Raw genomic sequence first — 72,089 nt, 5'->3', positions numbered from 1 at the left:
GAGGGTCTCAGGTTTGGAAGGGGAAGGATTTGGAAATCACATCTCATATTATAGGAAGGATCTCAGGTTTGGTATTAGAAGCATTGAGATATCACATCTCATGCTATCGGAAGGATCTCAGGTTTGGTGTAAGAGGCATTGAGATATCACATCTCATGCTATCATAAGGGTCTCAGGATTGGAATGGGAAGGAGTTGGATATCACATCTCATGTTATAGGAAGGATCTCAGGTTTGGTATTAGAAGCATTGAGACATCACATCTCATGCTATAGGAAGGGTCTCAGGATTGGAATGGGAAGGAGTTGGATATCACATCTCATGCTATAGGAAGGGTCTCAGGTTTGGTATAAGCATTGAGATATCACATCTCATGCTATAGGAAGGGTCTCAGGATTGGAATGGGAAGGATTTGGATATCACATCTTATGCTATAGGAAGGGTCTCAGGTTTGGTATAAGCATTGAGATATCATATCTCATGCTATAGGAAGGGTCTCAGGATTGGAATGGGAAGAAGTTGGATATCACATCTCATGCTATAGGAAGGGTCTCAGGTTTGGTATAAGCATTGAGATATCACATCTCATGCTATAGGAAGGGTCTCAGGGTTGGAATGGGAAGGAGTTGTGTATGACATCTCATGCCATAGGAAGGGTCTCAGGTTTGGTATAAGCATTGAGATATCACATCACATGCTATAGGAAGGGTCTCAGGATTGGAATGGGAAGGACTTGGATATCACATCTCATGCTATAGGCAGGGTCTCAGGTTTGGAAAGGGAAGGAGATGGATATCACATTTCATGTTAGAGGTAGGATCTCAGGTTTGGTATTAGAGGCATTGAGATATCACATCTCATGCTATCAGAAGGGTCTCAGGATTGGAATGGGAAGGAGTTGGATATCACATTTCATGCTAAAGGGAGGGTCTCAGGTTTGGAAAGGGAAGGATTTGGAAATCACATCTCATATTATAGGAAGGATCTCAGGTTTGGTATTAGAAGCATTGAGATATCACATCTCATGCTATCGGAAGGATCTCAGGTTTGGTATAAGAGGCATTGAGATATCACATCTCATGCTATCACAAGGGTCTCAGGATTGGAATGGGAAGGAGTTGGATATCACATCTCATGTTATAGGAAGGATCTCAGGTTTGGTATTAGAAGCATTGAGACATCACATCTCATGCTATAGGAAGGGTCTCAGGATTGGAATGGGAAGGAGTTGGATATCACATCTCATGCTATAGGAAGGGTCTCAGGTTTGGTATAAGCATTGAGATATCACATCTCATGCTATAGGAAGGGTCTCAGGATTGGAATAGGAAGGATTTGGATATCACATCTTATGCTATAGGAAGGGTCTCAGGTTTGGTATAAGCATGGAGATATCACTTCTCATGCTATAGGAAGTGTCTCAGGATTGGAATGGGAAGGAGTTGGATATCACATCTCATGCTATAGGAAGGGTCTCAGATTTGGTATAAGCATTGAGATATCACATCTCATGCTATAGGAAGGGTCTCAGGATTGGAATGGGAAGGAGTTGTATATGACATCTCAGGCCATAGGAAGGGTCTCAGATTTGGTATAAGCATTGAGATATCACATCTCATGATATCGGAAGGGTCTCAGGATTGGAATGGGAAGGAGTTGGATATCACATCTCATGATAATGGAAGGGTCTAAGGTTTGGAAGGGGAAGGATTTGGATATCACATCTCATGTTATAGGACGGGTCTCAGGTTTGGTATTAGAAGCATTGAGATATCAAGTCTCATGGTATAAGAAGGGTCTCAGGATTGGAATGGGAAGGAGTTTGATATCACATCTCATGCCATAGTATGGGTCTCAGGTTTGGTAGAAGCATTGGGATATCACATCTCGTGCTATCGGAAGGGTATCAGTATTGGATTTGGAAGGAGTTGGATATCCCATCTCATGCTATAGGAAGGGTCTCAGGTTGGAATGGGAAGGAGTTGGATATCACATTTCATGTTATAGGAAGGGTCTCAGGATTGGAATGGGAAGGACTTGGATATCATATCTCATGCTATAGGAAGGCTCTCAGGTTTGGAAGGGGAAGGAGTTGGATATCACATTTCATGTTAGAGGAAGGATCTCAGGTTTGGTATTAGAGGCCTTGAGATATCACATCTCATGCTATAGGAAGGGTCTCAGGATTGGAATGGGAAGGAGTTGGATATCACATCTCAAGCTATAGGAAGGGTCTCAGGTTTGGTATAAGCATTGAGATATCACATCTCATGCTATAGGAAGGGTCTCAGGATTGGAATGGGAAGAAGTTGGATATCACATCTCATGCTATAGGAAGGGTCTCAGGATTGGAATGGGAAGGAGTTGTATATGCCATCCCATGCCATAGGAAGGGTCTCAGGTTTGGTATAAGCATTGAGATATCACATCACATGCTATAGGAAGGGTCTCAGGATTGGAATGGGAAGGACTTGGATATCACATATCATGCTATAGGCAGGGTCTCAGGTTTGGAAAGGGAAGGAGATGGATATCACATTTCATGTTAGAGGTAGGATCTCAGGTTTGGTATTAGAGGCATTGAGATATCACATCTCATGCTATCAGAAGGGTCTCAGGATTGGAATGGGAAGGAGTTGGATATCACATTTCATGCTATAGGAAGGGTCTCAGGTTTGGTATAAGCATTGAGATATCACATCTCATGCTATAGGAAGGGTCTCAGGGTTGGAATGGGAAGGAGTTGTATATGACATCTCATGCCATAGGAAGGGTCTCAGGTTTGGTATAAGCATTGAGATATCACATCACATGCTATAGGAAGGGTCTCAGGATTGGAATGGGAAGGACTTGGATATCACATCTCATGCTATAGGCAGGGTCTCAGGTTTGGAAAGGGAAGGAGATGGATATCACATTTCATGTTAGAGGTAGGATCTCAGGTTTGGTATTAGAGGCATTGAGATATCACATCTCATGCTATCAGAAGGGTCTCAGGATTGGAATAGGAAGGAGTTGGATATCACATTTCATGCTAAAGGGAGGGTCTCAGGTTTGGAAGGGGAAGGATTTGGAAATCACATCTCATATTATAGGAAGGATCTCAGGTTTGGTATTAGAAGCATTGAGATATCACATCTCATGCTATCGGAAGGATCTCAGGTTTGGTGTAAGAGGCATTGAGATATCACATCTCATGCTATCATAAGGGTCTCAGGATTGGAATGGGAAGGAGTTGGATATCACATCTCATGTTATAGGAAGGATCTCAGGTTTGGTATTAGAAGCATTGAGACATCACATCTCATGCTATAGGAAGGGTCTCAGGATTGGAATGGGAAGGAGTTGGATATCACATCTCATGCTATAGGAAGGGTCTCAGGTTTGGTATAAGCATTGAGATATCACATCTCATGCTATAGGAAGGGTCTCAGGATTGGAATGGGAAGGATATGGATATCACATCTTATGCTATAGGAAGGGTCTCAGGTTTGGTATAAGCATTGAGATATCATATCTCATGCTATAGGAAGGGTCTCAGGATTGGAATGGGAAGAAGTTGGATATCACATCTCATGCTATAGGAAGGGTCTCAGGTTTGGTATAAGCATTGAGATATCACATCTCATGCTATAGGAAGGGTCTCAGGGTTGGAATGGGAAGGAGTTGTGTATGACATCTCATGCCATTGGAAGGGTCTCAGGTTTGGTATAAGCATTGAGATATCACATCACATGCTATAGGAAGGGTCTCAGGATTGGAATGGGAAGGACTTGGATATCACATCTCATGCTATAGGCAGGGTCTCAGGTTTGGAAAGGGAAGGAGATGGATATCACATTTCATGTTAGAGGTAGGATCTCAGGTTTGGTATTAGAGGCATTGAGATATCACATCTCATGCTATCAGAAGGGTCTCAGGATTGGAATGGGAAGGAGTTGGATATCACATTTCATGCTAAAGGGAGGGTCTCAGGTTTGGAAGGGGAAGGATTTGGAAATCACATCTCATATTATAGGAAGGATCTCAGGTTTGGTATTAGAAGCATTGAGATATCACATCTCATGCTATCATAAGGGTCTCAGGATTGGAATGGGAAGGAGTTGGATATCACATCTCATGTTATAGGAAGGATCTCAGGTTTGGTATTAGAAGCATTGAGACATCACATCTCATGCTATAGGAAGGGTCTCAGGATTGGAATGGGAAGGAGTTGGATATCACATCTCATGCTATAGGAAGGGTCTCAGGTTTGGTATAAGCATTGAGATATCACATCTCATGCTATAGGAAGGGTCTCAGGATTGGAATAGGAAGGATTTGGATATCACATCTTATGCTATAGGAAGGGTCTCAGGATTGGAATGGGAAGGTGTTGGATATCACATCTCATGCTATAGGAAGGGTCTCAGGATTGGAATGGGAAGGAGTTGGATATCACATCTCATGCTATAGGAAGGGTCTCAGATTTGGTATAAGCATTGAGATATCACATCTCATGCTATAGGAAGGGTCTCAGGATTGGAATGGGAAGGAGTTGTATATGACATCTCAGGCCATAGGAAGGGTCTCAGATTTGGTATAAGCATTGAGATATCACATCTCATGATATCGGAAGGGTCTCAGGATTGGAATGGGAAGGAGTTGGATATCACATCTCATGATAATGGAAGGGTCTAAGGTTTGGAAGGGGAAGGATTTGGATATCACATCTCATGTTATAGGACGGGTCTCAGGTTTGGTATTAGAAGCATTGAGATATCAAGTCTCATGGTATAAGAAGGGTCTCAGGATTGGAATGGGAAGGAGTTTGATATCACATCTCATGCTATCGGAAGGGTATCAGTATTGGATTTGGAAGGAGTTGGATATCCCATCTCATGCTATAGGAAGGGTCTCAGGTTGGAATGGGAAGGAGTTGGATATCACATATCATGCTATAGGCAGGGTCTCAGGTTTGGAAAGGGAAGGAGATGGATATCACATTTCATGTTAGAGGTAGGATCTCAGGTTTGGTATTAGAGGCATTGAGATATCACATCTCATGCTATCAGAAGGGTCTCAGGATTGAAATGGGAAGGAGTTGGATATCACATCTCATGCTAAAGGGAGGGTCTCAGGTTTGGAAGGGGAAGGATTTGGATATCACATATCATGCTATAGGCAGGGTCTCAGGTTTGGAAAGGGAAGGAGATGGATATCACATTTCATGTTAGAGGTAGGATCTCGGGTTTGGTATTAGAGGCCTTGAGATATCACATCTCATGCTATAGGGAGGGTCTCAGGATTGGAATGGGAAGAAGTTGGATATCACATCTCATGCTATAGGAAGGGTCTCAGGATTGGAATGGGAAGGAGTTGTATATGCCATCCCATGCCATAGGAAGGGTCTCAGGTTTGGTATAAGCATTGAGATATCACATCACATGCTATAGGAAGGGTCTCAGGATTGGAATGGGAAGGACTTGGATATCACATATCATGCTATAGGCAGGGTCTCAGGTTTGGAAAGGGAAGGAGATGGATATCACATTTCATGTTAGAGGTAGGATCTCAGGTTTGGTATTAGAGGCATTGAGATATCACATCTCATGCTATCAGAAGGGTCTCAGGATTGGAATGGGAAGGAGTTGGATATCACATTTCATGCTATAGGAAGGGTCTCAGGTTTGGTATAAGCATTGAGATATCACATCTCATGCTATAGGAAGGGTCTCAGGGTTGGAATGGGAAGGAGTTGTATATGACATCTCATGCCATAGGAAGGGTCTCAGGTTTGGTATAAGCATTGAGATATCACATCACATGCTATAGGAAGGGTCTCAGGATTGGAATGGGAAGGACTTGGATATCACATCTCATGCTATAGGCAGGGTCTCAGGTTTGGAAAGGGAAGGAGATGGATATCACATTTCAAGTTAGAGGTAGGATCTCAGGTTTGGTATTAGAGGCATTGAGATATCACATCTCATGCTATCAGAAGGGTCTCAGGATTGGAATGGGAAGGAGTTGGATATCACATTTCATGCTAAAGGGAGGGTCTCAGGTTTGGAAGGGGAAGGATTTGGAAATCACATCTCATATTATAGGAAGGATCTCAGGTTTGGTATTAGAAGCATTGAGATATCACATCTCATGCTATCATAAGGGTCTCAGGATTGGAATGGGAAGGAGTTGGATATCACATCTCATGTTATAGGTAGGATCTCAGGTTTGGTATTAGAGGCATTGAGATATCACATCTCATGCTATCAGAAGGGTCTCAGGATTGGAATGGGAAGGAGTTGGATATCACATTTCATGCTAAAGGGAGGGTCTCAGGTTTGGAAGGGGAAGGATTTGGAAATCACATCTCATGCTATCGGAAGGATCTCAGGTTTGGTGTAAGAGGCATTGAGATATCACATCTCATGCTATCATAAGGGTCTCAGGATTGGAATGGGAAGGAGTTGGATATCACATCTCATGTTATAGGAAGGATCTCAGGTTTGGTATTAGAAGCATTGAGACATCACATCTCATGCTATAGGAAGGGTCTCAGGATTGGAATGGGAAGGAGTTGGATATCACATCTCATGTTATAGGAAGGGTCTCAGGTTTGGTATAAGCATTGAGATATCACATCTCATGCTATAGGAAGGGTCTCAGGATTGGAATGGGAAGTATTTGGATATCACATCTTATGCTATAGGAAGGGTCTCAGGTTTGATATAAGCATTGAGATATCATATCTCATGCTATAGGAAGGGTCTCAGGATTGGAATGGGAAGGAGTTGGATATCACATCTCATGCTATAGGAAGGGTCTCAGGTTTGGTATAAGCATTGAGATATCACATCTCATGCTATCGGAAGGGTCTCAGGATTGGAATAGGAAGGATTTGGATATCACATCTTATGCTATAGGAAGGGTCTCAGGATTGGAATGGGAAGGTGTTGGATATCACATCTCATGCTATAGGAAGGGTCTCAGATTTGGTATAAGCATTGAGATATCACATCTCATGCTATAGGAAGGGTCTCAGGATTGGAATGGGAAGGAGTTGTATATGACATCTCAGGCCTTAGGAAGGGTCTCAGGTTTGGTATAAGCATTGAGATATCACATCTCTGCTATCGGAAGGGTCTCAGGATTGGAATGGGAAGGAGTTGGATATCCCATCTCATGTTATAGGAAGGGTCTCAGGTTTGGTATTAGAAGCATTGAGATATCACATCTCATGCTATAGGAAGGGTCTCAGGATTGGAATGGGAAGGACTTGGATGTCACATCTCATGCTATAGGGAGGGTCTCAAGTTTGATATTAGAAGCATTGAGATAACAAATCTCATGATATCGAAAGGGTCTCAGGATTGGAATGGGAAGGAGTTGGATATCACATCTCATGATAAAGGAAGGGTCTAAGGTTTGGAAAGGGAAGGATTTGGATATCACATCTCATGTTATAGGACGGGTCTCAGGTTTGGTATTAGAAGCATTGAGATATCAAGTCTCATGGTATAAGAAGGGTCTCAGAATTGGAATGGGAAGGAGTTGGATATCACATCTCAAGCTATAGGAAGCGTCTCAGGATTGGAATGGGAAGGAGTTTGATATCACATCTCATGCCATAGTATGGGTCTCAGGTTTGGTAGAAGCATTGGGATATCACATCTCATGCTATAGGAAGGGTATCAGTATTGGATTTGGAAGGAGTTGGATATCCCATCTCATGCTATAGGAAGGGTCTCAGGTTAGAATGGGAAGGAGTTGGATATCACATTTCATGTTATAGGAAGGGTCTCAGGATTGGAATGGGAAGGACTTGGATATCATATCTCATGCTATAGGAAGGCTCTCAGGTTTGGAAGGGGAAGGAGTTGGATATCACATTTCATGTTAGAGGAAGGATCTCAGGTTTGGTATTAGAGGCCTTGAGATATCACATCTCATGCTATAGGAAGGGTCTCAGGATTGGAATGGGAAGGAGTTGGATATCACATCTCAAGCTATAGGAAGGGTCTCAGGTTTGGTATAAGCATTGAGATATCACATCTCATGCTATAGGAAGGGTCTCAGGATTGGAATGGGAAGATGTTGGATATCACATCTCATGCTATAGGAAGGTTCTCAGGTTTGGTATAAGCATTGAGATATCACATCTCATGCTATAGGAAGGGTCTCAGGGTTGGAATGGGAAGGAGTTGTATATGACATCTCATGCCATAGGAAGGGTCTCAGGTTTGGTATAAGCATTGAGATATCACATCACATGCTATAGGAAGGGTCTCAGGATTGGAATGGGAAGGACTTGGATATCACATCTCATGCTATATGCAGGGTCTCAGGTTTGGAAAGGGAAGGAGATGGATATCACATTTCATGTTAGAGGTAGGATCTCAGGTTTGGTATTAGAGGCATTGAGATATCACATCTCATGCTATCAGAAGGGTCTCAGGATTGGAATGGGAAGGAGTTGGATATCACATTTCATGCTAAAGGGAGTGTCTCAGGTTTGGAAGGGGAAGGATTTGGAAATCACATCTCATATTATAGGAAGGATCTCAGGTTTGGTATTAGAAGCATTGAGATATCACATCTCATGCTATCGGAAGGATCTCAGGTTTGGTGTAAGAGGCATTGAGATATCACATCTCATGCTATCATAAGGGTCTCAGGATTGGAATGGGAAGGAGTTGGATATCACATTTCATGTTAGAGGTAGGATCTCAGGTTTGGTATTAGAGGCATTGAGATATCACATCTCATGCTATCAGAAGGGTCTCAGGATTGGAATGGGAAGGAGTTGGATATCACATTTCATGCTAAAGGGAGGGTCTCAGGTTTGGAAGGGGAAGGATTTGGGAATCACATCTCATATTATAGGAAGGATCTCAGGTTTGGTATTAGAAGCATTGAGATATCACATCTCATGCTATCGGGAGGATCTCAGGTTTGGTATAAGAGGCATTGAGATATCACATCTCATGCTATCATAAGGGTCTCAGGATTGGAATGGGAAGGAGTTGGATATCACATCTCATGTTATAGGAAGGATCTCAGGTTTGGTATTAGAAGCATTGAGACATCACATCTCATGCTATAGGAAGGGTCTCAGGATTGGAATGGGAAGGATTTGGATATCACATCTCATGCTATAGGAAGGGTCTCAGGTTTGGTATAAGCATTGAGATATCACATCTCATGATATCGGAAGGGTCTCAGGATTGGAATGGGAAGGAGTTGGATATCACATCTCATGGTAATAGAAGGGTCTAAGGTTTGGAAGGGGAAGGATTTGGATATCACATCTTATGCTATAGGAAGGGTCTCAGGTTTGGTATAAGCATGGAGATATCACTTCTCATGCTATAGGAAGTGTCTCAGGATTGGAATGGGAAGGAGTTGGATATCACATCTCATGCTATAGGAAGGGTCTCAGATTTGGTATAAGCATCGAGATATCACATCTCATGCTATAGGAAGGGTCTCAGGATTGGAATGGGAAGGAGTTGTATATGACATCTCAGGCCATAGGAACGGTCTCAGATTTGGTATAAGCATTGAGATATCACATCTCATGATATCGGAAGGGTCTCAGGATTGGAATGGGAAGGAGTTGGATATCACATCTCATGGTAATAGAAGGGTCTAAGGTTTGGAAGGGGAAGGATTTGGATATCACATCTCATGTTATAGGACGGGTCTCAGGTTTGGTATTAGAAGCATTGAGATATCAAGTCTCATGGTATAAGAAGGGTCTCAGGATTGGAATGGGAAGGAGTTTGATATCACATCTCATGCCATAGTATGGGTCTCAGGTTTGGTAGAAGCATTGGGATATCACATCTCATGCTATCGGAAGGGTATCAGTATTGGATTTGGAAGGAGTTGATTATCCCATCTCATGCTATAGGAAGGGTCTCAGGTTGGAATGGGAAGGAGTTGGATATCACATTTCATGTTATAGGAAGGGTCTCAGGATTGGAATGGGAAGGACTTGGATATCATATCTCATGCTATAGGAAGGCTCTCAGGTTTGGAAGGGGAAGGAGTTGGATATTACATTTCATGTTAGAGGAAGGATCTCAGGTTTGGTATTAGAGGCCTTGAAATATCACATCTCATGCTATAGGAAGGGTCTCAGGATTGGAATGGGAAGGAGTTGGATATCACATCTCAAGCTATAGGAAGGGTCTCAGGTTTGGTATAAGCATTGAGATATCACATCTCATGCTATAGGAAGGGTCTCAGGATTGGAATGGGAAGAAGTTGGATATCACATCTCATGCTATAGGAAGGGTCTCAGGATTGGAATGGGAAGGAGTTGTATATGCCATCTCATGCCATAGGAAGGGTCTCAGGTTTGGTATAAGCATTGAGATATCACATCACATGCTATAGGAAGGGTCTCAGGATTGGAATGGGAAGGACTTGGATATCACATATCATGCTATAGGCAGGGTCTCAGGTTTGGAAAGGGAAGGAGATGGATATCACATTTCATGTTAGAGGTAGGATCTCAGGTTTGGTATTAGAGGCATTGAGATATCACATCTCATGCTATCAGAAGGGTCTCAGGATTGGAATGGGAAGGAGTTGGATATCACATCTCATGCTAAAGGGAGGGTCTCGGGTTTGGAAGGGGAAGGATTTGGAAATCACATCTCATATTATAGGAAGGATCTCAGGTTTGGTATTAGAAGCATTGAGATATCACATCTCATGCTATCGGAAGGATCTCAGGTTTGGTATAAGAGGCATTGAGATATCACATCTCATGCTATCATAAGGGTCTCAGGATTGGAATGGGAAGGAGTTGGATATCACATCTCATGTTATAGGAAGGATCTCAGGTTTGGTATTGGAAGCATTGAGACATCACATCTCATGCTATAGGAAGGGTCTCAGGATTGGAATGGGAAGGTGTTGGATATCACATCTCATGCTATAGGAAGGGTCTCAGATTTGGTATAAGCATTGAGATATCACATCTCATACTATAGGAAGGGTCTCAGGATTGGAATGGGAAGGAGTTGTATATGACATCTCAGGCCATACGAAGGGTCTCAGGTTTGATATAAGCATTGAGATATCACATCTCTGCTATCGTAAGGGTCTCAGGATTGGAATGGGAAGGAGTTGGATATCCCATCTGAGTTGGATATCCCATCTCATGTTATAGGAAGGGTCTCAGGTTTGGTATTAGAAGCATTGAGATATCACATCTCATGCTATAGGAAGGGTCTCAGGATTGGAATGGGGAGGACTTGGATGTCACATCTCATGCTATAGGGAGGGTCTCAAGTTTGATATTAGAAGCATTGAGATAACAAATGTCATGATATCGGAAGGGTCTCAGGATTGGAATGGGAAGGAGTTGGATATCACATCTCATGATAAAGGAAGGGTCTAAGGTTTGGAAGGGGAAGGATTTGGATATCACATCTCATGTTATAGGACGGGTCTCAGGTTTGGTATTAGAAGCATTGAGATATCAAGTCTCATGGTATAGGAAGGGTCTCAGAATTGGAATGGGAAGAAGTTGGATATCACATCTCAAGCTATAGGAAGGGTCTCAGGATTGGAATGGGAAGGAGTTTGATATCACATCTCATGCCATAGTATGGGTCTCAGATTTGGTAGAAGCATTGGGATATCACATCTCATGCTATCGGAATGGTATCAGTATTGGATTTGGAAGGAGTTGGATATCCCATCTCATGCTATAGGAAAGGTCTCAGGTTGGAATGGGATGGAGTTGGATATCACATTTCATGTTATAGGAAGGGTCTCAGGATTGGAATGGGAAGGACTTGGATATCATATCTCATGCTATAGGAAGGCTCTCAGGTTTGGAAGGGGAAGGAGTTGGATATCACATTTCATGTTAGAGGAAGGATCTCAGGTTTGGTATTAGAGGCCTTGAGATATCACATCTCATGCTATAGGAACGGGTCTCAGGATTGGAATGGGAAGGAGTTGGATATCACATCTCAAGCTATAGGAAGGGTCTCAGGTTTGGTATAAGCATTGAGATATCACATCTCAGGATTGGAATGGGAAGGAGTTGGATATCACATCTCATGTTATAGGAAAGATCTCAGGTTTGGTATTAGAAGCATTGAGACATCACATCTCATGTTATAGGAAGGGTCTCAGGATTGGAATGGGAAGAAGTTGGATATCACATCTCATGCTATAGGAAGGGTCTCAGGTTTGGAAGGGGAAGGAGTTGGATATCCAATCTCATGTTATAGGACTGGTCTCAGGTTTGGTATTAGAAGCATTGAGATATCACATCGCATGCTGTAGGAAGGTTCTCAGGTTTGGAATGGGGAGGAATTGGATATCACATCTCATGTCATAGGAAGGATCTCAGGTTTGGTATTAGAAGCATTGAGATATCACTTCTCATGCTATAGGAATGGTCTCAGGGTTGGAATGGGAAGGAGTTGGATATTACATTCTTGCTATAGGAAGGGTCTCATGTTTGGAATGGGAAGGAGTTGGATATCACATATGCTATAGGAAGGGTCTCAGGTTTGGAACGGGAAGGAGTTGGATATCCGATCTCATGTTATAGGAAGGGTCTCAGGTTTGGTATAAGCATTGAGATATCACATCTCTGCTATCAGAAGTGTCTCAGGATTGGAATGGGAAGGAGTTGGATATCCCATCTCATGTTATAGGACGGGTCTCAGGTTTGTTATTAGAATCATTGAGATATCATATTGCACGCTGCAGGAAGGGTCTAAGGATTGGAATGGGAAGGACTTGGATATCACATCTCATGCTATAGATAGGCTCTCAGATTTGGAAAGGGAAGGAGTTGGATATCACATTTCATGTTAGAGGAAGGATCTCAGGTTTGGTATTAGAGGCATTGAGATATCACATCTCATGCTATAGGAAGCGTCTCAGGATTGGAATGGGAAGGAGTTGGGTATCAAATCTCATGCTATAGGAAGGGTTTCAGGATTGGTATAAGTATTGAGATACAACATCTCATGCTATAGGAAGGGTCTCAGGATTGGAATGGAAGGAGTTGGATATCACATCTCATGTTATAGGAAGGATCTCAGGTCTGGTATTAGAAGCATTGAGACATCACATCTCATGCTATAGGAAGGGTCTCAGGATTGGAATGGGAAGGAGTTGGATATCACATCTCATGCTATAGGAAGGGTCTAAGGTTTGGTATAAGCATTGAGATATGACATCTCATGCTATAGGAAGGGTCTCAGGATTGGAATGGGAAGGAGTTGTATATGACATCTCATGCCGTAGGAAGGGTCTCAGGTTTCGTATAAGCATTGAGATATCACATCTCTGCTATCGGAAGGGTCTCAGGATTGGAATGGGAAGGAGTTGGATATCCCATCTCATGTTATAGGAAGAGTCTCAGGTTTGGTATTAGAAGCATTGGATATCACATATCATGCTATAGGAAGTGTCTCAGGATTGGAATGGGAAGGACTTGGATATCACATCTCATGCTATAGGGAGGGTCTCAAGTTTGATATTAGAAGCATTGAGATATCACATCTCATGCTATAGGAAGGGTCTCAGGATTGGAATGGGAAGGAGTTGGATATCACATCTCATGCTATAGGAAGGGTCTCAGGTTTGGTATAAGCAGTGAGATATCACATCTCATGCTATCGGAAGGGTCTCAGGATTGGAATGGGAAGGAGTTGGATATCACATCTCATGCTATAGGAAGGGTCTCAGGTTTGGAACGGGAAGGAGTTGGATATGACATCTCATGCCGTAGGAAGGGTCTCAGGTTTCGTATAAGCATTGAGATATCACATCTCTGCTATCGGAAGGGTCTCAGGATTGGAATGGGAAGGAGTTGGATATCCCATCTCATGTTATAGGAAGAGTCTCAGGTCTGGTATTAGAAGCATTGAGACATCACATCTCATGCTATAGGAAGGGTCTCAGGATTGGAATGGGAAGGAGTTGGATATCACATCTCATGCTATAGGAAGGGTCTCAGGTTTGGTATAAGCATTGAGATATCACATCTCATGCTATAGGAAGGGTCTCAGGATTGGAATGGGAAGGAGTTGTATATGACATCTCATGCCGTAGGAAGGGTCTCAGGTTTCGTATAAGCATTGAGATATCACATCTCTGCTATCGGAAGGGTCTCAGGATTGGAATGGGAAGGAGTTGGATATCCCATCTCATGTTATAGGAAGAGTCTCAGGTTTGGTATTAGAAGCATTGGATATCACATATCATGCTATAGGAAGTGTCTCAGGATTGGAATGGGAAGGACTTGGATATCACATCTCATGCTATAGGGAGGGTCTCAAGTTTGATATTAGAAGCATTGAGATATCACATCTCATGCTATAGGAAGGGTCTCAGGATTGGAATGGGAAGGAGTTGGATATCACATCTCATGCTATAGGAAGGGTCTCAGGTTTGGTATAAGCAGTGAGATATCACATCTCATGCTATCGGAAGGGTCTCAGGATTGGAATGGGAAGGAGTTGGATATCACATCTCATGCTATAGGAAGGGTCTCAGGTTTGGAACGGGAAGGAGTTGGATATCATATCTCATGTTATAGGAAGAGTCTCAGGTTTGGTATAAGCATTGAGATATCACATCTCTGCTATCGGAGGTGTCTCAGGATTGGGATGGGAAGGAGTTGGATATCACATCTCATGCTATAGGAAGGGTATCAGGTTTGGAACGGGAAGGAGTTGGATATCACATATGCTATAGGAAGGGTCTCAGGTTTGGAACGGGAAGGAGTTGGATATCACATCTCATGCTATAGGTAGGCTCTCAGGTTTGGTATAAGCATTGAGATATCACATCTCATGCTATAGGAAGGGTCTCAGGATTGGAATGGGAAGGATTTGGATATCACATCTCATGCTATAGGAAGGGTCTCAGGTTTGGTATAAGCATGGAGATATCACTTCTCATGCTATAGGAAGTGTCTCAGGATTGGAATGGGAAGGAGTTGGATATCACATCTCATGTTATAGGAAGGATCTCAGGTTTGGTATTAGAAGCATTGAGACATCACATCTCATGCTATAGGAAGGGTCTCAGGATTGGAATGGGAAGTAGTTGGATATCACATCTCATGCTAAAGGGAGGGTCTCAGGTTTGGAAGGGGAAGGATTTGGATATTACATCTCGTGTTATAGGAATGATCTCAGGTTTGGTATTAGAAGCATTCAGATATCACATCTCATGCTATCGGAAGGATCTCAGGTTTGGTATTAGAAGCATTGAGATATCAAATCTCATGCTATAGGAAGGGTCGCAGGATTGGAATGGGAAGGAGTTCGATATCACATCTCATGCTATGGGAAGGGTCTCAGGATTGGAATGGGAAGGAGTTTTATATGACATCTCATGCCATAGGAAGGATCTCAGGTTTGGTATTAGAAGCATTGAGACATAACATCTCATGTTATAGGAAGGGTCTCAGGATTGGAATGGGAAGGAGTTGGATATCACATCTCATGCTATAGGAAGGGTCTCAGGTTTGGTATAAGCATTGAGATATCACATCTCATGCTATAGGAAGGGTCTCAGGATTGGAATGGGAAGGAGTTGTATATGACATCTCATGCCGTAGGAAGGGTCTCAGGTTTCGTATAAGCATTGAGATATCACATCTCTGCTATCGGAAGGGTCTCAGGATTGGAATGGGAAGGAGTTGGATATCCCATCTCATGTTATAGGAAGAGTCTCAGGTTTGGTATTAGAAGCATTGGATATCACATATCATGCTATAGGAAGTGTCTCAGGATTGGAATGGGAAGGACTTGGATATCACATCTCATGCTATAGGGAGGGTCTCAAGTTTGATATTAGAAGCATTGAGATATCACATCTCATGCTATAGGAAGGGTCTCAGGATTGGAATGGGAAGGAGTTGGATATCACATCTCATGCTATAGGAAGGGTCTCAGGTTTGGTATAAGCAGTGAGATATCACATCTCATGCTATCGGAAGGGTCTCAGGATTGGAATGGGAAGGAGTTGGATATCACATCTCATGCTATAGGAAGGGTCTCAGGTTTGGAACGGGAAGGAGTTGGATATCATATCTCATGTTATAGGAAGAGTCTCAGGTTTGGTATAAGCATTGAGATATCACATCTCTGCTATCGGAGGTGTCTCAGGATTGGGATGGGAAGGAGTTGGATATCACATCTCATGCTATAGGAAGGGTATCAGGTTTGGAACGGGAAGGAGTTGGATATCACATATGCTATAGGAAGGGTCTCAGGTTTGGAACGGGAAGGAGTTGGATATCACATCTCATGCTATAGGTAGGCTCTCAGGTTTGGTATAAGCATTGAGATATCACATCTCATGCTATAGGAAGGGTCTCAGGATTGGAATGGGAAGGATTTGGATATCACATCTCATGCTATAGGAAGGGTCTCAGGTTTGGTATAAGCATGGAGATATCACTTCTCATGCTATAGGAAGTGTCTCAGGATTGGAATGGGAAGGAGTTGGATATCACATCTCATGTTATAGGAAGGATCTCAGGTTTGGTATTAGAAGCATTGAGACATCACATCTCATGCTATAGGAAGGGTCTCAGGATTGGAATGGGAAGTAGTTGGATATCACATCTCATGCTAAAGGGAGGGTCTCAGGTTTGGAAGGGGAAGGATTTGGATATTACATCTCGTGTTATAGGAATGATCTCAGGTTTGGTATTAGAAGCATTCAGATATCACATCTCATGCTATCGGAAGGATCTCAGGTTTGGTATTAGAAGCATTGAGATATCAAATCTCATGCTATAGGAAGGGTCGCAGGATTGGAATGGGAAGGAGTTCGATATCACATCTCATGCTATGGGAAGGGTCTCAGGATTGGAATGGGAAGGAGTTTTATATGACATCTCATGCCATAGGAAGGATCTCAGGTTTGGTATTAGAAGCATTGAGACATAACATCTCATGTTATAGGAAGGGTCTCAGGATTGGAATGGGAAGGAGTTGGATATCACATCTCATGCTATAGGAAGGGTCTCAGGTTTGGTATAAGTATTGAGATATCACATCTCATGCTATAGGAAGGGTCTCAGGATTGGAATGGGAAGGAGTTGTATATGACATCTCATGCCACAGGAAGGGTCTCAAGTTTGGTATAAGCATTGAGATATCACATCTCTGCTATCGGAAGGGTCTCAGGATTGGAATGGGAAGGAGTTGGATATCCCATCTTACTTTATAGGAAGGGTCTCAGGTTTGGTATTAGAAGCATTGAGATATCACATCTCATGCTATAGGAAGGGTCTCAGGATTGGAATGGGAAGGACTTGGATATCACATCTCATTCTATAGGGAGGGTCTCACGTTTGGAAAGGGAAGGAGTTGGATATCACATTTCATGTTAGATGTAGGATCTCAGGTTTGGTATTAGAGGCATTGAGATATCACATCTCATGCTATCAGAAGGGTCTCAGGATTGGAATGGGAAGGAGTTGGATATCACATCTCATGCTAAAGGGAGGGTCTCAGGAATGGAAGGGGAAGGATTTGGATATCACATCTCATGTTATAGGAAGGATCTCAGGTTTGGTATTAGAAGCATTGAGATATCACATCTCATGCTATCGGAAGGATCTCAGGTTTGGTATTAGAGGCATTGAGATATCACATCTCATGCTAAAGGGAGGGTCTCAGATTTGGAAGGGGAAGGATTTGGATATCACATCTCTTGTTATAGGAAGGATCACAGGTTTGGTATTAGAAGCATTGAGATATCACATCTCATGCTATGGGAAGGGTCTCAGGATTGGAATGGGAAGGAGTTGGATATCGCATCTCATGCTATAGGAAGGGTCTCAGGTTTGGAACGGGAAGGAGTTAGATATCACATCTCATGTTATAGTAAGAGTCTCAGGTTTGGTATAAGCATTGAGATTTCACATCTCTGCTATCGGAGGTGTCTCAGGATTGGGATGGGAAGGAATTGGATATCACATCTCATGCTATAGGAAGGGTATCAGGATTGGAACGGGAAGGAGTTGGATATCCCATCTCATGTTATAGGACGGGTCTCAGTTTTGATATTAGAAGCATTGAGATATCACATCACATGCTGTAGGAAGGGTCTCAGGTTTGGAATGAGAAGGATTTAGATATCACATCTCATGTCATAGGAAGGATCTCACGTTTGGTATAAGCATTGAGATATCACATCTCTGCTATTGGAAAGGTCTCAAGATTGGAATGGGAAGGACTTGGATATCACAATTCATGTTATAGGAAGGGTCTCAGGTTTGGTATTAGAAGCATTGAGATATGACATCTCATGCTATAGGAAGGGTCTCAGGATTGGAATGGGAAGGACTTGGATATCACATCTCATGTTATAGGAAGGGTCTCAGGTTTGGTATTAGAAGCATTGAGATATCACATCTCATGCTATAGGAAGGGTCTCAGGAGTGGAATGGGAAGGAGTTGGATATCACATCTCATGATAAAGGAAGGGTCTAAGGTTTGGAAGGGGAAGGATTTGGATATCACATCTCATGTTATTGGACTGGTCTCAGGTTTGGTATTAGAAGCATTGAGATATCAAGTCTCATGGTATAGGACGGGAGTTTGATATCACATCTCATGCCATGGTATGGGTCTCAGGTTTTGTAGAAGCATTGGGATATCACATCTCATGCTATCGGAAGGATATCAGGATTAGATTTGGAAGGAGTTGGATATCCCATCTCATGCTATAGGAAGGGTCTCAGGTTGGAATGGGAAGGAGTTGGATATCACATGTCATGTTATAGGAAGGGTCTCAGGATTTGAATGGGAAGGACTTGGATATCACATCTCATGCTGTAGGAAGGCTCTCAGGTTTGGAAAGGGAAGGAGTTGGATATCACATTTCATGTTAGAGGTAGGATCTCAGGTTTGGTATTAGAGGCATTGAGATATCACATCTCATCCTATCAGAAGGGTATCAGGATTGGAATGGGAAGGAATTGGATATCACATCTCATGCTAAAGGGAGGGTCTCAGGTTTGGTATTAGAAGCATTGAGATATCACATCTCATGCTATCGGAAGGATCTCAGGTTTGGTATTAGAAGCATTGAGATATCACATCTCATGCTATAGGAAGGGTCTCAGGATTGGAATGGGAAGGAGTTGGATATCACATCTCATGTTATAGGAAGGATCTCGATTTGGTATTAGAAGCATTGAGATATCACATTTCATGCTATAGGAAGGGTCTCAGGATTGGAATGGGAAGGAGTTGGATATCACATCTCATGCTAAAGGAAGGGTCTCAGTTTTGGTAGAAGCATTGAGATATCACATCTCATGCTATAGGAAGGGTCTCAGGATTGGAATGGGAAGGAGTTGGATATCACATCTCGTGCTATAGGAAGGGTCTCAGGTTTGGTATAAGCATTGAGATATCACATCTCTGCTATCGGAAGGGTCTCAGGATTGGAATGGGAAGGACTTAGATATCACATCTCATGCTATAGGGAGGGTCTCAGTATTGATATTAGAAGCATTGAGATATCACATCTCATGCTATCGGAAGGGTCTCAGGATTGGAATGGAAGGAGCTGGATATCACATCTCATGCTAAGACCTGATATACCCTTCCTATAAAATGAGATGGGAATATCCAACTCCTTCATATTCCAATCCTGAGACCCTTCCGATAGCAGAGATGTGATATCTCAATGCTTATACCAAACCTGAGATCCTTCCTATAACATGAGGTGTGATATCCAACTCCTTCCCATTCCAATCCTGAGACACTTCCTATAGCATGAGATGTGATATCTCACTGCTTATACCAAACCTGATACCCTTCCTATAGCATGAGAGGTGATATCCAACTCCTTCCCATTCCAATCCTGAGTCCCTTCCTATAGCATGAGATGTGATATCTCAATGCTTCTAATATCAAACTTGAGACCCTCCCTATAGCATGAGATGTGATATCCAAGTCCTTCACATTCCAATCCTGAGACACTTCCTATAGCATGAGATGTGATATCTATATGCTTCTAATACCAAACCTGAGACTCTTCCTATAACATGAGATGGGATATCCAACTCCTTCCCATTCCAATCCTGAGACCCTTCCAAAAGCAGAGATGTGATATCTCAATGCTTATACCAAACCTGAGACCCTTCCTTTGGCATGAGATGTCATATACATATCCTTCCCATTCCAATCCTGAGACCCTTCCTATAGCATGAGATGTGATATCTCAATGCTTATACCAAACCTGAGACCCTTCCTATAGCATGAGATGTGATATCCAACTCCTTCCCATTCCAATCCTGAGACCCTTCCTATAGCATGAGATGTGATATCTCAATGCCTCTAATACCAAACCTGAGATCCTTCCTCTAACATGAAATGTGATATCCAACTCCTTCCCTTTCCAAACCTGAGAGCCTACCTATAGCTTGAGATGTGATATCCAAGTCCTTCCCATTCCAATCCTTAGACCCTTCCTACAGCATGCAATATGATATCTCAATGATTCTAATAACAAACCGGAGACCCGTCCTATAACATGAGATGGGATATCCAACTCCTTCCCATTCCAATCCTGAGACACTTCCGATAGCAGAGATGTGATATCTCAATGCTTATACCAAACCTGAGACCCTTACTATAACATGAGATGTGATATCCAACTCCTTCCAAATCCAATCCTGATACCGTTCCGATAGCATGAGATGTGATATCCCAATGCTTCTACCAAACCTGAGACCCATACTATGGCATGAGATGTGATATCAAACTCCTTCCCATTCCAATCCTGAGACCCTTCCTATAGCTTGAGATGTGATATCCAACTCCTTCCCATTCCAATTCTGAGACCCTTCCTATACCATGAGACTTGATATCTCAATGCTTCTAATACCAAACCTGAGACCCGTCCTATAACATGAGATGTGATATCCAAATCCTTCCCCTTCCAAACCTTAGACCCTTCCTTTATCATGAGATGTGATATCCAACTCCTTCCCATTCCAATCCTGATACCCTTCCTATAGCATGAGATGTGATATCTCAATGCCTCTAATACCAAACCTGAGATCCTTCCTATAACATGAAATGTGATATCCAACTCCTTCCCTTTCCAAACCTGAGAGCCTACCTATAGCATGAGATGTGATATCCAAGTCCTTCCCATTCCAATCCTTAGACCCTTCCTATAGCATGCAATATGATATCTCAATGATTCTAATAACAAACCTGAGACCCGTCCTATAACATGAGATGGGATATCCAACTCCTTCCCATTCCAATCCTGAGACACTTCCGATAGCAGAGATGTGATATCTCAATGCTTATACCAAACCTGAGACCCTTCTTATAACATGAGATGTAATATCCAACTCCTTCCCATTCCAAACCTGAGACCCTTCCTATAGCATATGTGATATCCAACTCCTTCCAATTCCAAACATGAGACCCTTCCCATAGCAAGAATGTAATATCCAACTCCTTCCCATTCCAATCCTGAGACCATTCCTATAGCATGAGATGTGATATCTCAATGCTTCTAATACCAAACCTGAGATCCTTCCTATGACATGAGATGTGATATCCAATTCCTTCCCATTCCAAACCTGAGACCCTTCCTACAGCATGCGATGTGATATCTCAATGCTTCTAATACCAAACCTGAGACCAGTCCTATAACATGAGATGGGATATCCAACTCCTTCCCGTTCCAATCCTGAGACACTTCCGATTGCAGAGATGTGATATCTCAATGCTTATACCAAACCTGAGACTCTTCCTATAACATGAGATGTGATATCCAACTCCTTCCCGTTCCAAACCTGAGACCCTTCCTATAGCATGAGATGTGATATCCAACTCCTTCCCATTCCAATCCTGAGACCCTTCCGATAGCATGAGATGTGATATCTCAATGCCTCTAATACCAAACCTGAGATCCTTCCTATAACATGTGATGTGATATTCAATTCCTTCCCCTTCTAAACCTGAGACCCTCCCTTTAGCATGAGATGTGATATCCAACTCCTTCCCATTCCAATCCTGAGACCCTTATGATAGCATGAGATGTGATATCTCAATGCCTCTAATACCAAACCTGAGATACTTCCGATAGCATGAGATGTGATATCTCAATGCTTCTAATACCAAACCTGAGATCCTTCCTATAACATGAGATGTGATATCCAACTCCTTCCCATTCCAATCCTGAGACCCTTCTGATAGCATGAGATGTGATATCTCAATGCCTCTAATACCAAACCTGAGATCCTACCTCTAGCATGAAATGTGATATCCAACTCCTTCCCTTTCCAAACCTGAGAGCCTACCTATAGCATGAGATGTGATATCCAAGTCCTTCCCATTCCAATCCTTAGACCCTTCCTATAGCATGCAATATGATATCTCAATGATTCTAATAACAAACCTGAGACCCGTCCTATAACATGAGATGGGATATCCAACTCCTTCCCATTCCAATCCTGAGACACTTCCGATAGCAGAGATGTGATATCTCAATGCTTATACCAAACCTGAGACCCTTCCTATAACATGAGATGTGATATCCAACTCCTTCCAATTCCAAACATGAGACCCTTCCCATAGCAAGAATGAAATATCCAACTCCTTCCCATTCCAATCCTGAGACCATTCCTATAGCATGAGATGTGATATCTCAATGCTTCTAATACCAAACCTGAGATCCTTCCTATGACATGAGATGTGATATCCAATTCCTTCCCATTCTCAACCTGAGACCCTTCCTACAGCATGCGATGTGATATCTCAATGCTTCTAATACCAAACCTGAGACCAGTCCTATAACATGAGATGGGATATCCAACTCCTTCCCGTTCCAATCCTGAGACACTTCCGATTGCAGAGATGTGATATCTCAATGCTTATACCAAACCTGAGACTCTTCCTATAACATGAGATGTGATATACAACTCCTTCCCGTTCCAAACCTGAGACCCTTCCTATAGCATGAGATGTGATATCCAACTCCTTCCCATTCCAATCCTGAGACCCTTCCGATAGCATGAGATGTGATATCTCAATGCCTCTAATACCAAACCTGAGATCCTTCCTATAACATGTGATGTGATATTCAATTCCTTCCCCTTCCAAACCTGAGACCCTCCCTTTAGCATGAGATGTGATATCCAACTCCTTCCCATTCCAATCCTGAGACCCTTATGATAGCATGAGATGTGATATCTCAATGCCTCTAATACCAAACCTGAGATACTTCCGATAGCATGAGATGTGATATCTCAATGCTTCTAATACCAAACCTGAGATCCTTCCTATAACATGAGATGTGATATCCAACTCCTTCCCATTCCAATCCTGAGACCCTTCTGATAGCATGAGATGTGATATCTCAATGCCTCTAATACCAAACCTGAGATCCTACCTCTAAAATGAAATGTGATATCCAACTCCTTCCCTTTCCAAACCTGAGACCCTGCCTATAGCATGAGATGTGATATCCAAGTCCTTCCCATTCCAATCCTGAGACCCTTCCTATAGCATGAGATGTGATATCTCAATGTCTCGTCGTCGTGTTGAGTCTGCAGCAGCAGAGTTGAGTAAAAGACGTCCCAAACGAAGGAACCCGCACAGTTTGTTACCACAGCAGGGCAACGGAGCGGCGGTGTGTATCTGAGCCAAATGTACACTACTCACTTCAGACCTGGGAACGCCAAGTGTACGAATCATGTGAGAGTGACAAGGACTCGATATACTACACAACCTGGCAGCGGTTACAGAGCAAGACTCCTGTGTAGGCTGGTCAGTCTGCTGGATGGCCCAGAGACGCTTCCGAAGGCTTACTAGCAGGAGATGGTGAAGATGCCGAGAATAGCTGTCCCCGCTATTCCAAGGGTCGAAGTATCAGTACAGGCCTTCTGGTTCGATCAAAGGTGAAAAGGGTTTCACAAGGCGACAGCAGTGCAGAGGAGCAGTCCTTCAGCGGGTCACCAGCGATTCCTCGGTTCAGCCTCTTGGTTGCAGGATACTTGGCTCCTGTATTCCTTCGTTCGTGAGAACTCAGGAGATCGACATGGTAGTGGTGTTTCCAGCCCCCTCTTATCCACGGTTCCCTTTGCGCCAAAACGGAGGGGACCCAATGGGAGATCCGCTCATCAACACTCACACCATTCGTGGACCTATCACGGACCACGGTGGTCCCAGGCATTCACATCACCCTAGACTCTCTGGCACCCAGGATGTGTATTGGGACCAGACATCCCAGCCCACATCCTGGAGGCACACACAAGACATGTAGAAGCCCGCGAAAGCATCTGTGTTTCGCGGGAAAGTACATGCCCAAATAAGGAAGGCCCCAGGTCGGCTCGACCTGGGGAAGGTGAAGGGAGCAAGATGGTCAGCGGACAGGACAAAGGAGCCTCGTGGTCTGGCCATTTTGGGCTCTAGGCCACCCTTTTGGGTTAAGCGCGAGAAACGCGCTTAGAACGCCAAGAGGAGCTCAAAACACAATAAACGATCGCTGCCACCACTCCCATCCGTGAATCACTTGCACTGATCAGTTACAATCCTGGAAGAGTATCTAGGGCCTGTAGAAGGCTAGAGACCCAAGAGAGCAGTAACTTATCTTACAGTGCCCTCTTGTGTCATGTTGCACGAAAGCCGCAACATGATAAAAGAAACTACGGAAACAAGCGTTTCCTGGTACTGACTGTCTTAAGGGCATGACAGTTTCCCCGTAAGAAAGGAGCGAAAGCCCAGAGGAGTGAGGCAGAAGGCTGCACTTCTCTGGCAAAGTCGAGAACAAGGTGAAAAACAACAGCAAAAAGTTTAGGGGTTGCCACATGGAAGGAAAATTACCTACAATTACGAAATCTTTCCTAACACTCGCCCCTCCCAGACTATGGACAGGGGGAACTAATCCACCCCTGGATGAGTCTCTTGTTCAGGTCGGTTAAACATTCTGCACAACCCATCAGCATTGCTATGTTGGACACCTGGCCTATGCTCAATAGTGAAGTCGAAGCCTTGTAGACTTATGGACCACCTAAGCAACTTTGGATTCTCCCCCTTCATGTTTATTAGCCACTTTAAGGGCTTATGGTCAGTTTGCACAGTGAAGTGGGTCCCATAGAGGTAGGGCCTCAGCTTCCTTAGGGCCCACACAACAGAGAAACATTCTTTCTCTACCGTGGACCATCTGAGCTCTCTGTCCTTAAACTGGCGACTAATAAAACCAATAGGGTGTTCCTTACCCTTCTCATCTACTTGCGATAGTACAGCTCCTATCCCAGTGTCAGAGGCGTCCGTCTGCACGATAAAAGGTCTTTGATAATCAGGGGCCCTGAGGACAGGGGCCTGGCACAAGGAGTCTTTTAAGCCATTGAAGGCCTTCTCACACTCGTCGGTCCAAGTTACCTTCTTGGGTTTCTTCAGAGTTGTGAGGGCAGTCAGAGGGGCAGCTATGGTGCCATAGTCTGCCACAAAATTGCGGTAATACCCCGTGAGTCCTAAGAAGGATCTCACTTGGGTTTGTGTAGTGGGGGTAGGCCAGTCTTGTACTGCTTGTACTTTACTGGGTACAGGCTGTATCCTCCCGCCACCTACTTCATGTCCAAGGTAAAACACTGAGCCTTGTCCAATCTGGCATTTACTAGCCTTTATGGTCAAGTGTGCTTTCTGAAGAGCCTGGAGCACAATCCCGAGGTGTTTCACATGGTCTTCCCAGGTGGCACTGAAAACTGCTATATCGTCCAACCCATTCAAAACATGATGCACAAGCCTCTGGAAAGTGGCAGGTGCATTCTTCAACCCGAACGGCATTCCCCGGAATTGGTAAAGGCCGTCTGGAGTAGAAAACGCTGTCTTCTCCTTGGCATGTTCTGCTAAAGCTATTTGCCAATAGCCAGCAGTGAGGTCAAACGTGCTGAGGTACTTGGAGGCACCCTAAGTATCCACCAGCTCATCTGTTCGAGGCAAGGGGTGTGCATCTGTCTTGGTGACAGCATTCAGAGCCCTGTAATCCACGCAGAACCTCAATTCAGAAGTGCCTGCCTTTGGAACGAAAACCACAGGGCTGGACCAAGGACTACTAGAGGGTTCAATCACCCCAAGGTCTAACATCTTGTTGACCTCGGTCTTAATATAAGACCGTACTTTGTCTGACATCCTGTATCCCCTACTTTTGGTAGGTACACTGTCTCCTGTGTCTATGTTATGTTTGCACCAAGGTGTCAAACCAGGCGACTGTGAAAACAGGGGGGAAAACTGCCTAAGCAAACTTTTCACCTCAGCCTGCTGATCAGAAGTCAGGTGAGGGGCCCCTCGGACACCCTCAAAGGAGCTATCTGAAGGACCGCTTTGGAACAGGTCGGGGAGAGGTTCAGACTCCTCTTCCTCAACATCTGAAGCCAGTAACAGTGCTGCGATTTCGACTCTTGGGACGAAAGCCTTCAGCCTATTCACGTGAAACACTTTTGGAGCCTGTCCAGGCCTTCCAAGGTCCACTAAATAGTTAACCTCACCCAGGGGCTCCACCACTGTGTAAGGGCCTGACCATTTGTCCTGTAAAGCTCAAGGCCTTATGGGATTCATGATCAGGACTTGCTGACCAGGTGTAAAGTTGATGAGGGAAGCTTTCTGGTCGTACCAATGTTTCACCAGTGCTTGTCCTGCCTTCAATTTATCACTAGCCAAGCCCATCAGAAGTAACATCCGTTTTCTGAGCCCTAGCACATAATCAACTACGTTGGTAGTAACAGGGGGAGTGGGCATCTCCCATCCCTCTTTGACTATGGCTAAGGGTCCCCGTACAGGATGACCAAACAGAAGTTTGAAGGGGCTGAAGCCAACACCCTCCTGTGGTACCTCTCGGTAGGCAAACAGTAAGCATGGTAAAAGAAGATCCCATTGTCTTCTCTGAAGCTTCTCCAGAGCCCCAATCATGCTTTTTAACGTTCTGTTGAAACGTTCCACCAGACCATTGGTCTGGGGGTGGTATGCAGAAGAGAACTTGTAGGTGACCCCACATTCTTTCCACATAGCCTGCATATACTTCGACATAAAGTTGCTGCCACGATCTGACACAACTTCTTTAGGGAAGCCAACCCTAGTAAATATGCCAAGTAAAGCTTTTGCAACTGACTTGGCAGTTACAGTTTTCAATGGGATGGCCTCAGGATATCTGGTTGCATGGTCGACCAGCACCAGGATAAACCTATTGCCCGAGGATGTTTGCGGGTCAAGGGGACCAACAATGTCGATCCCTACCCTTTCAAATGGTACCCCCACAACTGGGAGCGGTACCAACGGAGCTTGGATTGTCGAGCCAACCTTACCAGATAACTGGCAGGAGGCACAACTCCTGCAGTGACTTTCTACTTGCACCCCCATCTTGGGCCAGTAGAAGTGCATGGATAACCTTTGCTTGCTCCTCTTAATACCAAGGTGACCAGCAAGGAGCACTTCATGCGCCAACTGCAGGAGGAAGGGCCTAACAGCAAGGGGAACCACCAACCTCCTATGGTCTCCTTCTGTAGACTCTGTGGGCTCACTATACAGGAGTCCACCTTCCCAATACATCCTATGCGTCCCAGGAGGTTCACCCTCAAGCTGGGAGCAGGCCTGTCTCCTTAGGCCTTCCAGAGATGGGCACTCACATTGGCCTTTACTGAATTGGTCCCTGTCAGGACCTCCTTCAACTTACAAGTCTTTTAGTTCAGGATGGTCGTTGGGGTCAAATACTTCAGGCATCGCCACCTCCTCGTCAGGCCCGGGCGATTGACCAACTTCCTCCACCACAGTGGTAGGCGAGCTCGGGGGAATATTCTCTTTCCCTCGTCTTGACTTGTTGACTCCTTTCGCCTTGGGTTTCCCCTTCGGCTGGGGCGGCGTATTGGTCCTGGCCAATGCTGCCCGTGCTTGAGACCGTGTGTAGGGTCTTTCGGCAGTGTCTCCTACGAGCCCTAAAGCTCTGAGATCATTACCTAACAAGACCTTTCCCGGGACGTTTCTCTGAATGCTCACTGGAATCCTGACTGCTGTACCATTTAAAGTAAGATTTACAGGTATTACTGGGAACATACAGAGTGGGCCGTCAGCCAACTTAGTGGGCATCAGAGTAGCTCTGGCAACTTCCTCTGAGTCTACCAAGGTAGAATCCACTACAGTTCAACTGCACCCACTATCCCTAAGAGCTGGAGTATCTACTCCATTGATCAGCACACTGTCTTTAAAGTAGTGCTTGGTATTATCTGTAATCCTAGCATAAGCCTCTGCGACTTTAGGCTCCCAGGAACCCAGGGAAACTAAAACTACCTCAGCCTCTATCCCGCTGGGAAATGAGTCTGAGGAGAAGGATGCTCCTGTAATCTCTTCTTCCTCGTAGGAGGAGAAGGCCAGATTAGCGGAGTGGACCCCCAAAGGTCAAACCTTACACCGGGGATCCCCCTTCACGTGGTCAGTTGCTCCACAAGCAAAACAAGATCCATTGGGTCTGTTTACATAGGGAGGCTTATTGTAACCAGAGTTCTGTTTCGGAGGCTGACCTCCACTACCCTGTGAGTTCTCTTGTGTCTTACCCTTATTTTTCTTTTTGTGGCCCTTTTGAGAAGAAGATTTATCAGATTCTCCACCCTCCTTATCTTTGGACTTTTTCCCTTCCTCCTGCTTACCAGGATGAGTTTTGTCCTTATGGGACACTCGATGTGACACCCATAAGTCTGCTGCAATGGCCAGCTTCTTAGGATCTATCTCCTTCGAATCGGCCAAATGCTGCTTAAGCTCCGGGGAAGAAGATGCAAAAATGTGTTCCAGCATGACAAGATTCATCATGCCTTCGAAGGTAGAAACCTTATAACCTTCGACCCAGCCAGTTAAGTTTTTCAAGGATTCAGTGACATAAGATACCCAAGTACCACCTTCCTTTTTCTTATACTCTATGAATCGTTTCAAATATTGGGCCGGAGTCTTCCCAAACTTTAAAATGAGAGTTTGCTTTAACATTGCGAAATCAGCTTGCTCAGCCTTCGACATTTCCATAATGGCACTACAGCCAGAAGGGGGCAGTCTGCTGAGTAACCAGGCAATCTTATCAGCATTGTCAACTTGTTGAACTTCGCATGCATACTCAAACGCATTCATCCAGTGCATAATGTCATTCCTTTCCTCATACACAATGACCAGATCTTTCGGAAACCGTGGATGAGAGGAGGCCCCAGACCCATGTCCAGGACCCTTGGACCCATTTTCAACCTGAAGCTTGGCCAGTTCCAACTGGTGATCCCTGTCTTTCTGTTTTTCTGACTGTTCGATTTTTAGTTTGGCTATGCTGAATTCAAGCTCCTTCTGCCTAAACCGCAGCTCTTGCTTCTTGAATTCAAGCATAGCCTCCCCATCAACACTGGCAGAGGAAACATTAGACATCTCATCCTCCCTGTCTTCGTGGTCGCGGTGGATCAGTGCAGCGGCAGAACCGTCGGTTCTACCAGTGAGAGCAGCCCCACCTCCTTCCGCACTGTCCTCAGAAGTTATAGCGTCAAGCTGCGCTTCTTGCCACGCCACGATTCTTTGGATCATATCCAATTTCGTGCCTTGAGAGGAAACACCTCTCTCCGCACACATTTTTTTCAATGTTTCTGATTTGGAAGCATTTAAAGTTAACAAGGTATTTGTTTCCATACTGTTAGATAGGACTATGGCCTTTTTAAAGTTATACTACAACAATTCACTACGTGTCCTGGTAGGAATAACTTGAAATGCCTTAGTTTGTGCGCAACACTGGATACCTTCAGTCGTATCCCACCGCTGTACACCAATTTGTTAAGACGGATTTCTGAACTCTGTCCTGGTGGCGCAGAAGTTCAGAAGGCCAACCTAATTACTTGGAACAGGGTAACCTCTGGACAAGCCAGACCAATCAAGGTAGCGATCGCGGCGGTCAAGACTAGGTCTCAAGAGGGGTGAGGGTGACTGAAAGCCTGCAATGAGCACACAAAGCAAGGACACTTACAAACTACTCCAAACAGGTGCTATATTAAAAATATATACACATTTATTCCAAGGCCTTTAAAACAATGACCGTAGCGAGAAATCACAATACAACTCTAGTAAACCAACACATACCATACCAATACAATATATATACAAATACAAACAAGTCTCAAGCGTTAGATGCACGAAATATGTAGTCCACCTAAAAGGGAAGGAAAACAGGCAGTGCGAAATAATGCTTAGACCCAGTCCGCCTTCAGAGGCACCTAACTAAAAGGAAGTCCGAGCCCTACGAAGAGTGGAGCCTTGTGCTCAAAAGTACCTGCACACGCTGGTGCCAACGGGCAAAAGGGGAGTCTCTTCGAGGGAGATCAGGCAGTTCAGTTTAGTGCACAAACGAAGAACAACAGTGTTCCGCGACTCAAGCGCAGCCTCCACTGTGGGCAGAAGCAGAGCGCGAGTACGGAAAGGCGTGCTGTTTTGACACAGCGGGGAAAAGCTATGGGCTCCTGCAGGAGGGCGACCAGTTCCTAGCTATGCTACTCACCGGACCCCGATGCAAGCAGACCCAGGCTTCTCCGCGTCAGTTTCAGTCGCTGGCAGGTTCAGAAGAGCAGGGGACGTCTCGTCGTCGTGTTGAGTCTGCAGCAGCAGAGTTGAGTAAAAGACGTCCCAAACGAAGGAACCCGCACAGTTTGTTACCACAGCAGGGCAACGGAGCGGCCGTGTGTATCTGAGCCAAATGTACACTACTCACTTCAGACCTGGGAACGCCAAGTGTACGAATCGTGTGAGAGTGACAAGGACTCGATATACTACACAACCTGGTGGCGGTTACAGAGCAAGACTCCTGTGTAGGCTGGTCAGTCTGCTGGATGGCCCAGAGACGCTTCCGAAGGCTTACTAGCAGGAGATGGTGAAGATGCCGAGAATAGCTGTCCCCGCTATTCCAAGGGTCGAAGTACTAGTACAGGCCTTCTGGTTCGATCAAAGGTGAAAAGGGTTTCACAAGGCGACAGCAGTGCAGAGGAGCAGTCCTTCAGCGGGTCACCAGCGATTCCTCGGTTCAGCCTCTTGGTTGCAGGATACTTGGCTCCTGTATTCCTTCGTTCGTGAGAACTCAGGAGATCGACATGGTAGTGGTGTTTCCAGCCCCCTCTTATCCACGGTTCCCTTCGCGCCAAAACGGTGGGGACCCAATGGGAGATCCGCTCATCAACACTCACACCATTCGTGGACCTATCACAGACCACGGTGGTCCCAGGCATTCACACGGGACCAGACATCCCAGCCCACATACTGGAGGCACACACAAGACATGTAGAAGCCCGCGAAAGCATCAGTGTTTCGCGGGAAAGTACATGCCCAAATAAGGAAGGCCCCGGGTCGGCTCGACCTGGGGAAGGTGAAGGGAGCAAGACGGTCAGCGGACAGGACAAAGGAGCCTCGTGGTCTGGCCATTTTGGGAGCCAGGCCACCATTTTGGGTTAAGTGCGAGAAACGTGCTTAGAACGCCAAAAGGAGCTCAAAACACAAGAAACGATCGCTGCCACCATTCCCGTCCTTGAATCACTTGCACCGATCAGTTACAATCCTGAAAGAGTATCTAGGGCCTGTAGAAGGCTAGAATCCCAAGTCCTTCCCATTCCAATCCTTAGACCCTTCCTACAGCATGCAATATGATATCTCAATGATTCTAATAACAATCCTGAGACCCGTCCTATAACATGAGATGGGATATCCAACTCCTTCCCATCCCAATCCTGAGACACTTCCGATTGCAGAGATGTGATATCTCAATGCTTATACCAAACCTGAGACTCTTCCTATAACATGAGATGTGATATCTGTTAGGAAAGATTTAATAATTGTAGGTAATTTTCCTTCCATGTGGCAACCCCTAAACTTTTTGCTGTTGTTTTTCACCTTGTTCTCGACTTTGCCAGAGAAGTGCAGCCTTCTGCCGTACTCCTCTGGGCTTTCGCTCCTTTCTTACGGGGAAACTGACATGCCCTTAAGACAGTCAGTACCGGGAAACGCTGTTTTCCGTAGTTTCTTTTATCATGTTGCGGCTTTCGTGCAACATGACACAAGAGGGCACTGTAAGCTAAATTGCTGCTCTCTTGGGATTCTAGCCTTCTACAGGCCCTAGATACTCTTTCAGGATTGTAACTGATCGGTGCAAGTGATTCACGGACGGGAATGGTGGCAGCGATCGTTTCTTGTGTTTTGAGCTCCTTTTGGCGTTCTAAGCACGTTTATCGCACTTAACCCAAAATGGTGGCCTGGCTCCCAAAATGGCCAGACCACGAGGCTCCTTTGTCCTGTCCGCTGACCGTCTTGCTCCCTTCACCTTCCCCAGGTCGAGCCGACCCGGGGCCTTCCTTATTTGGGCATGTACTTTCCCGCGAAACACGGATGCTTTCGCGGGCTTCTACATGTCTTGTGTGTGCCTCCAGTATGTGGGCTGGGATGTCTGGTCCCGTGTGAATGCCTGGGACCACTGTGGTCCGTGATAGGTCCACGAATGGTGTGAGTGTTGATGAGCGGATCTCCCATTGGGTCCCCACCGTTTTGGCGCGAAGGGAACCGTGGATAAGAGGGGGCTGGAAACACCACTACCATGTCGATCTCCTGAGTTCTCACGAACGAAGGAATACAGGAGCCAAGTATCCTGCAACCAAGAGGCTGAACCGAGGAATCGCTGGTGACCCGCTGAAGGACTGCTCCTCTGCACTGCTGTCGCCTTGTGAAACCCTTTTCACCTTTGATCGAACCAGAAGGCCTGTACTAGTACTTCGACCCTTGGAATAGCGGGGACAGCTATTCTCGGCATCTTCACCATCTCCTGCTAGTAAGCCTTCGGAAGCGTCTCTGGGCCATCCAGCAGACTGACCAGCCTACACAGGAGTCTTGCTCTGTAACCGCCACCAGGTTGTGTAGTATATCGAGTCCTTGTCACTCTCACACGATTCGTACACTTGGCGTTCCCAGGTCTGAAGTGAGTAGTGTACATTTGGCTCAGATACACACGGCCGCTCCGTTGCCCTGCTGTGGTAACAAACTGTGCGGGTTCCTTCGTTTGGGACGTCTTTTACTCAACTCTGCTGCTGCAGACTCAACACGACGACGAGACGTCCCCTGCTCTTCTGAACCTGCCAGCGACTGAAACTGACGCGGAGAAGCCTGGGTCTGCTTGCATCGGGGTCCGGTGAGTAGCATAGCTAGGAACTGGTCGCCCTCCTGCAGGAGCCCATAGCTTTTCCCCGCTGTGTCAAAACAGCACGCCTTTCCGTACTCGCGCTCTGCTTTTGCCCACAGTGGAGGCTGCGCTTGAGTCGCGGAACACTGTTGTTCTTCGTTTGTGCACTAAACTGAACTGCCTGATCTCCCTCGAAGAGACTCCCCTTTTGCCCGTTGGCACCAGCGTGTGCAGGTACTTTTGAGCACAAGGCTCCACTCTTCGTAGGGCTCGGACTTCCTTTTAGTTAGGTGCCTCTGAAGGCGGACTGGGTCTAAGCATTATTTCGCACTGCCTGTTTTCCTTCCCTTTTAGGTGGACTACACATTTCGTGCATCTAACGCTTGAGACTTGTTTGTATTTGTATATATATTGTATTGGTATGGTATGTGTTGGTTTACTAGAGTTGTATTGTGATTTCTCGCTACGGTCATTGTTTTAAAGGCCTTGGAATAAATGTGTATATATTTTTAATATAGCACCTGTTTGGAGTAGTTTGTAAGTGTCCTTGCTTTGTGTGCTCATTGCAGGCTTTCAGTCACCCTCACCCCTCTTGAGACCTAGTCTTGACCGCCGCGATCGCTACCTTGATTGGTCTGGCTTGTCCAGAGGTTACCCTGTTCCAAGTAATTAGGTTGGCCTTCTGAACTTCTGCGCCACCAGGACAGAGTTCAGAAATCCGTCTTAACAAATTGGTGTACAGCGGTGGGATACGACTGAAGGTATCCAGTGTTGCGCACGAACTAAGGCATTTCAAGTTATTCCTACCAGGACACATAGTGAATTGTTGTAGTATAACTTTAAAAAGGCCATAGTCCTATCTAACAGTATGGAAACAAATACCTTGTTAACTTTAAATGCTTCCAAATCAGAAACATTGAAAAAAATGTGTGCGGAGAGAGGTGTTTCCTCTCAAGGCACGAAATTGGATATGATCCAAAGAATCGTGGCGTGGCAAGAAGCGCAGCTTGACGCTATAACTTCTGAGGACAGTGCGGAAGGAGGTGGGGCTGCTCTCACTGGTAGAACCGATGGTTCTGCCGCTGCACTGATCCACCGCGACCACGAGGACAGGGAGGATGAGATGTCTAATGTTTCCTCTGCCAGTGTTGATGGGGAGGCTATGCTTGAATTCAAGAAGCAAGAGCTGCGTTTAGGCAGAAGGAGCTTGAATTCAGCATAGCCAAACTAAAAATCGAACAGTCAGAAAAACAGAAAGACAGGGATCACCAGTTGGAACTGGCCAAGCTTCAGGTTGCAAATGGGTCCAAGGGTCCTGGACATGGGTCTGGGGCCTCCTCTCATCCACGGTTTCCGAAAGATCTGGTCATTGTGTATGAGGAAAGGAATGACATTATGGACTGGATGAATGCGTTTGAGTATGCATGCGAAGTTCAACAAGTTGACAATGCTGATAAGATTGCCTGGTTACTCAGCAGACTGCCCCATTCTGGCTGTAGTGCCATTATGGAAATGTCGAAGGCTGAGCAAGCTGATTTCGCAATGTTAAAGCAAACTCTCATTTTAAAGTTTGGGAAGACTCCGGCCCAATATTTGAAACGATTCATAGAGTATAAGAAAAAGGAAGGTGGTACTTGGGTATCTTATGTCACTGAATCCTTGAAAAACTTAACTGGCTGGGTCGAAGGTTATAAGGTTTCTACCTTCGAAGGCATGATAAATCTTGTCATGCTGGAACACATTTCTGCATCTTCTTCCCCGGAGCTTAAGCAGCATTTGGCCGATTCGAAGGAGATAGATCCTAAGAAGCTGGCCATTGCAGCAGACTTATGGGTGTCACATCGAGTGTCCCATAAGGACAAAACTCATCCTGGTAAGCAGGAGGAAGGGAAAAAGTCCAAAGATAAGGAGGGTGGAGAATCTGATAAATCTTCTTCTCAAAAGGGCCACAAAAAGAAAAATAAGGGTAAGACACAAGAGAACTCACAGGGTAGTGGAGGTCAGCCTCCGAAACAGAACTCTGGTTACAATAAGCCTCCCTATGTAAACAGACCCAATGGATCTTGTTTTGCTTGTGGAGCAACTGACCACGTGAAGGGGGATCCCCGGTGTAAGGTTTGACCTTTGGGGGTCCACTCCGCTAATCTGGCCTTCTCCTCCTACGAGGAAGAAGAGATTACAGGAGCATCCTTCTCCTCAGACTCATTTCCCAGCGGGATAGAGGCTGAGGTAGTTTTAGTTTCCCTGGGTTCCTGGGAGCCTAAAGTCGCAGAGGCTTATGCTAGGATTACAGATAATACCAAGCACTACTTTAAAGACAGTGTGCTGATCAATGGAGTAGATACTCCAGCTCTTAGGGATAGTGGGTGCAGTCGAACTGTAGTGGATTCTACCTTGGTAGACTCAGAGGAAGTTGCCAGAGCTACTCTGATGCCCACTAAGTTGGCTGACGGCCCACTCCGTATGTTCCCAGTAATACCTGTAAATCTTACTTTAAATGGTACAGCAGTCAGGATTCCAGTGAGCATTCAGAGAAACGTCCCGGGAAAGGTCTTGTTAGGTAATGATCTCAGAGCTTTAGGGCTCGTAGGAGACACTGCCGAAAGACCCTACACACGGTCTCAAGCACGGGCAGCATTGGCCAAGACCAATACGCCGCCCCAGCCGAAGGGGAAACCCAAGGCGAAAGGAGTCAACAAGTCAAGACGAGGGAAAGAGAATATTCCCCCGAGCTCGCCTACCACTGCGGTGGAGGAAGTTGGTCAATCGCCCGGGCCTGACGAGGAGGTGGCGATGCCTGAAGTATTTGACCCCAACGACCATCCTGAACTAAAAGACTTGTAAGTTGAAGGAGGTCCTGACAGGGACCAATTCAGTAAAGGCCAACGTGAGTGCCCATCTCTGGAAGGCCTAAGGAGACAGGCCTGCTCCCAGCTTGAGGGTGAACCTCCTGGGACGCATAGGATGTATTGGGAAGGTGGACTCCTGTATAGTGAGCCCACAGAGTCTACAGAAGGAGACCATAGGAGGTTGGTGGTTCCCCTTGCTGTTAGGCCCTTCCTCCTGCAGTTGGCGCATGAAGTGCTCCTTGCTGGTCACCTTGGTATTAAGAGGAGCAAGCAAAGGTTATCCATGCACTTCTACTGGCCCAAGATGGGGCTGCAAGTAGAAAGTCACTGCAGGAGTTGTGCCTCCTGCCAGTTATCTGGTAAGGTTGGCTCGACAATCCAAGCTCCGTTGGTACCGCTCCCAGTTGTGGGGGTACCATTTGAAAGGGTAGGGATCGACATCGTTGGTCCCCTTGACCCGCAAACATCCTCGGGCAATAGGTTTATCCTGGTGCTGGTCGACCATGCAACCAGATATCCTGAGGCCATCCCATTGAAAACTGTACCTGCCAAGTCAGTTGCAAAAGCTTTACTTGGCATATCTACTAGGGTTGGCTTCCCTAAAGAAGTTGTGTCAGATCGTGGCAGCAACTTTATGTCGAAGTATATGCAGGCTATGTGGAAAGAATGTGGGGTCACCTACAAGTTCTCTTCTGCATACCACCCCCAGACCAATGGTCTGGTGGAACGTTTCAACAGAATGTTAAAAAGCATGATTGGGGCTCTGGAGAAGCTTCAGAGAAGACAATGGGATCTTCTTTTACCATGCTTACTGTTTGCCTACCGAGAGGTACCACAGGAGGGTGTTGGCTTCAGCCCCTTCAAACTTCTGTTTGGTCATCCTGTACGGGGACCCTTAGCCATAGTCAAAGAGGGATGGGAGATGCCCACTCCCCCTGTTACTACCAACGTAGTTGATTATGTGCTAGGGCTCAGAAAACGGATGGTACTTCTGATGGGCTTGGCTAGTGATAAATTGAAGGCAGGACAAGCACTGGTGAAACATTGGTACGACCAGAAAGCTTCCCTCATCAACTTTACACCTGGTCAGCAAGTCCTGATCATGAATCCCATAAGGCCTTGAGTTTTACAGGACAAATGGTCAGGCCCTTACACAGTGGTGGAGCCCCTGGGTGAGGTTAACTATTTAGTGGACCTTGGAAGGCCTGGACAGGCTCCAAAAGTGTTTCACGTGAATAGGCTGAAGGCTTTCGTCCCAAGAGTCGAAATCGCAGCACTGTTACTGGCTTCAGATGTTGAGGAAGAGGAGTCTGAACCTCTCCCCGACCTGTTCCAAAGCGGTCCTTCAGATAGCTCCTTTGAGGGTGTCCGAGGGGCCCCTCACCTGACTTCTGATCAGCAGGCTGAGGTGAAAAGTTTGCTTAGGCAGTTTTCCCCCCTGTTTTCACAGTCGCCTGGTTTGACACCTTGGTGCAAACATAACATAGACACAGGAGACAGTGTACCTACCAAAAGTAGGGGATACAGGATGTCAGACAAAGTACGGTCTTATATTAAGACCGAGGTCAACAAGATGTTAGACCATGGGGTGATTGAACCCTCTAGTAGTCCTTGGTCCAGCCCTGTGGTTTTCGTTCCAAAGGCAGGCACTTCTGAATTGAGGTTCTGCGTGGATTACAGGGCTCTGAATGCTGTCACCAAGACAGATGCACACCCCTTGCCTCGAACAGATGAGCTGGTGGATACTTTGGGTGCCTCCAAGTACCTCAGCACGTTTGACCTCACTGCTGGCTATTGGCAAATAGCTTTAGCACAACATGCCAAGGAGAAGACAGCGTTTTCTGCTCCAGACGGCCTTTACCAATTCCGGGTAATGCCGTTCGGGTTGAAGAATGCACCTGCCACTTTCCAGAGGCTTGTGCATCATGTTTTGAATGGGTTGGACGAATTCTGTCTTGCATATCTGGACGATATAGCAGTTTTCAGTGCCACCTGGGAAGACCATGTGAAACACCTCGGGATTGTGCTCCAGGCTCTTCAGAAAGCACACTTACCATAAAGGCTAGTAAATGCCAGATTGGACAAGGCTCAGTGTTTTACCTTGGACATGAAGTAGGTGGAGGGAGGATACATCCTGTACCCAGTAAAGTACAAGCAGTACAAGACTGGCCTACCCCCACTACACAAACCCAAGTGAGAGCCTTCTTAGGACTCACGGGGTATTACCGCAATTTTGTGGCAGACTATGGCACCATAGCTGCCCCTCTGACTGCCCTCACAACTCTGAAGAAACCCAAGAAGGTAACTTGGACCGACGAGTGTGAGAAGGCCTTCAATGGCTTAAAAGACTCCTTGTGCCAGGCCCCTGTCCTCAGGGCCCCTGATTATCAAAGACCTTTTATCGTGCAGACGGACGCCTCTGACACTGGGATAGGAGCTGTACTATCGCAAGTAGATGAGAAGGGTAAGGAACACCCTATTGGTTTTATTAGTCGCCAGTTTAAGGACAGAGAGCTCAGATGGTCCACGGTAGAGAAAGAATGTTTCTCTGTTGTGTGGGCCCTAAGGAAGCTGAGGCCCTACCTCTATGGGACCCACTTCACTGTGCAAACTGACCATAAGCCCTTAAAGTGGCTAATAAACATGAAGGGGGAGAATCCAAAGTTGCTTAGGTGGTCCATAAGTCTACAAGGCTTCGACTTCACTATTGAGCATAGGCCAGGTGTCCAACATAGCAATGCTGATGGGTTGTGCAGAATGTTTAACTGACCCGAACAAGAGACTCATCCAGGGGTGGATTAGTTCCCCCTGTCCATAGTCTGGGAGGGGCGAGTGTTAGGAAAGATTTCGTAACTGTAGGTAATTTTCCTTCCATGTGGCAACCCCTAAACTTTTTGCTGTTGTTTTTCACCTTGTTCTCGACTTTGCCAGAGAAGTGCAGCCTTCTGCCGCACTCCTCTGGGCTTTCGCTCCTTTCTTACGGGGAAACTGTCATGCCCTTAAGACAGTCAGTACCAGGAAACGCTAGTTTCCGTAGTTTCTTTTATCATGTTGCGGCTTTCGTGCAACATGACACAAGAGGGCACTGTAAGATAAGTTACTGCTCTCTTGGGTCTCTAGCCTTCTACAGGCCCTAGATACTCTTCCAGGATTGTAACTGATCAGTGCAAGTGATTCACGGATGGGAATGGTGGCAGCGATCGTTTATTGTGTTTTGAGCTCCTTTTGGCGTTCTAAGCGCGTTTCTCGCGCTTAACCCAAAATGGTGGCCTAGAGCCCAAAATGGCCAGACCACGAGGCTCCTTTGTCCTGTCCGCTGACCATCTTGCTCCCTTCACCTTCCCCAGGTCGAGCCAACCTGGGGCCTTCCTTATTTGGGCATGTACTTTCCCGCGAAACACAGATGCTTTCGCGGGCTTCTACATGTCTTGTGTGTGCCTCCAGGATGTGGGCTGTGATGTCTGGTCCCAATACACATCCTGGGTGCCAGAGAGTCTAGGGTGGTGTGAATGCCTGGGACCACCGTGGTCCGTGATAGGTCCACGAATGGTGTGAGTGTTGATGAGCGGATCTCCCATTGGGTCCCCTCCGTTTTGGCGCGAAGGGAACCGTGGATAAGAGCGGGCTGGAAACACCACTACCATGTCGATCTCCTGAGTTCTCACGAACGAAGGAATACAGGAGCCAAGTATCCTGCAACCAAGAGGCTGAACCGAGGAATCGCTGGTGACCCGCTGAAGGACTGCTCCTCTGCACTGCTGTCGCCTTGTGAAACCCTTTTCACCTTTGATCGAACCAGAAGGCCTGTACTGGTACTTCGACCCTTGGAATAGCGGGGACAGCTATTCTCGGCATCTTCACCATCTCCTGCTAGTAAGCCTTCGGAAGCGTCTCTGGGCCATCCAGCAGACTGACCAGCCTACACAGGAGTCTTGCTCTGTAACCGCCGCCAGGTTGTGTAGTATATCGAGTCCTTGTCACTCTCACATGATTCGTACACTTGGCGTTCCCAGGTCTGAAGTGAGTAGTGTACATTTGGCTCAGAAACACACCGCCGCTCCGTTGCCCTGCTGTGGTAACAAACTGTGCGGGTTCCTTCGTTTGGGACGTCTTTTACTCAACTCTGCTGCTGCAGACTCAACACGACGACGAGACATTGAGATATCACATCTCATGCTATAGGAAGGGTCTCAGGATTGGAATGGGAAGGACTTGGATATCACATCTCATGCTATAGGCAGGGTCTCAGGTTTGGAAAGGGAAGGAGTTGGATATCACATTTCATTTTAGAGGTAGGATCTCAGGTTTGGTATTAGAGGCATTGAGATATCACATCTCATGCTATCAGAAGCGTCTCAGGATTGGAATGGGAAGGAGTTGGATATCACATCTCATGTTATAGGAAGGATCTCAGGTTTGGTATTAGAAGCATTGAGATATCACATCTCATGCTATCGGAAGTATCTCAGGTTTGGTATTAGAGGCATTGAGATATCACATCTCATGCTATCATAAGGGTCTCAGGATTGGAATGGGAAGGAGTTGGATATCACATCTCATGCTAAAGGGAGGGTCTCAGGTTTGGAAGGGGAAGGAATTGAATATCACATCACATGTTATAGGAAGGATCTCAGGTTTGGTATTAGAGGCATTGAGATATCACATCTCATGCTATCGGAAGGGTCTCAGGATTGGAATGGGAAGGAGTTGGATATCACATCTCATGCTATAGGAAGGGTCTCAGGTTTGGAACGGGAAGGAGTTGTATATCACATCTCATGTTATAGGAAGAGTCTCAGGTTTGGTATAAGCATTGAGATATCACATCTCTACAATCGGAAGTGTTTCAGGATTGGAACGGGAAGGAGTTGGATATCCCATCTCATGTTATAGGACTGGTCTCAGGTTTGGTATTAGAAGCATTGAGATATCACATCGCATGCTGTAGGAAGGGTCTCAGGTTTGGAATGGGAAGGAATTGGATATCACATCTCATGTCATAGGAAGGATCTCAGGTTTGGTATTAGAAGCATTGAGATACCACATCTCATGCTATAGGAATGGTCTCAGGATTGGAATGGGAAGGAGTTGGATATTACATTCTTGCTATGGGAAGGGTCTCATGTTTGGAATTGGAAGGAGTTGGATATCACATCTCATGTTATAGGAAGGGTCTCAGGTTTGGTATAAGCATTGAGATATCACATCTCTGCTATCGGAAGTGTCTCAGGATTGGAATGGGAAGGAGTTGGATATCCCATCTCATGTTATAGGACGGGTCTCAGGTTTGTTATTAGAATCATTGAGATATCATATTGCATGCTATAGGAAGGGTCTAAGGATTGGAATGGGAAGGACTTGGATATCACATCTCATGCTATAGGTAGGCTCTCAGGTTTGGAAAGGGAAGGAGTTGGATATCACATTTCATGCTAGAGGTAGGATCTCAGGTTTGGTATTAGAGGCATTGAGATATCACATCAAATGCTATCAGAAGGGTCTCAGGATTGGAATGGGAAGGAGTTGGATATCACATCTCATGGTATAGGAAGGATCTCAGGTTTGGTATTAGAAGCATTGAGATATCACATCTCATGCTATAGGAAGTATCTCAGGTTTGGTATTAGAGGCATTGAGATATCACATCTCATGCTATCATAAGGGTCTCAGGATTGGAATGGGAAGGAGTTGGATATCACACCTCATGCTAAAGGGAGGGTCTCAGGTTTGGAAGGGGAAGGAATTGAATATCACATCACATGTTATAGGAAGGATCTCAGGTTTGGTATTAGAGGCATTGAGATATCACATCTCATGCTATCGGAAGGGTCTCAGGATTGGAATGGGAAGGACTTGGATATCACATCTCATGCTATATGAAGGGTCTCAGGTTTGGAACGGGAAGGAGTTGGATATCACATCTCATGTTATAGGAAGAGTCTCAGGTTTGGTATAAGCATTGAGATATCACATCTCTGCAATCGGAAGTGTCTCAGGATTGGAACGGGAAGGAGTTGGATATCCCATCTCATGTTATAGGACTGGTCTCAGGTTTGGTATTAGAAGCATTGAGATATAACATCGCATGCTGTAGGAAGGGTCTCAGGTTTGGAATGGGAAGGAATTGGATATCACATCTCATGTCATAGGAAGGATCTCAGGTTTGGTATTAGAAGCATTGAGATATCACATCTCATGCTATAGGAATGGTCTCAGGATTGGAATGGGAAGGAGTTGGATATTACATTCTTGCTATGGGAAGGGTCTCATGTTTGGAATTGGAAGGAGTTGGATATCACATATGCTATAGGAAGGGTCTCAGGTTTGGAATGGGAAGGAGTTGGATATCACATCTCATGTTATAGGAAGGGTCTCAGGTTTGGTATAAGCATTGAGATATCACATCTCTGCTATCGGAAGTGTCTCAGGATTGGAATGGGAAGGAGTTGGATATCCCATCTCATGTTATAGGACGGGTCTCAGGTTTGTTATTAGTATCATTGAGATATCATATTGCATGCTATAGGAAGGGTCTAAGGATTGGAATGGGAAGGACTTGGATATCACATCTCATGCTATAGGTAGGCTCTCAGGTTTGGAAAGGGAAGGAGTTGGATATCACATTTCATGTTAGAGGAAGGATCTCAGGTTTGGTATTAGAGACATTGAGATATCACATCTCATGCTATAGGAAGGGTCTCAGGATTGGAATGGGAAGGAGTTGGATATCCCATCTCATGTTATAGGAAGAGTCTTAGGTTTGGTATTAGAAGCATTGAGATATCACATCTCATGCTATAGGAAGTGTCTCAGGATTGGAATGGGAAGGAATTGGATATCACATCTCATGCTATAGGGAGGGTCTCAAGTTTGATATTAGAAGCATTGAGATATCACATCTCATGCTATAGGAAGGGTCTCAGGATTGGAATGGAAGGAGTTGGATATCACATCTCATGTTATAGGAAGGATCTCAGGTTTGGTATTAGAAGCATTGAGACATCACATCTCATGCTATAGGAAGGGACTCAGGATTGTAATGGGAAGGAGTTGGATATCACATCTCATGCTATATGAAGGGTCTTAGGTTTGGTATAAGCATTGAGATATCACATCTCATGCTATGGGAAGGGTCTCAGGATTGGAATGGGAAGGAGTTGTATATGACATCTCATGCCGTAGGAAGGGTCTCAGGTTTGGTATAAGCATTGAGATATCACATCTCTGCTATCGGAAGGGTCTCAGGATTGGATTGGGAAGGAGTTGGATATCCCATCTCATGTTATAGGACGGGTCTCAGGTTTGTTATTAGAATCATTGAGATATCATATTGCATGCTATAGGAAGGGTCTAAGGATTGGAATGGGAAGGACTTGGATATCACATCTCATGCTATAGGAAGGGTCTCAGGTCTGGTATAAGCATTGAGATATCACATCTCATGCTATAGGAAGGGTCTCAGGATTGGAATGGGAAGGATATGTATATGACATCTCATGCCATAGGAAGGGTCTCAGGTTTGGTATAAGCATTGAGATATCACATCTCTGCTTTTGGAAGGGTCTCAGGATTGGAATGGGAAGGAGTTGGATATCCCATCTCATGTTATAGGAAGAGTCTCAGGTTTGGTATTAGATTCATTGAGATATCATATTGCATGCTATAGGAAGGGTCTAAGGATTGGAATGGGAAGGACTTGGATATCACATCTCATGCTATAGGAAGGGTCTCAGGTTTGGTATAAGCATTGAGATATCACATCTCATGCTATAGGAAGGATCTCAGGATTGGAATGGGAAGGATATGTATATGACATCTCATGCCATAGGAAGGGTCTCAGGTTTGGTATAAGCATTGAGATATCACATCTCTGCTTTTGGAAGGGTCTCAGGATTGGAATGGGAAGGAGTTGGATATCCCATCTCATGTTATAGGAAGAGTCTCAGGTTTGGTATTTGAAGCATTGAGATATCACATCTCATGCTATAGGAAGTGTCTCAGGATTGGAATGGGAAGGACTTGGATATCACATCTCATGCTATAGGGAGGGTCTCAAGTTTGATATTAGAAGCATTGAGATATCACATCTCATGCTATAGGATATTCAATGCCTCTAATACCAAACCTGAGATCCTACCTCTAACATGAAATGTGATATCCAACTCCTTCCCTTTCCAAACGTGAGAGCCTCCCTATAGCATGAGATGGGATATTCAAGTCCTTCCCATTCCAATCCTGAGACCCTTCCTATAGCATGAGATGTGATATCTCAATGCTTCTAATACCAAACCTGAGACCCTTCCTGTAACATAAGATGGGATATCCAACTCCTTCCCATTCCAATCCTGAGACCCTTCCGATAGCAGAGATGTGATATCTCAATGCTGATACCAAACCTGAGACCCTTCCTATGGCATGAGATGTCATATACGACTCCTTCCCATTCCAATCCTGAGACCCTTCCTATAACATGAGATGTGATGTCTCAATGCTTCTAATACCAAACCTGAGATCTTTCCTATGGCATGAGATGTCATATAAAACTCCTTCCCATTCCATTCCTGAGACCCTTCCTATAGCATGAGATGTGATATCCAACTCCTTCCCATTCCAATCCTGAGACCCTTCCTATAGCATGAGACGTGATATCCAAATCCTTCCCATTCCAATCGTGAGACCCTTCCTATAGCATGAGATGTGATATCCAAAACCTTCCCTTGCCAAAACTGAGAGCCTACCTATAGCATGAGATGTGATATCCAATCCTTCCCATTCCAATCCTGAGACCCTTCCTATAGCATGAGATGTGATATCTCAATGCTTATACCAAACCTGAGACCCTTCCTATAGCATGAGATGTGATATCCAAATCCTTCCCATTCCAATCCTGAGACCCTTCCTATAGCATGAGATGTGATATCCAAATCCTTCCCCTTCCAAACCTGAGACCCTCCCTTTAGCATGAGATGTGATATCCAACTCCTTCCCATTCCAATCCTGAGACCCTTCTGATGGCATGAGATGTTATATCTCAATGCCTCTTATACCAAACCTGAGATCCTACCTCTAACATGAAATGTGATATCCAACTCCTTCCCCTTCTAAACCTGGGAGCCTTCCTATAACATGAGATGTGATATCGAAGTGCTTCCCATTCCAATCCTGAGACCCTTCCTATAACATGAGACGTGATATCCAACTCCTTCCCATTCCAATCCTGAGACCCTTCCTATAGCATGAGATGTGATGTCTCAATGCTTCTAATACCAAATCTGAGATCGTTCCTATAACATGAGATGTGATATCCAACTCCTTCCCATTGCAATCTTGAGACCGTTTCTATAGCATGAGATGTGATATCTCAGTGCTTATACCAAACCTGAGACCCTTCCTATAGCATGAGATGTGATATCCAAATCCTTCCCATTCCAATCGTGAGACCCTTCCTATAGCATGAGATGTGATATCTCAATGCCTCTAATACCAAACCTGAGATCCTACCTCTAAAATGAAATTTGATATGCAACTCTTTCCCCTTCCAAACCTGATAGCCTTCCTATAGCATGAGATGTGATATCCAAGTCCTTCCCATTCCAACCTGAGACCCTTCCTATAGCATGAGATGTGATATCTCAATGCTTATACCAAACCTGAGGCCCTTCCTATAGCATGAGATGTGATATCCAACTTCTTCCCATTCCAATCCTGAGACCCTTCCTATAGCATGAGATGTGATATCTCAATGCTTATACCAAACCTGAGACCCTTCCTATAGCATGAGATGTGATATCTCAAGGCCTCTAATACCAAACCTGAGATCCTTCCTCTAACATGAGATGTGATATCCAACTCCTTCCCATTCCAAACATGAGGCCCTTCCTATAGCAAGAATGTAATATCCAACTCCTACCCATTCCAATCCTGAGACCCTTCCTATAGCAAGAGATGTGATATCCAAATCCTTCCCATTCCAATCCTGAGACCCTTCCTATAACATGAGATGTGATATCCAACTCCTTCCCATTCCAACCTGAGACACTTCCTATAGCATGAGAAGGGATATCCAACTCCTTCCCAATCCAATCCGGAGACCCTTCCGATAGCAGAGATGTGATATTTCAATGCTTATACGAAACCTGAGACCCTTCCTATGGCATGATATGTGATATCCAACTCCTTGCCATTCAAATCCTGAGACCCTTCCTATAGCAAGAGAAGGGATATCCAACTCCTTCCCATCCCAATCCTGAGACTTCTCCGATAGCAGAGATGTGATATCTCAATGCTTATACCAAACCTGAGACTCTTCCTATAACATGAGATGTGATATCTAACTCCTTCCCGTTCCAAACCTGAGACCCTTCCTATAGCATGAGATATGATATCCAACTCCTTCCCATTCCAATCCTGAGACCCTTCCTATAACATGAGATGTGATGTCTCAATGCTTCTAATACCAAACCTGAGATCTTTCCTATAACATGAGATGTGATATCCAACTCCTTCCCATTCCAATCCTTAGACCCTTCCTATAGCATGAGATGTGCTATCTCAATGCTTATACCAAACCTGAGACCCTTCCTAAAGCTTGAGATGTGATATCCAACTCCTTCCCATTCCAATCCTGAGACCCTTCCTATAGCATGAGATGTGATATCTCAAGGCCTCTAATACCAAACCTGAGATCCTTCCTCTAACATGAAATGTGATATCCAACTCCTTCCCCTTCCAAACCTGAGAGCCGTCCTATAGCATGAGATATGATATCCAAGTCCTTCCCATTCCAATCCTGAGACCCTTCCTATAACATGAAATGTGATATCCAACTCCTTCCCATTCCAACCTGAGACCCTTCTTATAGCATGAGATGGGATATCCAACTCCTTCCAAATCCAATACTGATACCCTTCCAATAGCATGAGATGTGATATCCCAATGCTTCTACCAAACCTGAGACCCATACTATGGCATAAGATGTGATATCAAACTCCTTCCCATTCCAATCCTGAGACCCTTCCTATAGCTTGAGATGTGATATCCAACTCCTTCCCATTCCAATTCGGAGACCCTTCCTATACCATGAGACTTGATATCTCAATGCTTCTAATACCAAACCTGAGACCCGTCCTATAACATGAGATGTGATATCCAAATCCTTCCCCTTCCAAACCTTAGACCCTTCCTTTATCATGAGATGTGATATCCAACTCCTTCCCATTCCAATCCTGAGACCCTTCCGATATCATGAGATCTGTTATCTCAATGCTTCTAATATCAAACTTGAGACCCTCACTATAGCATGAGATGTGACATCCAAGTCCTCCCCATTCCAATCCTGAGACCCTTCCTATAGCATGAGATCTGATATCTCAATGCTTCTAATACCAAACCTGAGACCCTTCCTATAACATGAGATGGGATATCGAACTCCTTCCCATTCCAATCCTGAGACCCTTCCGATAGCAGAGATGTGATATCTCAATGCGTATAGCAAACCTGAGACCCTTCCTATGGCCTGAGATGTCATATACAGCTCCTTCCCAATCCAATCCTGAGACCCTTCCTATAGCATGAGATGTGATATCTCAATGCTTATACCAAATTGAGACCCTTCCTATAGCATGAGATGTGATATCCAACTCCTTCCCATTCCAATCCTGAGACCCTTCCTATAGCATGAGATGTGATATCTTAATGCTTCTAATACCAAACCTGAGATCCTTCCTATAACATGAGATGTGATATCCAACTCCTTCCCATTCCAATCCTGAGACCCTTATGATAGCATGAGATGTGATATCTCAATGCCTCTAATACCAAACCTGAGATACTTCCGATAGCATGAGATGTGATATCTCAATGCTTCTAATACCAAACCTGAGATCCTTCCTATAACATGAGATGTGATTTCCAAATCCTTCCCCTTCCAAACCTGAGACCCTCCCTTTAGCATGAGATGTGATATACAACTCCTCCTTCCCATTCCAATCCTGAGACCCTTCTGATAGCATGAGATGTGATATCTCAATGCCTCTAATACCAAACCTGAGATCCTACCTCTAACATGAAATGTGATATCCATCTCCTTCCCTTTCCAAACCTGAGACCCTGCCTATAGCATGAGATGTGATATCCAAGTCCTTCTCATTCCAATCATGAGACCCTTCCTATAGCATGTGATGTGATATCTCAATGCTTATACCAAACCTGAGACCCTTCCTATGGCATGAGATGTCATATACAACTCCTTCCCATTCCAATCCTGAGACCCTTCCTATAGCATGAGATGTGATATCTCAATGCTTATACCAAACCTGAGACCCTTCCTATAGCATGAGATGTGATATCCAACTTCTTCCCATTCCAATCCTAAGACCCTTCCTATAACATGAGATGTGATGTCTCAATGCTTCTAATACCAAACCTGAGATCTTTCCTATAACATGAGATGTGATATCCAACTCCTTCCCATTCCAATCCTGAGACCCTTCCTATAGCATGAGATGTGATATCTCAATGCGTATACCAAACCTGAGACCCTTCCTATAGCTTGAGATGTGATATCCAACTCCTTCCCATTCCAATCCTGAGACCCTTCCTATAGCATGAGATGTGATATCTCAAGGCCTCCAATACCAAACCTGAGATCCTTCCTCTAACATGAAATGTGATATCCAACTCCTTCCCCTTCCAAACCTGAGAGCCTTCCTATAGCATGAGATATGATATCCACGTCCTTCCCATTCCAATCCTGAGACCCTTCCTATAACATGAAATGTGATATCCAACTCCTTCCCATTCCAACCTGAGACCCTTCCAATAGCATGAGATGGGATATCCAACTCCTTCCAAATCCAATACTGATACCCTTCCAATAGCATGAGATGTGATATCCCAATGCTTCTACCAAACCTGAGACCCATACTATGGCATAAGATGTGATATCAAACTCCTTCCCATTCCAATTCTGAGACCCTTCCTATACCATGAGACTTGATATCTCAATGCTTCTAATCCCAAACCTGAGACCCGTCCTATAACATGAGATGTGATATCCAAATCCTTCCCCTTCCAAACCTTAGACCCTTCCTTTATCATGAGATGTGATATCCAACTCCTTCCCATTCCAATCCTGAGACCCTTCCGATATCATGAGATTTGTTATCTCAATGCTTCTAATATCAAACTTGAGACCTTCCCTATAGCATGAGATGTGATATCTCAATGCTTCTAATACCAAACCTGAGAACCTTCCTATAACATGAGATGGGATATCCAACTCCTTCCCATTCCAATCCTGAGACACTTCCGATAGCAGAGATGTGATATCTCAATGCTTCTAATACCAAACCTGAGAACCTTCCTATAACATGAGATGGGATATCCAAATCCTTCCCCTTCCAAACCTGAGACCCTCCCTTTAGCATGAGATGTGATATCCAACTCCTTCCTATTCCAATACTGAGACTCTTCTGATAGCATGAGATGTGATATCTAAATGCTTCTAATACCAAACCTGAGATCCTTCCGATAGCATGAGATGTGATATCTCAATGCTTCTAATACCAAACCTGAGATCCTTCCTATAACATGAGATGTGATATCCAAATCCTTCCCCTTCCAAACCTGGGACCCTCCCTTTAGCATGAGATGTGATATCCAACTCCTTCCCATTCCATTCCTGAGACCCTTCTGATAGCATGAGATGTGATATCTCAATGCCTCTAATACCAAACCTGAGATCCTACCTCTAACATGAAATGTGATATCCAACTCTTTCCCCTTCCAAACCTGAGAGCCTTCCTATAGCATGAGATGTGATATCCAAGTCCTTCCCATTCCAATCCTGAGACCCTTCCTATAGCTTGAGATGTGATATCCAACTCCTTCCCATTCCAATTCTGAGACCCTTCCTATACTATGAGACTTGATATCTCAATGCTTCTAATACCAAACGTGAGACCCGTAATATAACATGAGATGTGATATCCAAATCCTTCCCCTTCCAAACCTTAGACCCTTCCTTTATCATGAGATGTGATATCCAACTCCTTCCCATTCCAATCCTGAGACCCTTCCGATATCATGAGATGTGATATCTCAAAGCTTCTAATATCAAACTTGAGACCCTCCCTATAGCATGAGATGTGATATCCAAGTCCTTCCCATTCCAATCCTGAGACCCTTCCTATAGCATGAGATGTGATATCTCAATGCTTCTAATACCAAACCTGAGACCCTTCCTATAACATGAGATGGGAATATACAACTCCTTCCCATTCCAATCCTGAGACCCTTCCGATAGCAGAGATGTGATATCTCAATGCTTATACCAAACCTGAGATCCTTCCTATAACATGAGATGTGATATCCAACTCCTTCCCATTCCAATCCTGAGACACTTCCTATAGCATGAGATGTGATATCTCACTGCTTATACCAAACCTGAGACCCTTCCCATAGCATGAGATGTGATATCCAACTCCTTCCCATTCCAATCCTCAGACCCTTCCTATAGCATGAGATGTGATATCTCAATGCTTCTAATATCAAACTTAAGACCCTACCTATAGCATGAGATGTGATATCCAAGTCCTTCCCATTCCAATCCTGAGACACTTCCTATAGCATGAGATGTGATATCCAAGTCCTTCCCATTCCAACCTGAGACCCTTCCTATAGCATGAGATGTGATATCTCAAGGCCTCTAATACCAAACCTGAGATCCTTCCTCTAACATGAGATGTGATATCCATCTCCTTCACGTTCCAAACCTGAGACACTTCCTATAGCATATGTGATATCCAACTCCTTCCCATTCCAAACATGAGGCCCTTCCTATAGCAAGAATGTAATATCCAACTCCTACCCATTCCAATCCTGAGACCCTTCCTATAGCAAGAGATGTGATATCCAAATCCTTCCCATTCCAATCCTGAGACCCTTCCTATAACATGAGATGTGATATCCAACTCCTTCCCATTCCAACCTGAGACACTTCCTATAGCATGAGAAGGGATATCCAACTCCTTCCCAATCCAATCCGGAGACCCTTCCGATAGCAGAGATGTGATATTTCAATGCTTATACGAAACCTGAGACCCTTCCTATGGCATGATATGTGATATCCAACTCCTTGTCATTCAAATCCTGAGACCCTTCCTATAGCAAGAGAAGGGATATCCAACTCCTTCCCATCCCAATCCTGAGACTTCTCTGATAGCAGAGATGTGATATCTCAATGCTTATACCAAACCTGAGACTCTTCCTATAACATGAGATGTGATATCTAACTCCTTCCCGTTCCAAACCTGAGACCCTTCCTATAGCATGAGATATGATATCCAACTCCTTCCCATTCCAATCCTGAGACCCTTCCTATAACATGAGATGTGATGTCTCAATGCTTCTAATACCAAACCTGAGATCTTTCCTATAACATGAGATGTGATATCCAACTCCTTCCCATTCCAATCCTTAGACCCTTCCTATAGCATGAGATGTGCTATCTCAATGCTTATACCAAACCTGAGACCCTTCCTAAAGCTTGAGATGTGATATCCAACTCCTTCCCATTCCAATCCTGAGACCCTTCCTATAGCATGAGATGTGGTATCTCAAGGCCTCTAATACCAAACCTGAGATCCTTCCTCTAACATGAAATGTGATATCCAACTCCTTCCCCTTCCAAATCTGAGAGCCTTCCTATAGCATGAGATATGATATCCAAGTCCTTCCCATTCCAATCCTGAGACCCTTCCTATAACATGAAATGTGATATCCAACTCCTTCCCATTCCAACCTGAGACCCTTCTTATAGCATGAGATGGGATATCCAACTCCTTCCAAATCCAATACTGATACCCTTCCAATAGCATGAGATGTGATATCCCAATGCTTCTACCAAACCTGAGACCCATACTATGGCATAAGATGTGATATCAAACTCCTTCCCATTCCAATCCTGAGACCCTTCCTATAGCTTGAGATGTGATATCCAACTCCTTCCCATTCCAATTCGGAGACCCTTCCTATACCATGAGACTTGATATCTCAATGCTTCTAATACCAAACCTGAGACCCGTCCTATAACATGAGATGTGATATCCAAATCCTTCCCCTTCCAAACCTTAGACCCTTCCTTTATCATGAGATGTGATATCCAACTCCTTCCCATTCCAATCCTGAGACCCTTCCGATATCATGAGATCTGTTATCTCAATGCTTCTAATATCAAACTTGAGACCCTCCCTATAGCATGAGATGTGACATCCAAGTCCTCCCCATTCCAATCCTGAGACCCTTCCTATAGCATGAGATCTGATATCTCAATGCTTCTAATACCAAACCTGAGACCCTTCCTATAACATGAGATGGGATATCGAACTCCTTCCCATTCCAATCCTGAGACCCTTCCGATAGCAGAGATGTGATATCTCAATGCGTATAGCAAACCTGAGACCCTTCCTATGGCCTGAGATGTCATATACAGCTCCTTCCCAATCCAATCCTGAGACCCTTCCTATAGCATGAGATGTGATATCTCAATGCTTATACCAAATCTGAGACCCTTCCTATAGCATGAGATGTGATATCCAACTCCTTCCCATTCCAATCCTGAGACCCTTCCTATAGCATGAGATGTGATATCTTAATGCTTCTAATACCAAACCTGAGATCCTTCCTATAACATGAGATGTGATATCCAACTCCTTCCCATTCCAATCCTGAGACCCTTATGATAGCATGAGATGTGATATCTCAATGCCTCTAATACCAAACCTGAGATACTTCCGATAGCATGAGATGTGATATCTCAATGCTTCTAATACCAAACCTGAGATCCTTCCTATAACATGAGATGTGATTTCCAAATCCTTCCCCTTCCAAACCTGACACCCTCCCTTTAGCATGAGATGTGATATACAACTCCTTCCCATTCCAATCCTGAGACCCTTCTGATAGCATGAGATGTGATATCTCAATGCCTCTAATACCAAACCTGAGATCCTACCTCTAACATGAAATGTGATATCCATCTCCTTCCCTTTCCAACCCTGAGACCCTGCCTATAGCATGAGATGTGATATCCAAGTCCTTCTCATTCCAATCATGAGACCCTTCCTATAGCATGTGATGTGATATCTCAATGCTTATACCAAACCTGAGACCCTTCCTATGGCATGAGATGTCATATACAACTCCTTCCCATTCCAATCCTGAGACCCTTCCTATAGCATGAGATGTGATATCTCAATGCTTATACCAAACCTGAGACCCTTCCTATAGCATGAGATGTGATATCCAACTTCTTCCCATTCCAATCCTAAGACCCTTCCTATAACATGAGATGTGATGTCTCAATGCTTCTAATACCAAACCTGAGATCTTTCCTATAACATGAGATGTGATATCCAACTCCTTCCCATTCCAATCCTGAGACCCTTCCTATAGCATGAGATGTGATATCTCAATGCGTATACCAAACCTGAGACCCTTCCTATAGCTTGAGATGTGATATCCAACTCCTTCCCATTCCAATCCTGAGACCCTTCCTATAGCATGAGATGTGATATCTCAAGGCCTCCAATACCAAACCTGAGATCCTTCCTCTAACATGAAATGTGATATCCAACTCCTTCCCCTTCCAAACCTGAGAGCCTTCCTATAGCATGAGATATGATATCCACGTCCTTCCCATTCCAATCCTGAGACCCTTCCTATAACATGAAATGTGATATCCAACTCCTTCCCATTCCAACCTGAGACCCTTCCAATAGCATGAGATGGGATATCCAACTCCTTCCAAATCCAATACTGATACCCTTCCAATAGCATGAGATGTGATATCCCAATGCTTCTACCAAACCTGAGACCCATACTATGGCATAAGATGTGATATCAAACTCCTTCCCATTCCAATCCTGAGACCCTTCCTATAGCTTCAGATGTGATATCCAACTCCTTCCCATTCCAATTCTGAGACCCTTCCTATACCATGAGACTTGATATCTCAATGCTTCTAATCCCAAACCTGAGACCCGTCCTATAACATGAGATGTGATATCCAAATCCTTCCCCTTCCAAACCTTAGACCCTTCCTTTATCATGAGATGTGATATCCAACTCCTTCCCATTCCAATCCTGAGACCCTTCCGATATCATGAGATGTGATATCTCAATGCTTCTAATACCAAACCTGAGAACATTCCTATAACATGAGATGGGATATCCAACTCCTTCCCATTCCAATCCTGAGACACTTCCGATAGCAGAGATGTGATATCTCAATGCTTCTAATACCAAACCTGAGAACCTTCCTATAACATGAGATGGGATATCCAAATCCTTCCCCTTCCAAACCTGAGACCCTCCCTTTAGCATGAGATGTGATATCCAACTCCTTCCTATTCCAATACTGAGACTCTTCTGATAGCATGAGATGTGATATCTAAATGCTTCTAATACCAAACCTGAGATCCTTCCGATAGCATGAGATGTGATATCTCAATGCTTCTAATACCAAACCTGAGATCCTTCCTATAACATGAGATGTGATATCCAAATCCTTCCCCTTCCAAACCTGGGACCCTCCCTTTAGCATGAGATGTGATATCCAACTCCTTCCCATTCCATTCCTGAGACCCTTCTGATAGCATGAGATGTGATATCTCAATGCCTCTTATACCAAACCTGAGATCCTACCTCTAACATGAAATGTGATATCCAACTCTTTCCCCTTCCAAACCTGAGAGCCTTCCTATAGCATGAGATGTGATATCCAAGTCCTTCCCATTCCAATCCTGAGACCCTTCCTATAGCTTGAGATGTGATATCCAACTCCTTCCAATTCCAATTCTGAGACCCTTCCTATACTATGAGACTTGATATCTCAATGCTTCTAATACCAAACGTGAGACCCGTAATATAACATGAGATGTGATATCCAAATCCGTCCCCTTCCAAACCTTAGACCCTTCCTTTATCATGAGATGTGATATCCAACTCCTTCCCATTCCAATCCTGAGACCCTTCCGATATCATGAGATGTGATATCTCAAAGCTTCTAATATCAAACTTGAGACCCTCCCTATAGCATGAGATGTGATATCCAACTCCTTCCCATTCCAATCCTGAGACCCTTCCGATAGCAGAGATGTGATATCTCAATGCTTATACCAAACCTGAGATCCTTCCTATAACATGAGATGTGATATCCAACTCCTTCCCATTCCAATCCTGAGACACTTCCTATAGCATGAGATGTGATATCTCACTGCTTATACCAAACCTGAGACCCTTCCCATAGCATGAGATGTGATATCCAACTCCTTCCCATTCCAATCCTCAGACCCTTCCTATAGCATGAGATGTGATATCTCAATGCTTCTAATATCAAACTTAAGACCCTACCTATAGCATGAGATGTGATATCCAAGTCCTTCCCATTCCAATCCTGAGACACTTCCTATAGCATGAGATGTGATATCCAACTCCTTCCCATTCCAATCCTGAGACCCTTAATATAGCATGAGATATGATATCTCAATACTTCTAATACCAAACGTGAGATCCTTCCTATAACATGAGATGTGATATCCAAATCCTTATCTTCCAAACCTGAGACCCTCCCTTTAGCATGAGATGTGATATCCAACTCCTTCCCATTCCAATCCTGAGACTCTTCTGATAGCATAAGATATGATATCACAATGCTTCTATACCAAACCTGAGATCCTTCTGATAGCATGAAATGTGATATCCAACTCTTTCCCCTTGCAAACCTGAGAGCCTTCCTATAGCATGAGATGTGATATCCAAGTCCTTCCCATTCCAATCCTGAGACCCTTCCCATAACATGAGATGTGATATCCAACTCCTTCCCATTCCAACCTGAGACCCTTCCTATAGCATGAGATGGGATATCCAACTCCTTCCAAATCCAATCCCGATACCCTTCCGATAACATGAGATGTGATATCCCAATGCTTCTATCAAACCTGAGACCCATACTATGGCATGAGATGTGATATCAAACTCCTTCCCATTCTAATCCTGAGACCCTTCCTATAGCTTGAGATGTGATATCCAACTCCTTCCCATTCCAATTCTGAGACCCTTCCTATACCATGAGACTTGATATCTCAATGCTTCTAATACCAAACCTGAGACCAGTCCTATAACATGAGATGTGATATCCAAATCCTTCCCCTTCCAAACCTTAGACCCTTCCTTTATCATGAGATGTGATATCCAACTCCTTCCCATTCCAATCTTGAGACCCTTCCGATATCATGAAATGTGATACCTCAATGCTTCTAATATCAAACTTGAGACCCTCCCTATAGCATGAGATGTGATATCCAAGTCCTTCCCATTCCAATCCTGAGACCCTTCCTATAGCATGAGATGTGATATCTCAATGCTTCTAATACCAAACCTGAGATCCTTCCTATAACATGAGATGTGATATCCAAATCCTTCCCCTTCCAAACCTGGGACCCTCCCTTTAGCATGAGATGTGATATCCAACTCCTTCCCATTCCATTCCTGAGACCCTTCTGATAGCATGAGATGTGATATCTCAATGCCTCTAATACCAAACCTGAGATCCTACCTCTAACATGAAATGTGATATCCAACTCTTTCCCCTTCCAAACCTGAGAGCCTTCCTATAGCATGAGATGTGATATCCAAGTCCTTCCCATTCCAATCCTGAGACCCTTCCTATAGCTTGAGATGTGATATCCAACTCCTTCCCATTCCAATTCTGAGACCCTTCCTATACTATGAGACTTGATATCTCAATGCTTCTAATACCAAACGTGAGACCCGTAATATAACATGAGATGTGATATCCAAATCCTTCCCCTTCCAAACCTTAGACCCTTCCTTTATCATGAGATGTGATATCCAACTCCTTCCCATTCCAATCCTGAGACCCTTCCGATATCATGAGATGTGATATCTCAAAGCTTCTAATATCAAACTTGAGACCCTCCCTATAGCATGAGATGTGATATCCAAGTCCTTCCCATTCCAATCCTGAGACCCTTCCTATAGCATGAGATGTGATATCTCAATGCTTCTAATACCAAACCTGAGACCCTTCCTATAACATGAGATGGGAATATACAACTCCTTCCCATTCCAATCCTGAGACCCTTCCGATAGCAGAGATGTGATATCTCAATGCTTATACCAAACCTGAGATCCTTCCTATAACATGAGATGTGATATCCAACTCCTTCCCATTCCAATCCTGAGACACTTCCTATAGCATGAGATGTGATATCTCACTGCTTATACCAAACCTGAGACCCTTCCCATAGCATGAGATGTGATATCCAACTCCTTCCCATTCCAATCCTCAGACCCTTCCTATAGCATGAGATGTGATATCTCAATGCTTCTAATATCAAACTTAAGACCCTACCTATAGCATGAGATGTGATATCCAAGTCCTTCCCATTCCAATCCTGAGACACTTCCTATAGCATGAGATGTGATATCCAAGTCCTTCCCATTCCAACCTGAGACCCTTCCTATAGCATGAGATGTGATATCTCAAGGCCTCTAATACCAAACCTGAGATCCTTCCTCTAACATGAGATGTGATATCCATCTCCTTCACGTTCCAAACCTGAGACACTTCCTATAGCATATGTGATATCCAACTCCTTCCCATTCCAAACATGAGGCCCTTCCTATAGCAAGAATGTAATATCCAACTCCTACCCATTCCAATCCTGAGACCCTTCCTATAGCAAGAGATGTGATATCCAAATCCTTCCCATTCCAATCCTGAGACCCTTCCTATAACATGAGATGTGATATCCAACTCCTTCCCATTCCAACCTGAGACACTTCCTATAGCATGAGAAGGGATATCCAACTCCTTCCCAATCCAATCCGGAGACCCTTCCGATAGCAGAGATGTGATATTTCAATGCTTATACGAAACCTGAGACCCTTCCTATGGCATGATATGTGATATCCAACTCCTTGTCATTCAAATCCTGAGACCCTTCCTATAGCAAGAGAAGGGATATCCAACTCCTTCCCATCCCAATCCTGAGACTTCTCTGATAGCAGAGATGTGATATCTCAATGCTTATACCAAACCTGAGACTCTTCCTATAACATGAGATGTGATATCTAACTCCTTCCCGTTCCAAACCTGAGACCCTTCCTATAGCATGAGATATGATATCCAACTCCTTCCCATTCCAATCCTGAGACCCTTCCTATAACATGAGATGTGATGTCTCAATGCTTCTAATACCAAACCTGAGATCTTTCCTATAACATGAGATGTGATATCCAACTCCTTCCCATTCCAATCCTTAGACCCTTCCTATAGCATGAGATGTGCTATCTCAATGCTTATACCAAACCTGAGACCCTTCCTAAAGCTTGAGATGTGATATCCAACTCCTTCCCATTCCAATCCTGAGACCCTTCCTATAGCATGAGATGTGATATCTCAAGGCCTCTAATACCAAACCTGAGATCCTTCCTCTAACATGAAATGTGATATCCAACTCCTTCCCCTTCCAAATCTGAGAGCCTTCCTATAGCATGAGATATGATATCCAAGTCCTTCCCATTCCAATCCTGAGACCCTTCCTATAACATGAAATGTGATATCCAACTCCTTCCCATTCCAACCTGAGACCCTTCTTATAGCATGAGATGGGATATCCAACTCCTTCCAAATCCAATACTGATACCCTTCCAATAGCATGAGATGTGATATCCCAATGCTTCTACCAAACCTGAGACCCATACTATGGCATAAGATGTGATATCAAACTCCTTCCCATTCCAATCCTGAGACCCTTCCTATAGCTTGAGATGTGATATCCAACTCCTTCCCATTCCAATTCGGAGACCCTTCCTATACCATGAGACTTGATATCTCAATGCTTCTAATACCAAACCTGAGACCCGTCCTATAACATGAGATGTGATATCCAAATCCTTCCCCTTCCAAACCTTAGACCCTTCCTTTATCATGAGATGTGATATCCAACTCCTTCCCATTCCAATCCTGAGACCCTTCCGATATCATGAGATCTGTTATCTCAATGCTTCTAATATCAAACTTGAGACCCTCCCTATAGCATGAGATGTGACATCCAAGTCCTCCCCATTCCAATCCTGAGACCCTTCCTATAGCATGAGATCTGATATCTCAATGCTTCTAATACCAAACCTGAGACCCTTCCTATAACATGAGATGGGATATCGAACTCCTTCCCATTCCAATCCTGAGACCCTTCCGATAGCAGAGATGTGATATCTCAATGCGTATAGCAAACCTGAGACCCTTCCTATGGCCTGAGATGTCATATACAGCTCCTTCCCAATCCAATCCTGAGACCCTTCCTATAGCATGAGATGTGATATCTCAATGCTTATACCAAATCTGAGACCCTTCCTATAGCATGAGATGTGATATCCAACTCCTTCCCATTCCAATCCTGAGACCCTTCCTATAGCATGAGATGTGATATCTTAATGCTTCTAATACCAAACCTGAGATCCTTCCTATAACATGAGATGTGATATCCAACTCCTTCCCATTCCAATCCTGAGACCCTTATGATAGCATGAGATGTGATATCTCAATGCCTCTAATACCAAACCTGAGATACTTCCGATAGCATGAGATGTGATATCTCAATGCTTCTAATACCAAACCTGAGATCCTTCCTATAACATGAGATGTGATTTCCAAATCCTTCCCCTTCCAAACCTGACACCCTCCCTTTAGCATGAGATGTGATATACAACTCCTTCCCATTCCAATCCTGAGACCCTTCTGATAGCATGAGATGTGATATCTCAATGCCTCTAATACCAAACCTGAGATCCTACCTCTAACATGAAATGTGATATCCATCTCCTTCCCTTTCCAACCCTGAGACCCTGCCTATAGCATGAGATGTGATATCCAAGTCCTTCTCATTCCAATCATGAGACCCTTCCTATAGCATGTGATGTGATATCTCAATGCTTATACCAAACCTGAGACCCTTCCTATGGCATGAGATGTCATATACAACTCCTTCCCATTCCAATCCTGAGACCCTTCCTATAGCATGAGATGTGATATCTCAATGCTTATACCAAACCTGAGACCCTTCCTATAGCATGAGATGTGATATCCAACTTCTTCCCATTCCAATCCTAAGACCCTTCCTATAACATGAGATGTGATGTCTCAATGCTTCTAATACCAAACCTGAGATCTTTCCTATAACATGAGATGTGATATCCAACTCCTTCCCATTCCAATCCTGAGACCCTTCCTATAGCATGAGATGTGATATCTCAATGCGTATACCAAACCTGAGACCCTTCCTATAGCTTGAGATGTGATATCCAACTCCTTCCCATTCCAATCCTGAGACCCTTCCTATAGCATGAGATGTGATATCTCAAGGCCTCCAATACCAAACCTGAGATCCTTCCTCTAACATGAAATGTGATATCCAACTCCTTCCCCTTCCAAACCTGAGAGCCTTCCTATAGCATGAGATATGATATCCACGTCCTTCCCATTCCAATCCTGAGACCCTTCCTATAACATGAAATGTGATATCCAACTCCTTCCCATTCCAACCTGAGACCCTTCCAATAGCATGAGATGGGATATCCAACTCCTTCCAAATCCAATACTGATACCCTTCCAATAGCATGAGATGTGATATCCCAATGCTTCTACCAAACCTGAGACCCATACTATGGCATAAGATGTGATATCAAACTCCTTCCCATTCCAATCCTGAGACCCTTCCTATAGCTTCAGATGTGATATCCAACTCCTTCCCATTCCAATTCTGAGACCCTTCCTATACCATGAGACTTGATATCTCAATGCTTCTAATCCCAAACCTGAGACCCGTCCTATAACATGAGATGTGATATCCAAATCCTTCCCCTTCCAAACCTTAGACCCTTCCTTTATCATGAGATGTGATATCCAACTCCTTCCCATTCCAATCCTGAGACCCTTCCGATATCATGAGATGTGATATCTCAATGCTTCTAATACCAAACCTGAGAACATTCCTATAACATGAGATGGGATATCCAACTCCTTCCCATTCCAATCCTGAGACACTTCCGATAGCAGAGATGTGATATCTCAATGCTTCTAATACCAAACCTGAGAACCTTCCTATAACATGAGATGGGATATCCAAATCCTTCCCCTTCCAAACCTGAGACCCTCCCTTTAGCATGAGATGTGATATCCAACTCCTTCCTATTCCAATACTGAGACTCTTCTGATAGCATGAGATGTGATATCTAAATGCTTCTAATACCAAACCTGAGATCCTTCCGATAGCATGAGATGTGATATCTCAATGCTTCTAATACCAAACCTGAGATCCTTCCTATAACATGAGATGTGATATCCAAATCCTTCCCCTTCCAAACCTGGGACCCTCCCTTTAGCATGAGATGTGATATCCAACTCCTTCCCATTCCATTCCTGAGACCCTTCTGATAGCATGAGATGTGATATCTCAATGCCTCTTATACCAAACCTGAGATCCTACCTCTAACATGAAATGTGATATCCAACTCTTTCCCCTTCCAAACCTGAGAGCCTTCCTATAGCATGAGATGTGATATCCAAGTCCTTCCCATTCCAATCCTGAGACCCTTCCTATAGCTTGAGATGTGATATCCAACTCCTTCCAATTCCAATTCTGAGACCCTTCCTATACTATGAGACTTGATATCTCAATGCTTCTAATACCAAACGTGAGACCCGTAATATAACATGAGATGTGATATCCAAATCCGTCCCCTTCCAAACCTTAGACCCTTCCTTTATCATGAGATGTGATATCCAACTCCTTCCCATTCCAATCCTGAGACCCTTCCGATATCATGAGATGTGATATCTCAAAGCTTCTAATATCAAACTTGAGACCCTCCCTATAGCATGAGATGTGATATCCAACTCCTTCCCATTCCAATCCTGAGACCCTTCCGATAGCAGAGATGTGATATCTCAATGCTTATACCAAACCTGAGATCCTTCCTATAACATGAGATGTGATATCCAACTCCTTCCCATTCCAATCCTGAGACACTTCCTATAGCATGAGATGTGATATCTCACTGCTTATACCAAACCTGAGACCCTTCCCATAGCATGAGATGTGATATCCAACTCCTTCCCATTCCAATCCTCAGACCCTTCCTATAGCATGAGATGTGATATCTCAATGCTTCTAATATCAAACTTAAGACCCTACCTATAGCATGAGATGTGATATCCAAGTCCTTCCCATTCCAATCCTGAGACACTTCCTATAGCATGAGATGTGATATCCAACTCCTTCCCATTCCAATCCTGAGACCCTTAATATAGCATGAGATATGATATCTCAATACTTCTAATACCAAACGTGAGATCCTTCCTATAACATGAGATGTGATATCCAAATCCTTATCTTCCAAACCTGAGACCCTCCCTTTAGCATGAGATGTGATATCCAACTCCTTCCCATTCCAATCCTGAGACTCTTCTGATAGCATAAGATATGATATCACAATGCTTCTATACCAAACCTGAGATCCTTCTGATAGCATGAAATGTGATATCCAACTCTTTCCCCTTGCAAACCTGAGAGCCTTCCTATAGCATGAGATGTGATATCCAAGTCCTTCCCATTCCAATCCTGAGACCCTTCCCATAACATGAGATGTGATATCCAACTCCTTCCCATTCCAACCTGAGACCCTTCCTATAGCATGAGATGGGATATCCAACTCCTTCCAAATCCAATCCCGATACCCTTCCGATAACATGAGATGTGATATCCCAATGCTTCTATCAAACCTGAGACCCATACTATGGCATGAGATGTGATATCAAACTCCTTCCCATTCTAATCCTGAGACCCTTCCTATAGCTTGAGATGTGATATCCAACTCCTTCCCATTCCAATTCTGAGACCCTTCCTATACCATGAGACTTGATATCTCAATGCTTCTAATACCAAACCTGAGACCAGTCCTATAACATGAGATGTGATATCCAAATCCTTCCCCTTCCAAACCTTAGACCCTTCCTTTATCATGAGATGTGATATCCAACTCCTTCCCATTCCAATCTTGAGACCCTTCCGATATCATGAAATGTGATACCTCAATGCTTCTAATATCAAACTTGAGACCCTCCCTATAGCATGAGATGTGATATCCAAGTCCTTCCCATTCCAATCCTGAGACCCTTCCTATAGCATGAGATGTGATATCTCAATGCTTCTAATACCAAACCTGAGACCCTTCCTATAACATGAGATGGGAATATCCAACTCCTTCCCATTCCAATCCTGAGACACTTCTGATAGCAGAGATGTGATATCTCAATGCTTATAACAAACCTGAGATCCTTCCTATAACATGAGATGTGATATCCAACTCCTTCCCATTCCAATCCTGAGACACTTCCTATAGCATGAGATGTGATATCTCACTGCTTATACCAAACCTGAGACCCTTCCTATAGCATGAGATGTGATATCTCAATGCTTCTAATATCAAACTTGAGACCCTCCCTATAGCATGAGATGTGATACCCAAGTCCTTCCCATTCCAATCCTGAGACACTTCCTATAGCATGAGATGTGATATCTCAATGCTTCTAATACCAAACCTGAGACGCTTCCTATAACATGAGATGGGATATCCAACTCCTTCCCATTCCAATCCTGATTCCCTTTCGATAGCAGAGATGTGATATCTCAATGTTTATACCAAACCTGAGACCCTCCCTACGGCATGAGATGTCATATACAACTCCTTCCCATTCCAATCCTGAGACCCTTCCTATAGCATGAGATGTGATATCCAACTCCTTCCCATTCCAATCCTGAGACCCTTCCTATAGCATGAGATGTGATGTCTCAATGCTTCTAATACCAAACCTGAGATCCTTCCTATAACATGAGATGTGATATCCAACTCCTTCCATTCCAATCCTGAGACCTTTCCTATAGCATGAGATGTGATATCTCAATGCTTATAACAAAACCTGAGACCCTTCCTATAGCATGAGATGTGATATCCAAGTCCTTCCCATTCCAATCCTTAGACCCTTCCTACAGCATGCAATATGATATCTCAATGATTTTAATAAAAAACCTGAGACCCGTCCTATAACATGAGATGGAATATCCAACTCCTTCCCATTCCAATCCTGAGACACTTCCGATAGCAGAGATGTGATATCTCAATGTTTATACCAAACCTGAGACCCTTCCTATAACGAGATGTGATATCCAACTCCTTCCCGTTCCAAACCTGAGACCCTTCCTTTAGCATGAGATGTGATATCCAGCTCCTTCCCATTCCAATCCTGAGACACTTCCTATAGCATGAGATGTGATATCTCAATGCTTCTAATATCAAAACTGAGACCCTCCCTATAGCATGATATGTGATATCTAAGTCCTTCCCATTCCAATCCTGAGACCCTTCCTATAGCATGAGATGTGATATCTCAATGCTTATCCTTGATTCCTGTAGTAAATTGATTTCCTTTGCAGGCCGACTCCTGTCACGAATGCCTTGTCTGCATGCATTCTCTCCTGGCCATTCTCTCACCGTGGCTATTTGCCTACCCCCTTCCTCTCTCAGTGGATGGACTTCTCCATCCTAGCCTCCTACCACTCAACTCCGCCTACTTGGAGAATTCAACATGAACCTGTATGCTTCCTGACCTGGACTTTTACGAGATCTGCAACTCTTCATGTCGCTGGCCCTACACACTGCAGGGAATACTCAGGATTTTCTGATCTCAGACCTCCCCTCTGTAACCCTCTCAACAATCCTCTCCCGTGGTGATCAAGTTCTCATCTCCAAAGAAGGCTAACTGCCAGCTGTTCCTCCTCAGAGGAGTTCTCCCTTTCTGTCCCTGCTCCCTGCACCGTTTCGCGTTGCAAACACTCGCTTCCCTGCTCTCTGGTTTAGACGCTTTTCCTTCTCAGAGGCCTTCTTCCTTTCTGCCCTTTTCGCGTTGCAAGTACTCGCTTCCCAGCTCTCTGGTTTAGTTGCGTGTTCCCTGCCTTCTCTCCTCTTCCCGCTGCCTTCAAATCAAAAAATGAGCTCCAAAAGATACACAGTGCTCAGAATGCTGTATAACACCCATTATTCAACATATAGCCGTAACCCGCTAGACGTATTGAAACGTGCTGTAAACTAGCAAAAACAGCTAGAAAATGTACTTTCCTCGCGTTTTTGTAAATGCTAATTCTGATGGGTTCCCATGTATGTACTGTCCGTGCGTTTGTTGTCGAATCCTGAAGTTTTTAACCACTGTTCTCCCATACAAGGGGGGGGGGTCAACGTCTACTGCTGTTCACAGGCTGAATGTATACGGCTGAAATCTTCAAGGCATTATCAGCTTTCCTGTTTTGGAACGTGTATTTGCCATCTGTTAATGCAGTCGCCCTGTGTTCATCGTCCCTTCTACTTTACAGGCTGCACTCCCCTGGTGATCACATTCTCCTCTCCAGAGCAGGCTGACTACCAGCTGCTCCTCCTCATAGGCGTTCATCCTTTCTGTCCCTGCTCCCTGCACCATTTCGCGTTGCATGTACTCGCTTTCCAGCTCTCTGGTTTAGATGCGTGTTCCCTGCCTTCTCTCCTCTTCCTACAGCCTTCCAATGAGCTCCACAAGATACAGTGTTCAGAATGCTTTATAACTCCCATTATTCAACATATAGCTGTAACCCGCTAGACGTATTGAAACGTGCTAAAAACGAGCAGAAACAGCTAGAAAATGTACTTTCCTCGCGTTTTGGTAAATGCGAATTCTGGTGGATTCCCATTTTGTACTCTGTTCGTGCGTTTGTTCAGTCGAATCCTGGTCTTTTGAACCACTCTTCTCCCATACAAGGGAGGGTCAAAATGTGTTGTTCACAGGCTGAATTTATACTGCTGAAATGCTCGCTTCCCTGCTCTCTGGTTTAGACGCGTGTACCCTGCATTTACCAAAACGCGAGGGAAGTACATTTTCTAGCTGTTTTTGCTAGTTTTTAGCACGTTTCAATACGTCTAGCGGGTTACAGCTATATGTTGAATAATGGGGTTATAAAGCATTCTGAACACTGTATCTTGTGGAGCAAATTGGAAGGCTGTAGCAAGAGGAGAGAAGGCAGGGAACACGCATCTCAACCAGAGAGCTGGGAAGCGAGTACATGCAACGCGAAACGGTGCAGGGAGCAGGGACAGAAAGGATGAACACCTATGAGGAGGAGCAGCTGGTAGTTAGCCTGCATAGGAGAGAAGAATGTGATCACTAGGGGAGTGCAGCCTGTAAACTAGAAGGAACGATGAACAAAGGGCGACTGCATTAACAGATGGCAAATACACGTTCCAAAACAGGAAAGCTGATAATGCCTTGAAGATTTCAGCCGTATACATTCAGCCTGTGAACAGCAGTAGATGTTGACCCCCCCTCCCTAGTATGGGAGAACAGTGGTTAAAAACTTCAGGATTCGACACAAACGCACGAACACAGTACATACAACATGGGAACCCACCAGAATTCGCATTTACAAAAACGCGAGGGAAGTACATTTTCTAGCTATTTTTGCTAGTTTTTAGCACGTTTCAATACGTCTAGCGGGTTACAGCTATATGTTGAATAATGGGGTTATAAAGCATTCTGAACACTATCTTGTGGAGCTCATTGGAAGGCTGTAGGAAGAGGAGAGAAGGCAGGGAACACGCATCTAAACCAGAGACCTGGGAAGCGAGTACATGCAACGCGAAACGGTGCAGGGAGCAGGGACAGAAAGGTGGAACAACGCCTCTGAGGAGGAGCAGCTGGTAGTTAGCCTGCTCTGGAGAGGAGAATGTGATCACCACGGGAGTGCAGCCTTGAAACAAGAAGGGACGATGAAAACATGCTGACTGGAATAACAGATGGCAAATACACTTTCCAGAACAGTCAGTTTACCCGATAATGCATTGACGATTTCAGCAGTATACATTGTTAAGACGGATTTCTGAACTCTGTCCTGGTGGCGCAGAAGTTCAGAAGGCCAACCTAATTACTTGGAACAGGGTAACCTCTGGACGAGCCAGACCAATCAAGGTAGCGATCGTGGCGGTCAAGACTAGGGGCCTCATTACGACCCTGGCGGTAAGGGGTTTACGCCAGCGTTAGCTGCGCCGACCCCTTACCGCCAATTACGAGGTCCCCTAGCGCCATGGTGCTTTTAACACCTGCTTTTAGCAGGTGTTAAAATCCATGGCGCTAAGGGACCATGGAGTTAATTACGCCACCGTAATTTACGGTGGCGTAATTAACGCCTTCCCCACTCCCATTATGCCCTATGGGGCAAAAATGGGAATGGGGAAGGGTAAATGGGGATTGGGGACTTACCGCCCCGCCAAGGTCGGAATGGGGCGGTAAGTCCGCCAACCACCATGGCGTAAACGTAGTTTACGCCATGGTGGTAAAGTCACGGCCCAGGCGGTAACTTACCGCCTGGGTCGTAATGAGGCCCTAGGTCTCAAGAGGGGTGAGGGTGACTGAAAGCCCGCAATGAGCACACAAAGCAAGAGCGCTTACAAACTACTCCAAACAGTTGTTATATCAAAAATATATACACATTTATTTTAAGGCCTTTAAAACAATGACCGTAGCGAGAAAATCACAATATCACACTATTAAGCCAACACATACCATATCAACACAATATATATACAAATACGACAGTCTTAAGCATTAGAGGCACGAAATGTGTAGTCCACCTGCAAGGGAAGGAAAACAGGCAGTGCGATAACGCTTTAGGCTCAGTTCGCCTTCAGAGGCACCTAACTAGATGGAAGTCCGAGCCCTGCGAAGAGTGGAGCCTTGTGCTCAAAGTACCTGCCACGCCGGTGCCAACGGGCAAAAGGAGAAGCTCTTCGGAGGAAGTCAGGCAGTTCGGGTTAGTGCACAGCAGAAGGAGAACAGGTTCCGCAACTCAAGCGCAGCCTCCACAGCGGGCAGAAGCAGAGCGCGAGTACGGCAAAAAGGGTGCTGTTTTTACACAGCAGGGAAAAGCAATGGGATACTGCAGGAGGGCGACCAGATCCTAGCTATACTACTCACCGGTCCCCGAAGCAAGCAGACCCAGGCTTCTCCACGTTAGTTTCAGCAGCTGGCAGGTTCAGAAGAGCAGGGAACCCCTCGTAGTCGTGTAGAGCAAAAAGACGTCCCAATCGACGAAACCGGCACAGTTTGTTGCCGCAGCAGGACAACGGAGCGGCCGTGTGTATTCGAGCCAAATGTACACTCCTCCCTTCAGACTTGGGAACGCCAAGTGTACGAAGCGTGGGAGAGTGACAAGGACTCAAAATACAACACAACCTGGTGGCGGTTACAGAGCAGGATTCCCTTGTAAGCTGGTCAGTCAACTGGATGGCCCAGAGACACTTCCGAAGGCTTACTTGGCAGGAGATGATGAAGTCGCCGGGAATAGCTGTTCCTGCTATTCCAAAGGTCGAAGCACCAGTACAGGCCTTCTGGTTCGATCAAAGGAGGAAAGGGTTTCACAGGACGACAGCAGTGCAAAGGAGGATTCCTTCAGCGGGTCACCAGCGATTCCTCGGTCCAGCCTCGTGGTTGCAGGATACTTGGCTCCTGTATTCCTTTGTTCGTGAGAACTCAGGAGATCGACATGGTAGTGGTGTTTCCAGCCCCCTCTTATCCACGGTTCCCTTCGCGCCAAAACGGAGGGGAGCCAATGGGAGATCCGCTCATCAACACACATACCATACGTGGACCAATCACGGACCACGGTGGTCCCAGGCATTCACACCACCCTAGACTCTCTGGCACCCAGGATGTGTATTGGGACCAGACATCCCAGCCCACACCCTGGAGGCACACAAACGACATGTAGAAGCCCGCGAAAGCAACCACGTTTCGCGGGAAAGTACATGCCCAAATAAGGAAGGCCCCGGGTCGCTCGACCTGGGGAAGGTGAAGGGAGCAAGACGGTCAGTGGACAGGACAAAGGAGCCTCGTGGTCTGGCCATTTTGGGAGCCAGGTCACCATTTTGTGTTCAGTGCGAAAAACGCGCTCAGAACGCCAAAAGGAGCTCAAAATAAACAAAACGATCGCTGCCACCATTCCAGTCCCTGAATGACTTGCACCGATCAAAATACCATCCTAAAAGAGTATCTAGGGCCTGTAGAAGGCTAGAGACCCAAGAGAGCTGTAACTTAGCTTACAGTGCCCTCTTGTGTCATGTTGCACTAAAGCCGCAACATGATAAAAGAAACTACGGGAAACAGCGTTCCCCGGTACTGACTGTCTTAAGGGCATGTCAGTTTCCCCGTAAGAAAAGGAGCGAAAGCCCAGAGAAGTGCGGCAGAAGGCTGCACTTCTCTGGCAAAGTCAAGAACAAGGTGAAAAACAACAGCAAAAAGTTTAGGGGTTGCCACATGGAAGGAAAAGGTCTCAGGAATGGAATGGGAAGGAGTTGGATATCACATCTCATGATAAAGGAAGGGTCTAAGGTTTGGAAGGGGAAGGATTTGGATATCACATCTCATGTTATATTACGGGTCTCACGTTTGGTATTAGAAGCATTGAGATATCAAGTCTCATAGTATAGGAAGGGTCTCAGAATTGGAATGGGAAGGAGTTGGATATCACATCTCAAGCTATAGGAAGGGTCTCAGGATTGGAATGGGAAGGACTTGGATATCACATCTCATGCTAAAGGGAGGGTCTCAGGTTTGGAAGGGGAAGGATTTGGATATCACATCTCATGTTATAGGAAGGATCTCAGGTTTGGTATTAGAAGCATTGAGATATCACATCTATGCTATCGGAAGGATCTCAGGTTTGGTATTAGAAGCATTGAGATATCACATCTCATGCTATCAGAAGGGTCTCAGGATTGGAATGGGAAGGAGTTGGATATCACATCTCATGCTAAAGGGAGGGTCTCAGGTTTGGAAGGGGAAGGATTTGGATATCACATCTCATGTTATCGGAAGGATCTCACGTTTGGTATTAGAAGTATTGAGATATCATATCTCATGCTATAGGAAGGGTCTCAGGATTGGAATGGGAAGGAGTTGGATATCACATCTCATGCTATAGGAAGTGTCTCAGGATTGGAATGGGAAGGACTTGGATATCACATCTCATGCTATAGGTAGGGTCTTAAGTTTGATATTAGAAGCATTGAGATATCACATCTCATGCTATAGGAAGGGTCTGAGGATTGGAATGGGAAGGAGTTGGATATCACATCTCATGCTATGGGAAGGGTCTCAGGTTTGGTATAAGCAGTGAGATATCACATCTCATGCTATAGGAAGTGTCTCAGGATTGGAATGGGAAGGAGTTGGATATCACATCTCATGTTATAGGAAGGATCTCAGGTTTGGTATAAGCATTGAGATATCACATCTCTGCTATCGGAAGGGTCTCAGGATTGGAATGGGAAGGAGTTGGATATTCCCATCTCATGTTATAGGAAGGGTCTCAGGTTTGGTATTAGAAGCATTGAGATATCACATCTCATGCTATAGGAAGGGTCTCAGGATTGGAATGGGAAGGACTTGGATATCACATCTCCTGCTATAGGGAGGGTCTCAAGTTTGATATTAGAAGCTTTGAGATATCACATCTCATGATATCGGAAGGGTCTCAGGATTGGAATGGGAAGGAGTTGGATATCACATCTCATGATAAAGGAAGGGTCTAAGGTTTGGAAGGGGAAGGATTTGGATATCACATCTCATGTTATATTACGGGTCTCACGTTTGGTATTAGAAGCATTGAGATATCAAGTCTCATAGTATAGGAAGGGTCTCAGAATTGGAATGGGAAGGAGTTGGATATCACATCTCAAGCTATAGGAAGGGTCTCAGGATTGGAATGGGAAGGACTTGGATATCACATCTCATGCTATAGGAAGGCTCTCAGGTTTGGAAGGGGAAAGAGTTGGATATCACATTTCATGTTAGAGGTAGGATCTCAGGTTTGGTATTAGAGGCATTGAGATATCACATCTCATGCTATCAGAAGGGTCTCAGGAATGGAATGGGAAGGAGTTGGATATCACATCTCATGCTAAAGGGAGGGTCCCAGGTTTGGAAGGGGAAGGATTTGGATATCACATCTCATGTTATAGGAAGGATCTCAGGTTTGGTATTAGAAGCATTGAGATATCACATCTCATGCTATCGGAAGGATCTCAGGTTTGGTATTAGAAGCATTTAGATATCACATCTCATGCTATCAGAAGAGTCTCAGGATTGGAATAGGAAGGAGTTGGATATCACATCTCATGCTAAAGGGAGGGTCTCAGGTTTGGAAGGGGAAGGATTTGGATATCACATCTCATGTTATCGGAAGGATCTCACGTTTGGTATTAGAAGTATTGAGATATCATATCTCATGCTATAGGAAGGGTCTCAGGATTGGAATGGGAAGGAGTTGGATATCACATCTCATGCTATAGGGAGGGTCTCAGGATTGGAATGGGAAGGACTTAGATATCACATATCATGCTATAGGGATGGTCTCAGTTTTGATATTAGAAGCATTGAGATATCACATCTCATGCTATCGGAAGTGTCTCAGGATTGGAATGGGAAGGTGCTGGATATCACATCTCATGCTAAAGGAAGGGTCTCAGGTTTGGAACGGGAAGGATTTGGATATCACATCTCATGTTATAGGAAGGGTCTCAGGTTTGGTATAAGCATTGAGATATCACATCTCTGCTATCGGAAGTGTCTCAGGATTGGAATGGGAAGGAGTTGGATATCCCATCTCATGTTATAGGAAGGTTCTCAGGTTTGGTATTAGAAGCATTGAGATATCACATCTCATGCTATAGGGAAGGTCTCAAGTTTGATATTAGAAGCATTGAGATAACAAATCTCATGATATCGGAAGGGTCTCAGGATTGGAATGGGAAGGAGTTCGATATCACATCTCATGATAAAGGAAGGGTCTAAGGTTTGGAAGGGGAAGGATTTGGATATCACATCTCATGTTAT

The sequence above is a fragment of the Ambystoma mexicanum genome, unplaced genomic scaffold (assembly GCF_040938575.1).
Source record: "Ambystoma mexicanum isolate Mex_15411 unplaced genomic scaffold, UKY_AmexF1_1 Mex_scaf5, whole genome shotgun sequence".
NCBI lineage: Eukaryota > Metazoa > Chordata > Amphibia > Caudata > Ambystomatidae > Ambystoma > Ambystoma mexicanum.
Note: the sequence above shows the minus strand (reverse complement) of the source record.